This window comes from Apteryx mantelli, chromosome 5, assembly GCF_036417845.1.
Source record: "Apteryx mantelli isolate bAptMan1 chromosome 5, bAptMan1.hap1, whole genome shotgun sequence".
NCBI lineage: Eukaryota > Metazoa > Chordata > Aves > Apterygiformes > Apterygidae > Apteryx > Apteryx mantelli.
Window position 1 is genome coordinate 60,143,699 of NC_089982.1, and position 72,089 is coordinate 60,215,787.

General features: G+C 38.4%; 1 long non-coding RNA gene across 1 annotated transcript; it reads right to left on the reverse strand.

Moving 5' to 3' along the window:
- Window positions 1-28,748: 28,748 nt before the first annotated feature.
- Window positions 28,749-40,741, reverse strand: LOC106490141 (uncharacterized). Its single transcript, XR_001293551.1, has 3 exons — window positions 40,700-40,741; window positions 31,138-31,173; window positions 28,749-28,887 (listed from the first exon to the last, which is right to left on the reverse strand). It is a non-coding gene; the product is annotated as an uncharacterized lncRNA (long non-coding RNA).
- Window positions 40,742-72,089: the final 31,348 nt, after the last annotated feature.

The window sequence follows — 72,089 nt, forward strand, 5'->3', positions numbered from 1 at the left end:
ATATACATATAAACATTTATATATAAATAATTCTTCTAAAAACAATTATTTTTTAGCTTTCTATTCTTCTAGTTTTTGAAAGACAGTTAAAACCAATTAGACAATTATATAGGACATAACATCCAATCAGGGTGGAGAAAGGCAGATGGGAGAAGAGGGAAAGTCCATCTCTAAGCTCATAATTATTAGAGAGAAACTCCCAGGAGTCAATGAAGTGTTCCCCAGTTACTCTAAAATAGAGCTGTAAATATAGAAATTGAAACTTAACATTTTCATAATCATTTTAAGTAACTTCATCACGGGCTGGAAACAGACACCAATTATAACTCTGACAATTACCTTCAGTAACCAAGCATGAATAAAGTAAGCCTCTCATTTAAATAAACAATTCTTTTTCACATGCAAATAATTAAAATTTTAGTTTCTTGCATTTGTTTCTGAAAAGTGAGCATGTTCAAACTGAATAGAAGTTATTTTAATTAAGAGAAAACAAAACTCTAGTTTTCTGCAAATACATATATGTATATGTATATAATAATAGACCTTGTCTAATAACTGTATTTATTAATTGTTAGTTCATCCTGGGATTCAGACTATTGGGAATCACAGACTGTGACCTAGAGGAGGACAAGTCCAAAGGAGTAGATAGTCTATGGGAAGGATGAGGCCTGACATTGATCCAGGTGCGTTTGAATGGGCAGTGGTGTTTGCCACTGCTCCTGAAGCCAAGCCCAACCAGTGAGAAGCAGAGAAGGTAAAAAGGAAGATAAAATTCATTCTTTAGATGCAACATCTTGGATTTTAAAAATGAAAAGCAAATGTTTTATGGTTTGGGAGAGTTTTCCTTGTCATTTTTATCTGGAATTTCATGGAGTCTCAATACCAAGTTTTTGGCACTTAAACCATTCACAGATCTACAGGGCTAGATCCTTCCTTCAAAGAGCCTCCATTCTGCAGAGCTGCACAAATGCAGAGAGTCTTCTGTAATTCTTTTTCTAACAGGAGTGTTGTGACCACTTTAGAGAGTCACAAGAGTGGGTGTCACCTAGGGAAAAGAAAGATTAAACATTCACAGATTTCCTCCACCTCTGGGTAGCCTCCATGGGCCAGAAAGTCCCCTGAGCCAAGCAAAACTGTGCTGTGCTCTCACTCCAGACATATCGCAAGCATTCATAACACTTCATGGGTACTTTAACAGCTTGAGAAATAGTTATGATTGTTCTGTTAGGAAAGAGCAGGGAGGCACTGATGAGCACTACTGCGAGCTAAGTATCTGAATAGTCGTCAAATGGAAGAAGTGTTTAAAGCAGGCTCCTGAATGGAAAACTGCAGGAATGACAATAAGGGAAATAGAGCCTATATAGACCCATTTTGTAAGCAAAAATGGGAAGTGTCCCCTAACCCATAGATAAGAATTTTTTGACTGCTCTGAGTTTCTGTTTTATGTCTTCTGGGGGTATGTCTGATTTCTTATATTTCTTATTTGGAGGAATGACTAAAAAAGTGTTGTCAGTTTATTTGTCTGGGGTGATGAATAGGGATAAGGTGGAGCACATGGAGACTATATGTGATTCTATGTATATGAAATAACTTACATTAGTAAGGGGTGATGCAGTTTTCACTTTCCTGGGTGAATCCAGATCACTGTAGTAATTCAGAGGATAGACTTTTTACTTCACATGGTATTGAGAAGAGAGACTGTCTTCTAGCACTCCTCTGTCTGCTCTTCTTCCATCCATCTGTTTCATGCGGTCAAGTGACAAAATGAATGGCACTTTATTACACAGCTGTAACTGCTTCTTTCTGCTCATCACTCACTCTTCTACATCAAAGTTATTTGCTATAATTAGCGCTGTTTTCACCACATAAGTACACTCTAAAAGTAGTGTTTGTATTTCCTTGAGAAGTTTTCATTCTCTTTGTTCAAATAATGCGCCCTATATTGAAGGGCAATGCAAAGCAGAAAAGGAAAAGATTATTTTAAGGTGATAGGGTATATAAGTGCTCCTGGCACTAAGGTTTTCAAGATAGCTATTTTATGCACTGAGAGAAAGCAGCTTAAAACTTTAAGACTCTTTCATCTCAGTAAAATATGCCTTTTTCACTGTCTGCTGCTGAGCTATGAATGTGGTAACAGTGATAGCATTATAGTGGCAATGAAATGTATGTTATGGGATATTGATAGGAAACTCTCCATAGACAGCATTAAACTTAGAGAGTCTGCTTTACAGTGTGCCATTAGCAACAGGGGCCAAAACTCATGAAGAGTTGAGGCTTTTTGTTGTTTAGATGGGGACTCAGCTAGTGCTTCCAGGGCCTTTGGTTATCATTAAATGATCTGAGAAACTGCTTGGTATTATGAAGAACCTGAAGAAAAGGAGGATTAGGACTCCAGGCCCATGAGAACTTGTCTGGCTAGAACTTCTGGGTTTCCATGGATATAAGGTAATAGATATGGGCTGAGGGTTTTCACAGGTGAAAAGAGAAAGGCCACTGAACTTTGTTCGTTAGCCAGGAAAACCACTCTTCCCCTCTCCTTTATGACAGTTTCTATAAACAGCATTATGCCTTTGTAGCTTTGCTGCTGTTTTTATTCTCTTGAAGGTAAACACAACAAACTAAGTGGCTGCCTGCTGAGTCTGGTGGTGATGAACTGACCCACTTCAAAGCCTCAGTATTTTTCTTTCTCAGCAGCATTTGTGCAATAAGACACTCTCTTTTTAGCTTGCTATTTACGTCAAACAGTATACAAAATACTCTAGTCACATATAACAGCTATTTGTAGTTCCTGCTTTTTTTCCTCAGTACCACAGAAGAGTAAACATACTTAAAAAGAAAATTCCAAGCATGCAGAAGCACAGTGAATTATAGATGTCAGCTAACTAATATTTGCTTATCTAACTCACCAACAAAAGAGCCTGGTATGGAGTTGATGGGAAATGAAAGCTCAAGGAGCAAAACTTTAACACTATTCTATTTTGGCTGAAGTTTTTTCAGCTCTATCTCTGTTACCATGGTGAATTTTGTGAAGCAAATCCAATTTTAAAAAACTGGTGAATGGTCAGTTATTATTTACTTTCATACCTGAAACTCCAGTCTTCAAAATCCAAAACAATGTGTCTTGCAAGAGGAGAACGGGTGCTGGAAATGTTGTCAGGATGCATTTTAATGAGTGACACACAGGGAAAATGTTGACCGAGAAGCCTAGAAAACTGCTTAGATGAGTTTGCGTGGTAATTGCATCCTGCTATGTCTAAGCTATCCCTTGTGCAAGGAATAGCTCCGTGTTTCCATTAAATGTGGAAATAGTTAGATTCTCTCCCACTTTACAGTGTCTCACTCTTACCAGTGTAAAATAGGACCAGTAGGACTTACACCCTTTGAGCTTTCTCACCTTATGTGGCAGTTTTGACTATACTGTTAAATATCTTTTTAAGAATCCACCTCTGACTGTAACCTAAGCACAGGAAACTAACCTTGGATGACAGAAGAATGTCAGTGTATGAATTGCAGGTAAAGTGGAGCAAGAGCAAAACATCCTGGAGCCCCAAGCATGAAGAACCACTAATGCAAATACTGTTTCACAGTTATCATTTATTATCACTTATTATCATTTGTGGTCTGCTACAGAACAATATACAAATGAAAACAGCGTTAATCCACATGGTATCAGAAATTAGCTTGAGTTTTCTCTGCCTTTTGCCCCTCCCTCCATCTTGCAGCCTTCTTCAATATTTCTGCATTCTCTTTCATTTCAATACCCAGCAGTGACAATCAAAAAATCATTTCATGTGTCTTGGTAAAGATTTGGGGCAGCCCAGAGTAGCCAGTCCATCAAAACTGCCAGAGCTACTCAAAGCTTAGGGATGTTATTGAGCAGCACTTGAAACCTGACTTGCAAGTATTTATCAGTCTTTTACAAAAGCTAGAATTTTACCACAGTCTTTGTGACTGTGGAAAGCTTATATAGAGACAACAAGAAAACAGGCAGGTTTTGTGTGTGTGTGTGGTGGTGGTGGGGAGCTGTGGGTTGTTTTGCAAGGCATAAAAATTTCCAAGAAGTCATGTATGGCTTCTTATAAGAATATTTCAAGACACTTTAAGCCTCTCATTAAGCTACCATGTATTTCCTGAGCATAAAAGAGGAATCAGCATTTGTGCTTTGCCAAGTCAATAAAACAAACAGTGAAGCGTTATCATAAACAGTGCTTGATGCCAGGAAGATATGCTACACATTTCATGTTGAAGCAAATTACAATACCCTGTTGTGGGGGAAAGTGCTCTGTTCAAACTATCTCAGGAAAAAAATGAGACAAGCTGCTCCCATTATATTCCTCAAGCAGTCACATCCAGACTGGCTCTGGAGCCTCTGTTTCCCACAGCTGCAAGGTGCAGTGGATGAGCCAACTGGTGGCATCTTGCTTGTCCAACAGATCCATTTTCCTGAACTGCATCTCCAGAGGACTTCGAGGTCAGTAGGGACTGGATGACCCCATCATGCATACAGGAGAGCTATTACTCTGTCTGACCCCACCAGGGTGGCCCTGATGCAGCTGCTGCACTCAGGGAATTAGAATTTTGCCTTTTGGAATGGGAGAAACATCTGGCCTTCATTAAGCTGCTACCTGCTCCCAGGTGGTGCTGAATTCAGAACCAGAGGGTCATTCTGCCCTCAAACAGGCAGGATTATTCCTCTGTGTGCTTCTGTCTCCAGCTCATAGTCATAGTCTACTCTGTGTTTCTGCTCTTGCTTGAACACTGAACAGATGTAACCTGTGTACGGGTGCACTGTGCAAATCCCCCTTCATCTCTGGCGCACAGTGCTCCATTATCACTCAAACCTAATTGACTGACTTCAGCATAATTGGCAATGTCTTTTAAGGATATATCTTAAGCCACATAGCAGTGTGTGCTAATCCAAGGAATATGAATTCTTGTGCCTGTCTAGTTCAGTATCTGTGTCATCCAAATCACATACACAGCCTGAGTCTGTGGATATTGCACGTAGGGTCTTGGAAAGAAATCATCTCTTTATGATGCTGTCAGTAACTTCAGAGTAGCCACAGAATATGGGTTTGTCCCCTCAGTCCTAGACCCACAGGGACATTTTCAATGACTGCAGTTGAGTGACTTCCTGGAATTTCTCTGCTGTGTATTTCTTCTCCATGTTCTATTAGAAACTGTATGCCCTTACTTTCTGCCTATAATTTAATGTTCTTTGGATGTAATTGAGGCTTATGTAAAAAAAATGGCATACTAATGGCTTGAACAGAACTGAAACAGAAGATTAGCTTATACAGAAAACTGAGAGCTGAAAATGAAAGGTCTCACCAGAGACAGCATGGAGTGGAGCAAGACTGCCTTTCACCAACACTGATCTTAGCCAACCTGATCTGTTCTCAGATACAACAGTTTTAAAACTTTGGCCATTTATGAAAAACAATCTGTAACTATACTCTCCTCTATGGTTCCTGTCCTGGACTGGTGGTGGGAGAAAAGACTTCAGTATATTCATTTTCTTTAACATTCTAAACTTCTTCTGTCATAATAAACTCAGACTGTTTTAATACTTTGAGATGATGATGTCTTCTAAAAGTGGTAATGAATTTGGGGGAATTAAATCCTACTACAGCAGGTGAGAATATAGTACCCTTGGGAAGGCTAATGTATAACAGTTCTTTGCCTTTGGGATCATCTCTGTTTAATACATAAGAAACCTAATCAATCACCATCTTAACTTTTTATTATATAGTCCCAGGAATTCCTATTTCTGTGCTTCATAATGCTACTGAACTGAGCAAGGATCAAAAGCAATCACTTTTAAAGGACCTGCAGTCATTTCACTCCCACAATGTTTTATCATCCTCTGCTTTCTCTTTTGCTTTCCATCTCCCATTAAAACCCTGTTATTGTTGGATTTTAAAGAAATCAGGTTTCAGCTAAATAAAACCATGTCTTTCGTTGCAGATAACTACTCTCTTCAATGACCTCAAGATTTTTAAGATGATTCATCCGTCAGAAGAGGGGGAGAGGAAGGAAAGGGGTCTAGATTTATGAAAGCAATCATGCAGCTTTCTGGATATCGTCCTTTCTTTATACTCAGTGGAAAGATTATCTTTTCTCTGACTTCAGCTTTGTTAAAGCTTTGGCTAAAGCCCCAGATGAACAACAAATATGTGCTGAAGGGAAAGGTAAGTATTTTGTTATTTTCTAATCCAAGCCTTGCTGTATTGAAAACCTTTCTCCTTAGGATAACATTTATGGAATGAAAGGTGTTCTCTCTTTCAGGTGGAAGATTTAGTTTACCTGTCCTTACCACTGTTTAACAGCCGTCAGTCAGAGAAGACAGTTGATAATGCTGACACTGACTTCAAGAAGAAGGAAGACTTGACAGTTGTCAGAGCACTTAGGAACTGTAAGACAAAGATAAAACAGAGCAGGTAAAAACAATCACAGGAGGAGCAATAGTAATTTCAGAAATTAGCTGAAGTTGCCCTTATGCTGGGAGAATTCCCTTTGAAGCTGAAGGAAGCCATGTGCATTCACAGGATGGAAGAGGAAGAAATGGCCTCGAGTGTCTCAGATACTTCTGACTAAATAATTGAATACTTGTGAGCATTAGGATACTAGCACCTCCATGGAAATTGTAATAAAGCTCTCTGTTTCAGATGACTAAACACCTTAGTCAGAGTTAGAAAATATTCCCAGCTCCCTCTCCAAAGTTTATATTGCCTGGCCATTTTGCCAAAATCTCACCATTATATGGCAAAAATTTGCTAACAAATATATGTCTTTTTAGTGAAATCATGATAGATTTTAGTAATGGAACAGCACAATGAGATGTTCAGTTCAAGAGAAGAACCACAGTTAATTCGCTGATGTACCTTATGTATCTGAATTCAGCTTCTCTCTAAATTCTTCAGAGAAACTCCATAGCTATGTCCTGCTCAGCACTAGATCTATGGAGGTTGTTTCTTTAATCTGTTTCTGGTCATAAAAACATGCCATTTCAAACTTGCAGAAACATCTGCAAAAGAGTCTTGTTTTCAGCTAGCTTGTTTATTTGAAAGGGCTCTTCCACTAAAGCAGTTGGAGTAGATGCTCTGCTATTAATAGATTAGGCATCTTGCCAAATGGATGCATAGAGAGTGGTTTTTCAATTCTATGGAAATTGTTTAGAGACAGAGGAAAAGCAATATTTTACTTAGAGCTTTCACTTTACACCCACTAAAAGTTAAGGAAGCACTGTGAACCTGATTTTTAAATCCATCTTCTTTTAGAGTGTTCTCAGATGGTCTTAAAACCCATCAGAAAAACCTTTACTTCTTCTATGTCTATAATTAATCAATTTTCTCTTTAATAACTGACAATACATGAAAAATGCAAACATATGATTTGTTCTTAAATACATGTGGGGTGAGGGAATACATACATGAGGGAACTCAAGCATTTTATTACAGAAAAGCTCTATTAACAATATAATTAAACCAAATATTATTAAAAATAGTTGAAAAACAGAGCAAAATAGGAAGTGGGAAGAGCTGTCTGGGATTTTCTCTTTCTAGGTTTTCTTTTTTTAGCTTTATTAGTATCAGTTATCACTTACATATGGAAAGCCAGGTTTCATGGCTCATTGTTTTGGGGGGAAGTCTTACAGAAATTTGATTTACAAGATATTGGTTTCTGTTTAAGGATTCTACCAATAAAGAATGAAAGGTATGTCTCCTACAAGCCAAGAAAGACAAAAATTAAATTAATATTTCAATAATCACACTAGATCCACTTAAAAGGTTTCAGTGAAAAGGTTTACTTTTATTTTTAGGTTATTCAGGGAATATGTTTTCCTCACACACCCACATGACAATGCTACACACTACTGAAACAAACCTGAGTATTTTCCAGTTTTCTTGATTTAAAAGATGTTCAGAAGTGAAATGAGGCAAGTTAAACTTCAAAATGCCTGTACCTCAAGGAGTTTCTGAGCACGCACATGCATAAATTGTTTAATTTCCTTTAGATTTGAAAACCAAGGCTTAAAATTGAAGGAATTTTCACTTTAAGCAACTCTCTATTCCATGGCTTCAGAGGCAAGGCACAGTAGTAAAAATATCTTGCTATTCTGAGTTATTAAGGCTATTAAGATTTTTCCTATGGGGAGAAGTGTTCCACATAGGACAGAGTTTTGCCATTAATCCAGGTGGAAGAGCTTATACTCCTGTGCAATCCCATGCCTTTGGCAAATGCTTCATTGCTTCTGCTCATAATAAATCCCACTGAACCCCATCCAGGGCTGCAGGCCATACATCTGTCAGCAGACATAGCTAGCTGTTTCCTCAGTGATGTTAGCTAGTCTTCTGGGGTTGATCTGGGGACTTTTCTTTGGGTGGCTGGTGTGAAATTGCTGCTGATTGACTGCTAAACTGAATGCCAAGAGGAAAGTAATGCTGAAAAGTTATTTCAAAGTTATACTCTACTATGTTGCTGCTATTATCACAAGGGTGATTCTTCCTTTAGTGGGAATTCCCTGGGGGGCAGGAAGGTCCAGTGCTCTGAGTATTCAGACATTCTGGACCTCTTCCACTCTAGGAAATAATTGAGACATTTGAATTACGAGTTCTGCCGACCTGCAGACCTATTTCTCTATAGACATACTATAAATTTCTCTCTTTGCCATATTTGGGACAGAAAAGGATTTTTTCTTTCTTGTCTAAATCCTGAACTACCTCTATGAGCTGTTTATAAAATTTGCTTCTGACTTGCACCAGCTCAAACCAGGATGATTCAACAAAGTACTTCTGTGATGAGAAATATGCTTTATGCCATACAACAGTACTTTGTTAATAGTGTTTGGCTGAAGCAAAGTCACACTCTTTGCTGATTATGACAGATGAGCTAAATCTGAAAATATGAATTATAAGCTAGAGTGATCATATATTCTGATATTTTTACCTGACTATAGGTTTTTCCTGCATCATTAGCTTTGTTGAAGGTTGGTCAAGAATTTCATACATGTATTTACAGTAGTTTAAAAGTCAGTTTACTAATTCTTGCAGTGTTAGAATAAGAGCCTCAATTAAAAAAAAATCGATACTCTGTCTTATGGATGAATTTAGACCATTCTTTGCTTTCAATTAAAGCTTTCAGCTGACTTCTACATATGGGCAGTAGGTTACATCTTGAGTTCTAATCTAGCAGGATTACTGGACTAAGTATGAATTTCAAAATCTTGGCTTTCAACACTGTTTGTGAACATTTAAAAATATTCAAGACTCAATGTTATGTAAGAATATCTGATCACAAGTTGTTTATGGAAGAGTCAGTTCCAGGAGTATGTGAACAGATAATTGCATCACATCCTCACAAGTCCAAAGCACATGTAGGGATGACTAAACCTTCCAATTTTGTTTCCATAGTCCTGTTTGTTCTTTTTGGTCTGCTTAACTCTAGCATCAATTGCTCTTTTCTTCCTGTTTATCTATTCAAAGAAGAGCTATCTCTCTCTAAAACCTGTTCTGTGTAAATGTATATCTATAATATCTCTGATGACCCTCAGCAATTTGCTGCCATTATAATGGTCTGCTGAGAATGATGAGAGAAAATGAGTGTTTGTTGCCCTCAAACTTTCCAGAATTCCTGCTGGAGATGCAGTTACCCTTAATCGTGGAAAGAATAGTATAAGGACTAGGAAAGGAAAATGTAAATGCAATTTAAAATTTGTCACAGGTAATTATTTGAAGTCCTTATGGATGTTGACAGCATAATAACATAGCCAGCTTCATGGTGACAATGGAGTGGATTGGCCTTTTTTTAGAATAATACTGCACAGGCTAACAAGATACAAGTTAACAGTTAGATTAGAAAATCACTAGCTGCATGGCTGTTTAATATACATGACAAGTTGTAGGGTGCGTAGAGAGCGATGGTGTTCTCTGGCCACTTGTATTAAATACAGTATTTAAAAAGTGATCTTACTTGATCTCTGCTTCTACAACACAAGAGGTGAAGTATATTAATTTCACTGCACTAAAGAAGTAGTATCTGAAGTAGAATTTCCAGGAGCAATCTACCAAGAGGGAAAAAAGTGGAAGAATGAAAAATAAACAGCTGACAAAACAGCAGTCAGTATTGATGCAAGGAATAGTAAGCCATTCGTGAACACTTTGGGAACAGGGGAAAGAGCAAACTGTGAGATGACTCTCGGAGAAGGCACAGCTGCAAAGGCTGAGGTATGTCACTAAGGAGCATAACAACTCTCAGTCTTTCTTCTATAAATGGAAATTAAAAGGTGATCTATGTGTTAGGTGCTCACTTTGGAGTAGATGGAGAAATCATGGGATATTTTATTGAAGCCTGTTTGGCTAAAGAAGCCAAAGAAACTGAAAAGATTCTTTGTAAGAACATTGCAGCTGACTGAGGTGGTAAAAGCTACTATTTTGCATTCAACCAGCATATTAATAGACAAATATGAGGAGAAATTTCAAAGTGAACTGCTATCACTCACTTCTATCCAAGCAAGTTAAGAAGCTTACAGGTCACAGTGAGTCCACAGGAACCTGTACCACCTGCCAGACCTGACCAATAATAACAAAGACCCTGGAGAAGAACCTGATTGAAGAACAAAGTTATTCTGTTTCAGTCTTTAAAAAGCAATCAGTATTATTCAGTGCTCACATACATTTGGCAATCTCTTGCTGAGAATATGACCTAAATGCTGGAGGAGCAAAGATACACAAATATAGATGAGCTGTTGATAATTATTTTATCCCTGTTACTTACAGAGTTCAGATGGCCAAAATAATTACCTAAAATCTCAGCTGAGAACCCATCCACAAGGGATTTTCAGAATGTCTGACAAAGTTAGCCATTCTCATAGCCTGATGGGTCCTGGATAAAAGAACAGCCTTGAGTTTACAGAAAGAAGCATTAAGAAGGCATCAACACAAATTACAGGTCTTGTGTAAATGGGTGTTGTAAATCTTCTTCGTTAACAGTTCTTCAGGTGTTCTGGCCAAGAGCTTAATGGAATACAAAGAGAGAAAAGAATTAGAAACCAATAAAGGTAAAGCTGAGAACAGTTTCTTTCTACTCCAGAAATGTTTCTCACCATAGGTTGATGATGCATTTGCTTCCAGCAATCCACCATCCCATTGATTTTGTAGAGGAATATCAGATTGATTCCAGTGTTGTCTGGAGACTGAGGAGTTTCTCCAAGGGATTGTTTAATACTATGAAGTTAAGTGAGGAACAAAAGTAAACATAAAACTCTTAACAAACATTGAAACTCAAAGCAAACTATTTTGGTAGGAAAGTCTTATTTTTGCATACAGGCAGTATCTTTGAAGGCATTTCTCTTTACAGCAATGCATACTGGTACTTTAGAGATAATAATTTTTTAAAGAACACTTGAGTGCCTAGATGAAACACAACACAGTGGCATTTAAAGACCTTTGGATGTATCTGCACATCCTGCCTCCTGCCCCAAAACTAAAATAATAGGAGCTCATGATAACAAGAAGATAGAAAAGAGCAGAGGTCAGAAGACTGAACAGCCTTACAGGGTTATGGAGTGATTTTTTAAAAATTTATTTAACATGTCTTGAGTTTGGGGAAAAAACCCTGACTTTTGTTTAGTTGAGGTTTTCTATGTCCTTGTTGATTACTTGCTACTTGTTTGTTTTTCTCTTATTCAAAGTAGCGTGAAAAATGAACTATGGAGGTGGGGGAGAAAGGTCAATAAAAGACACATATTGTAGTCACAGCAGCAATGACAGTGAAAGAGTTCAAATATCGGGGGGATAATTTGCTTGTTAAAACGAGGCATCTAAAGACATCATTTCAGAGCTCTTTTTCATGATGTCTGTGGATAAAAAAGATTATTTGAGAGGAAGAAGACTGATTTTCAAAACTAGACTATAGAAAGCTCAGCATGAAGAATGCATGCAATAGTGTTACCTCACTCAGGAACTCTGCAAGTTTGTGAACAATATACATGCACGAGAGAAATGTGAACCCATTATACATATACTGTCATGGAAAATGCATGTGTCAGTGTGACATGAAATTATGCATTTTATGTACAGATGTGTGGAGGTCTCACACTCAAACTGAAAACAAAGCACTTTATCAGTGGTACAGGATGTACCGTTGCAAAGCATTCATGTCGGCTCTTCAATATAATTGATTTGTTGGTCCAAAGTAATTGCTTTTCCATTTGAAGTTTCCAGAAAATATTTAGCATGTATGTACTATAAAATAGTTTGGTATTTTTTTTCCTGCATAATGATTTTTTTTCATAGGGTTGCCTGAGTACCTGATGCTGCAAAGAGAATTGTACTTGCAAAAGAGAGGTTGAACTAATAAATCAAAACATCCAGTTAGAAGCTGCAAGTGCTGAAGCAAAACAGCAATCTATACTTGACAAAAGAACAGTGCTACTTTAGACAAGGAAGAAACATATGTCTGTCTTCCAGGTCCCATAGAGATGCAAACATTGTATTTTAAACCAATTACCACTCTGTTGAAATAGTACCCAATGTTTAGTCAGTGGGAATCAAGAAAGGGTGACTGAAGAGTGAAGAACAGTAAAGTGTCAAGTAACTGGACAGATTTGCTGGGTGGGGAGAAAAAGGACAATAGTGTCCCATGAGCACTCCTATGCCTGAGGTGACACTGAACCTGGAAGACCTGGCTGCATAACCCCTGTACAGTGAGGCCATACCTGCCTTTAGAGGAGGAGTGGGAACAATGCTGGAATACAGACACTGAAAGACTTACGCAAAGAGACCTGCACTTCATTCATTAGGTCTGTCATCGTCATAAATAATTTAGAATGTAACAAATCCCAGATGCTTCCTTATTCTTCCTTTTTTTAATATGAAGGAAAAAGCATAGAGGGAAGCTTGAGAATTTCAAATGATTTGCATTACAAAGCTTGAAATTTCTTTTTTTAATACTTTTTTTCTTAGTGGGGGCAACATCTTCTATTCATCTTTTCCCCAGACTTGAATATTTTGCTTTTATCGTGGACAACACTGTGACAGCCTTTAGGCCAAAGGCACATTGTAGTATTAACTCTCTTACATCCCTGAAGAGGTTAGAGCCCATGGTATACCTTGTTTAATGAATTCCCACCAGAGTGCTGGGTCTCTCAGCAGACAGAATTAGAAGTGGAAGAGTCTGCTGCAGTTAATTAGCTATAGAAATTGAGCTAATTGACAAGGAAAAAAAATCTGGCAGTAGTCTGAGCATATGAAATTCTGCTCGAGAAAGTGGTATGTGAAGCTGGATTTTATTGGTAGTTATTGTTGATACTTACTCGGTGTGATACCCTGTGGTTTGTTAAGAGCAATGTTACCAAGGGCCTCAGACAAGAAGTCTCAAAGGGGAGGAACAGGGGAACTATTACCAGGGGCCTCAGACAAGAATGCACCCAAGGACTGTGACTGGTACATCCTGAAGGAGTACAGATAAACCAGCAGAAGCCAGGATGAAGAACGAGACAGCTTTCTCAAACAAAGAGATGAGCCAAGCCAAGACCATATATGGAAAAGGAGCTCAGAGTTCATGGAAAAACACTAAGAGGCACCTCTTCAGCAACCACTAAGGACCACCAGAGACCACCAGGGACCACCAGAGACCCCCATAGAAGCCCCCTGGAGACTCAGACCGCATGTGTAATGATTATGTAAATATGATAATTAGTTCCAGGAAATAGAATTAATATGTATAATCATTCTGGGAAATTTAATGCATATGTATGTAACAGAGCAATATAAGCTTTGGCTAATGCAACATACGGCATGCACATTGGGCAGAGCGATCCCCCGTGCATCCAGCGCCGTAATAAAGAGAATGCCTGCTTCTTAATGCTACATTGGTGTTGTCACCAAAATCGAGAGAAAAACTCCTTAACACCAATGTAGCATTAAGAAGCAGGCATTCTCTTTATTACAGTGCCGGGTACACAGGGGATAGCTCCACCCAATGTGCACACCTTGTGTCACATCATCTAAAGTTTATATTGCTCTATCATATACATATGCATTAAATTTCCAGGAATGATTATACATATTCATTCTATTTCCTAGAACTAATTACTACATTTATATAATCATTACGCATGCGGTCTGAGTCTCTGGCGGTCTTCTGTGGGGGTCTCTGGTGGTCTCTGGTGGTCCCTAGTGGTGTCAGAAGAGGTGTCACTCAGCGTCTTGCCATGAACTTTGCTCTACTTTTCCATACATGGTCTCTGCTTGGCCTGCTTCCTTGTTTGAGAAAAACTGTCTCAGTCCTAATCTTGGCTCCAACTGGCTTCTGCTGGTTTATCTGTACTTTCTCAGGATGTATGGGTCGCAGCTGCACCTGTGTCCTTGGGTATGTTTGTCTGAGGCTCCTGTTGAGACTTCTTCTTGTCCAAGCTGGTAATAGTTCCCACAGTCCCCCCCACCTTTTGAGACTCTTTCCTGCCTGGGGCCTTTGGTAACAGTGTTAAGGAGTTTTACTCCCTATTTCGGTGACAGCAGGAGCTCATTGCTCCCCCCTCAGCTGCTCATGAACTCCCTGGGGAAGGAGCCTTCCTTCAGGGACCACTGGACCTAGTCTGGCAGCTCATAGCCCTGTTTTGTTAAAATACCAACAGGGTTTGGAAGTGGGTGAGTAAAACACTGCACCTCATGTTTGTTGATGAGCAAAGACCTATGTTCAGCATGTTCTGAATAAAGTGTCATTGCAATCACTATAGCAGCCTTGAAAATAAGCAGAGAAGAGCACAGCTAGGGACATCATCAAGAATTGATAACTTTCATGATAAGGACTCAGTAGGCATCTGTGTACAAATAACTCTTATATAATAAAAGATGCAAAATGCTGCTGAAGGGGGAAGGTAATTATGGTGGGGAGCGGTATTAGAAGAAGAATCTCTGTTTATGCTAAATCTTCCCACAGTCATTTGTGTTCTGCTGGTTCTTGCAGAATCCCAGGTATTTCATAGGAAATAGGCTAAAGATGCATCTTTCAAGACCCCGTGGATGACATGAGCATATTGCCCAAGCCTATTTCCCCCTTGATGGCATTTCCCTGTGTTTCAGTGAAAACTTGGACACCTTATTTCCTCAAGCATACACTACACCCCAAAATCTCCATGTTCCAACCCAAACAAATGTGGCTGAATGATTGGTGCCATTGCCACAGCAGAAGGTTAAACCACTTGGTGGGAATGGTACTGTCTGAATATAGCTACGTCTGGATAAAGCTATGATTACTGCATGTGGAGAAATAAAGAATCAGTTAAGTTCAACTAGCGCAAGTAATATTAGCAGCAAGCTTTAACTCATTATAGCAACCAGGGTGCATTCCTGAGGCCCCTGGAGAGTTTGTCCCCTGTTCATGCTTTTGCACATACTAAAGCCAATGCCACTGTACCTTCATTGCTGTTGTTTACCCTATGCTACTGCATGTTTCAGTCATATACTGATTTTACCATGTAGATATAACCATAGTTTGTTTAAGTGAAGCAGAAGATATAGTCTGATGAGCTTTAGTTGCAATTATACTTGTGCTAATTACATCTCTTTGCACCATCATTTTCAGTTTCAGTCAGAAACATCACAGCTATCTTAGCACTGTTTGAATTCTACTATGTGATTTGTGGTACAAATGAAACCTAAGCTAGTCGAGGTCATGCTCTATTGCAGGTTCTGTCCCCAAGCCTTTTGTGGCATATGCTTACAGGTGTGGGATGATTTAGAATCAATGCCTCTAAAAAGTAAGATTAAATGATCAGCTCTCTGATTCTAGAATGAATCTTTCTTCCTTTTAGCTGTAAAAATGCCTGAAATGAGGTGCCTAAATAGGCTGCACTGGGTAAAACAATGGGTTCATTTGTTTGTTGCAAAATGCGATATCTGATACCTAAATGTTACTAATCAGGGACTGTTAACTAGTACATTTACATAATTTAAGCACTAATACATAATTTAAATAGAGACAATTTGTCTAAGAATCTTACCTACTTCTGTCAAACAGCATTAGCAATCATTGCAACTTCACAAAAAAAAAACCCAATATTTATTCTGTGTTTCTGCAGCCTTTGTAAAATTACTCCAAGTCACGGCTTCTCTTTATCTGCCATAAGAATAATAGCTTAGGTTTGTGAGAATAAAGTGCAAGATGTTTACAGGCCTTATTTCTCTTAGAGATGTGGATAACCTTAACAAAAAAAATCCGTATCTAACTACTTACTTATGCTGATGGATGCTATATTCAGAATTTAATATTGAATATTGAGAGCTTGCATCCAGATATACTACATATTAAAGGGGATCATACCATATTGAAATACAGTCAGTTTAAGAAAATGAGTCTGAAATATTTTGAGGGGCTGTACCCTTGAATACTACTGCCAATTTTTCTGGTATTATTGATTATTAGCTATTATTACTGTGGTTTTGCGGCATTTTCTTAGTTTTAAATATTCTTCTCACTCCTGCAGCTTCATGAAAAAAACCCTAGCAAACAAGAGGAAATATTGACTGACAGACCACATAAGTGGGAGAGAAACTGATGACATTAGATTGTCTAGTTGATTGCATAAGTGAACAAAATGAAGTGATAGACTGGTAATCTTACAAGTTGTGTGGTGTGGAGGAGAAAAATATTTCAAACAAAATTGTGGTTAAGTCAATGGTTTATGATTGACATGTGTTTTCAGCTTTAAAAGAATATTCTTGTTTCAGTATTCCATGGAGAAGACCCAAACAATGGGCCTTAAATTGTTTTTCAGAGTAAACAGATTTATCTATTGTTTTCTTGAATACACACACAGTTACATTAGTGGATTGCTTGTATTAGCTTGAGTTCTTAATTTTAGTATCCACAAATTATTTCTTATTCCTTTCGTCCTGTCCTTGTATGAGCTTGGCTTCTGTTTTTTTTTTTTTTTTTTCCTCCTTTGGTCTTTGGTTTATATATACTTTTTATTTAGGCCCAGATATTCTTACTGGTAACATGTTGGTCAGGAAAATTTTAAATCAGGGATGTAGAGCTCAGCTTCATTGTCAAATGTTAAATTACTGTCATCTGAAAAGAATGGATGTAATTTAACATGCTGTATTAAAAGTCTGTTCTAAAACAGCATTTTTTTTCTCCAACCATTCTTTATTCTATTGTCTGTGAAAACAGGTAAATATTCCTTCTAAACTTCACCTTATTTAGACCTCAGCGTAGATCAAATTTATGCAAGTTTATGAACTTTCCGCTCTTTTAGTTTTTATGTTTCTCCCTTTGTCTCACAAAAACACCATTAAAAGAGCACAATGTATGAACCATTTTCCCTGAGCAAGAGCAAAATGTAATATATTCCAGCAAAAAGGTCAGAACATTGGGCAATTTACCAGGCCACCATATCATGGAGGTTAAATGATCAATCATTAGTGAAACATAAGGATGTTCATGTTGTTTAATTTCCTCATTTAGGGATCTGGTCAGCAGTAAATAACCAGCCTGCAAATGATTATGAACCCTGTAAATGCAAATTCTAAGTATAATTAAAGAAAAGAAATTTAAAGCATCTTTATATCTTCTTGGAGGCAGAGATTTCCTTCCTTAAAAAAAAAAAAAAAAAAAAAGATTTATCTAATACCCCTGCAATGATTGCCATATACAGAGCATGAGACAAACCTTTAAAGTGCTTTGGTCTCAAGTTCTGTTAAATAAATACACAAGGTTTGGATATTGATCATTTCTTATGTTCTCATGACTTATTACAGACAGATTACAAATACTATGAAAAAAAATAACATCTTCTGGACAATTCCAGCGCTTTGATATCATTTAAGTACAGAAACTAACACAATGTTGAAAACTCTCTGAACCTCAGGATTATTTCACATGTTGCCGAAGGCGTTATGTAGTTTGTATCTATCCGTTTTGTATGAAATAGACTATAAAGGATATCCTGAGTTATCAGATTCAATCTCCTTTCTGAGCAAGCATTAAACAATCGTGCTTCACCTCTGAGCTAGACAGGCTCCTTGCCCTGCTATTCCTTGCAGCGCTGACCTGACCCACTTCTTTCATGCCATAGCAAATTCTCTAGACAAATGAAAAACAACAGATCTCTTCTATCTGGGTTTGAGTGTAATTCCATTATATTAACTGGACAGGGGATTTGAGGATAATCCTATTTGATAAAAACCCATATTGGAAATGATTGGTGAAGTTGAGGATTGAGAATAGAGCTAAAAAGTAGTCAAGCATCTGGTGAGAGGGGATAGGGCAGGCATCAGTGCTGCAAAAGGTCGGGCTGGGGAAGGCCGGCAGCAGAGCACTCCAGCAGTCAGTTTGGGACCTCTATCTCTAATGCCATGAAGGATGGTGTTAGGCTCTTTGCAGAAAAGACAAGTGTGTTTAGACACTGCCAGTAAGATTGTATCACTTAGGAAAAGCTGGAAGCCCTGGACAACTTACAAGAGTAGAGGAGAGAAAAAGACAAATGACATTTTAGAAAGAACTCAGCATATTTTTGATAGAGACTATATCTGATTTTGAGGGCCTGGGCTCCAGTCTCTGCTCCTTTTGAAAGGCTATTCGAAAAAGCTCACTTTAATCCATCTTTGAATTTCTAGTCCAGATTAATTCACACTAGTTTAAAACATTTGGTCTAATTCAGAGATTGTCAGCTAGATCAAATAGTTCTTGTTCCCTTTGTGATGTTTATTTCCCCCAGCTATTTATAGGGAGTAATCCCCTTCTGGCTTTGCTTTTGACTGTCTAAGGGCACGCTGTTTATTTTCCTCTTTACATAATCAGGTCTCAGTCAGGATAATCTTGTAGCTTTTCTGCTGCTGTTCAGAGATCACTCTGTCCTTCTTTACTGATTACAGGCAACCAAAATCATTCACAGTAAATGAGGTTTGCACTAGGGGAGGATACTTTAATATCTTCTGTATTTCTGCTGAAGTATCTCAGCAGATACATTCCAGGATAGCATTTGCCTTTCTCACAGCTGCACTGTATTGAGGGCTCATAGCCATCATCTGATCAGCTAGCACCTGTGGATCCTGTTTCTCCAGAGTTCACTAAAATGCTGAGAAATGGCCTAAGTAAAACACTGTAGCAGCCCTAGGACTTTATGATAGGTGTGTGTAGCTAGGGGCAGTAGAACACTTTATTAAGACAATTTCCATGGAAACATAAACACTAATGGAAACACTATGGAATGCAGAGATTCAAACTCTTTCCCCCAATTTTTTTAAGTGATTTTTCTCTTTGTGATTATTCATATGTGTTATTATATCGATAGGTGCTATTGTAAATATTGCAATTATTTCTAGTTGAGAGAAAAGCAGCAAAAAAGGCTGAGAGATTCTAAATTTCCTGTCTTCAACAATACTTCAAAGTGTGCCAAACTACCCTGTTCAGTAACTGCAAAGAATTCTCAGAGGGTGCAGGTCAGACTACCTCCAGCTCTATGAAGTGGAGCCAAAGGACACTGACTTTACAAGTAATGATAAATGGCACCTTATAATGTTCATCTCTTCTAGTTAAATAAAGTCAGAAAATCAGTAGCATTCCTTTATTATATGCTTTTATGTTGTCAGTAACAAACTACATCTTTGTCAGAGTGGAACTACAGTCCCTGGAATCCATCCATTTCAAAGGGAATCCACAAAAAGCTGGAAGGAATCCTTCCAGCTTTTTTTTGTGAGCAAGTGACATCACAAGAAAATAGGATGAAATATTATATACATCACTATTCATACTAGACCTTAACGAAGCTTACCACAGTAAGGACATGAAGGTGTTGCATGCCGCTTGGCAAAAACACTGCACAGTTTCATACGGTTCTTGGAGAAAAGTGCATCCAATCAGTGGGTGATAACAACAGCCTCTGCCAGGGACCTATACCCAAAAGCCAAGCTGTGAATGAGAGTAGGAAATATGCTTGTGGTAGTACCTGTGGTTGAGTTAAAGGAAGATTACTGCGATGAGTGAACTTGCACATTAGATCAGAAGAATGGGTATTTGCAAGACTAGTGAAAATGGTCCCTTCCAAACAAATGTGTACATGAAATATGAAAAACCTGTAGGGCAGCTAAGTAAACCACATGGTAAGGCTGAGATGGAATCCAAAAGTAAGCCAACAGCAGCAATAATAAATGAGGAAAAAAACTTTCATAACATCATTCGAAGCTTTCCAGAACAAGTGGTACAGTGTTGTTCCTGCAATAAAAGTAGGACAGAAATGTGGCTTAGTGCTAATGGCATGTACCATGCTGGGTACCACTGTATATGTGTAAAGAGAGATACAAGCCTGCAGAAGCCAAGAAAGACCTCCTGCCTTGGATATTGGAAGCTTTTCTTCATTCACAGTGGAGTTGGACGTATAGGTTCTGTCCAAGTGGACATGGTGATTATGGAAGGGAAAGACAGCAAAACTTTGGACTTGAGAATGACATCCTAGAGTCTGGTGTTTTCAAGTCAAAATCAAAGGACAGGAAAGTAATCCACTGACCTGGCACCAATGAACAAGGCTATGTTGCCTTCTTCTGTGTTCTGCATTGTAGGTACAGAAAAGTTATTATCTCTTCATGGAGACTTATTGAATCCGTGTTTTGTTTTTACAAAATAGAATTTCCCTTCTAAGTACCCAAACTGAATGCTACAGTATCACTAGTTTAAGATGCACTGTTTCCAACTTCTTGATGAAAAATTATTCCACCTCCAGCCCAAAGAAATCAAACTTTATCCTCTTAAAAATGATACCAAAATCCTTCCTGATGTGTTCAGTTTCCAAGTATGGATTCCCAGAGAGGCTGCCTTTCATTTGCAAGCAAGGCAGAATGAATTTGGGAAGCTTTGCACATACAGCTATGGGTTCAAATGTTCTGGACAGGTAATAATACTCAAAGACTGTAATTCCCTTTTCTACAAATTAAAGCCCATCTTTAGCAATTTGCATCCTCAAGTCCAAAGTTTTGCTGTCTTTCCCTTCCAGAACCACCATTCCCTCTAATAGGACATTAATGTATTCGGGATTCAGTGGTTGCTGCAGCTGATAGAAAGTATCCTGGCAGATGTATGATTAGGGCAGAAAAATGGATTCTATTGCCAGTATCATCCCAGTTCCAGCCTTTCTCTCAAGAGAGTTAAATCTAGTAGGTGAGACTGCTTTCCAAGGACAATGTGGAATATGAGGGCGGTTTTTTTTTTATTTTGCTCACCTTTACATGAAGGTTCAGTGAGCTTTTTCTTCTTTTTCTTCTCTCTCCTCAGAATTGGGATAAGTGGAGATGATTAATGAAAAATGGATTGACTGTCAGTTTCTTTGAGTATATTATATCATTTGGATAACTGTGATAGATGCCTAACTGTAAAAGAACAAATTGCATATTCAAATCATAGGAATACAAAAGCTGGACTATAACAGTTTCATCTTGGCATTTCACAGTGTTTAAATAGATAGAACCAGATTGAAAATACTAGCAGAGTACATACCGTCTGCAACAGTAGACCACTAAGTATTGCTGGGACACTGCTTCATTGTTAGAACTCCTTAACAATAGCTGGAAGAGAGCAAGAAAAAATACATTGGCTAAAGTAGAGCAGAAAAACATTTCCATCGTAATAGGTGACAGTACATTGACAGTTCCTATAATTTATAGATAGTTCAAAAAAAAGTGACATAGGAGTTCAATAAGAAGATGATAGCAAAGATCATTGAATAAAAGATGCAATCAGAAAGGGGTAAGCAGCATAATGCAGCTAGAGCATATGTTTGGTAGAAGCAAATGGGGGAAAGTCTGGGAATTAACCCTTAACAAATGAAGGAATATTTTTTTCTTTTCAAGAAAATTAATCAATCAGAAGTTTCCTTAAAAATTTTATCTATAAGCAATTTACCTCACTTGACCACATTCACAGTTTTCTGAATTGTCTGCAACAATACTGTTATGATAACTTCTTACATATACTTGTTATTCAAAACTTAAAGTGTGACTTTTTTCCTTTCTGTAATATTTGAGTTTTTCTCATTTGGCTATAGTTTTATAATTTGTTAACTCTAAAATATTTATAGTGGATCACTTGCTCAGCTGACTTCATTGCTTAAGTCCAGTGCTTAGGTTTATGATCAATTTAAGAACAGTGACAATGATACGATGGAAACAGTGGGATTGAAATAAACTTCAGTATAAATAAAAAAAAATATGTGCCTGCATCAGGACAATGACATACCTTTTACTTTTAAACACTCTATCAAGTGACAGGCTGTTACCTGCTGCCATACATAACTGTAAGAAGCAGCACTAAGATGACTTATCCATAGTATGGAAAGCCCCATAAAATGCAAAACGACAGACTGAGGAATCTGCTTAAAGATATTCAGGAAACTTTAACTACTTCAGCTGCTTTAAAAAGCTCTGGATTATATTCCCTTCATGGTCACACACCACCTAGTGCTACAAGAATTTGATATTGTAAGACACAGATATGTTACAACAGTGTGAAAATTGCAGAAACCCATAACCAAAAGATCAGGCGATGAAGACTTTCAGAAAGCAGATGGAAGACTCTTTCCATGAACAAGTGCCCATGGTCATATAGAAAAAGAGCAGTCTCTTTATCTCACTGAGGACAGGGCTTATACTGTGACAGGTAATCATATTTGTCCCTTTTCTTCACATCCTTTCATACAAAAAGGCCAGCTAAAGACAGATTTATATATTACAAAAACATCAATAGTGATAAATATTTTTTTTAAAATTACAGTGTCCCCGCCCCTTCCCCCGGTTTATCCAGCCGGGATAAAGGCAGTCTGAGTGTGAGCTGGAGGCACAGAGCTCCCTTGCGGTTCTCCCTCCCACAGGGCTGCAGACAGGAGAAGAGCAGCTCCACATAGCACTCCCCGGCTCTGCATGTCTTCTTTCTCCATGGAGCTGAAGAGAAGCATGTGTGATCATAACACCATAGTAGAAAAAGAGTAAAAGGAACTTTATGTGGAGAAGAGGGTGTCAAAGTCTCCATACCACATTTCCCCATCAATCGGCATCTGTGCTATTTGTGGTGTAGATCTGCTTTAATGACCTTTTGCAGTCCTGTATTGCAGTAGATTTTGCCTGAAAAATCAGATGATGCTTGCATTTGGCTAAGGAAATAAATTAACCTACCTGTCTGGGAAAGACTGTCTTTGCAGAAAAAAAGACATGCTGGAGAGCTAAAACATACAGTCCTACCCCAAGAACCCACAAGATGGGTTGCAATTGCTGGATTTCAGTATTGGCACTTGAAAATTCAAAAAAAGTATTCAGGGACTTACATGTGTAAATATACTAGGGATTTTAATAACCTGGCATGAACAGTATCCTGAGTGAGTGTTTAGTTTATTTCCACAATGCTAACAACTGGAAAAAGTGAATTTGGTGGAATCGAATAAACCACTGAAGTTGTATGAGCTGAGTACAGCTGAGAGGGTGACAGTGGCAGCAGGAGACTGCAGGTTGCCGCAGAAGCAGTAGAGAAAGGAACGTGGAAGACAACGGTCTTTCTCTCTTCAATGTTTAGAACTGCTGACTGCTGGTGAATGATGTTGATGGTCTTCAGCTACCATTTTCCAAGAAAAAAAGAAGTCACCTTCAAGCAGTGCTTTGTGTTCAGTTTGTTGCTTGTGATTTCTTCAGGCCAGGGGATTTCCATTAACAATTCTGTTTATACAGGGTTTTTTTTATTAAATATGTGCACTGATGGAAATGATTTTTTTTTATTTGCAGACTAGACTCAAGGCACTGTAGACTGATGTCTTGTTTTAAATTCAGTACTTGGAAACAAGGTTTCTTTATTTTATGAGCAAGAAAGTCCCATAATTTTCAGATGACATGCTCATAACTTACTTGCATTGCTGAAGTGTCTTTTTTCAAAATACAGTAAACTCAGCATCCCTTTGAAACCTATTAGGAAGTTTTTTTATAAATAAAAAATACCTTAAACACCCTAAATTTAATGAGGTTTTTATGCAAGCATCTGTGGCACTGAAGAACCAACAGCCATATTCTGCTGTGAGTTACAACTGGATAAAAACAGGTGCATTATTGTCAATGGTCCTAGCAAACTTCAAAGCAGAATTTAGTGATGTGTGGCAGATGCATTCAGTTTTCCTGAAGTCTCTTCCCCTATGTTTGATTAACCTTTTTTGTTGCAAGTCTCTGTCCAAGTGAAATGTTTAGTTCTTATTTGAAATCGGTGTAATGCAGATATGTAGAGTATCAGGCAACAAGCAAGGGATTTTGCCAAACAGTGATAACTTGCAGCTATAGCTGATGAAATTTATTTGTTTGAAACTACAATTTGACAGCAAAATGTGTTTTTGCTGAGGAAAATATGTTTTTCAATGGTTACAAAGTAAACTAAACTACTAAGATTTGTGGTGGAAAACGCTGCGTTAGTATTTCATTACAGATGTTGATTAAATCCTCACATTTCCTCTCTTATTGTGTTGATCAGACCTCTCAGTCAGACTATGTTTCTCATGAGACAGCATAGCTGGAGCACCGGTGATGTATCTCAAGAGCTCACCATTGTACACCCTCAAAGATGCAGTATGACGGGACTGTGGACGCACTAGGTAATGTGTTATTTCCTATCATATACACCGGGGTTTAAATAGGAATTTTTAGCAAGAAATAGCCAACCTGTTCTCTGGGGAGTTGGAGGGATGAAAACCCTATATCTGCATACTCTTTCTCCCTCCCTCATTTCCCTGTGTGCAAGCCACTAGGATGTGCTAAAAGACTAATCTTCTCCTCACTTCAGTTTGTGTGAAGGAATCCTGACACAGCAAAAACAATGCAGCTCTGTTTCAGCAAGGGATAAGAGGATTTCTTTGTCCTTGGCCCCGCTGGAGCAGTGCTGGTGATTCAGTGAGTCATGCACTTTACAGGAATTTAGTGCGGCACCATTAACTACTCCTCTGCCCAGAAGCACCCATGTTGTCTGGAGGGAGAGCATCACTCACCCAATGCTTCTATAGCCCTACTACTCCTTTGGGGATTGGGAAAACAAGTCCTTGCTACTGTATCAATAAAGAAGGTATCTGCCCTTGTGTCTCAGCAAATATCCCTACCGAAACCTTGATAAACATCTCCTTTTCCAAATTTTATGCTGGGCTAGGTATAGAGTTAAGCTATAATGTCATTTAAATTACACGAATTATACTTTATTTTGTTCTTGTACTCTAAGGGTTGCCACTAGGTGCATTGGGTTTGTTTTTTGTTTTTTTTTTCACAAAGTGTCATTTCACTAGGGAATATGATCTATTAAAACCCTGTGTTTCTGTAGCATCAGTTTTCAGGATTTTTCTGTTAGAAATGCCTGCTCAACTCCAGGATAGACTATCTGACAGAGGCAACTCAAAACACCTAGAAGCCAGCACATCAAAAATATGGAGAGCTCATGGTCACTGCGTGTTTTGCCAGATTTAGTCACTGGGCTTGAGCATCCTTCTCTCATGGTCCCTGTAAGTCTGTACCCCGTGGGGACTTGGCTGCTTTGTCAGGATCTTCTATGACGGAATGACTGGCTGGGTAGATGAGGGGAAAGCAGTGGATGTTGTCTACCTTGACTTCAGCAAGGCTTTTGACACTGTCTCCCATAACATCCTCATAGGTAAGCTCAGGAAGTGTGGGTTGGATGAGTGGACAGTGAGGTGGATTGAGAACTGGCTGAATGGCAGAGCTCAGAGAGCTGTGATCAGCGGTGCAGAGTCTAGTTGGAGGCCTGTAGCTAGTGGTGTCCCCCAGGGGTCAGTACTGGGTCCAGTCTTGTTCAACTTCTTCATCAGTGACCTGGATGAAGGCACAGAGTGCACCCTCAGCAAGTTTGCTGACGATACCAAACTGGGAGGAGTGGCTGATACGCCAGAGGGCTGTGCTGCCATTCAAAGAGACCTGGACAGGCTGGAGAGGTGGGCGGAGAGGAACCTCATGAAGTTCAACAAAGGCAAGTGCAGGGTCCTGCACCTAGGGAGGAACAACCTCATGCACCAGTACAGGTTGGGGGTTGACCTGCTGGAAAGCAGCTCTGCCAAGAAGGACCTGGGAGTACTGGTGGACACCAAGTTAAGCATGAGGCAGTAATGTGCCCTTGTGGCCAAGAAGGCCAACGGTATCGTGGGGTGCATCAGGAAGAGTGTTGCCAGCAGGTCGAGGGAGGTGATTCTCCCCCTCTACTCGGCCCTGGTGAGGCCACATCTGGAGTACTGCATCCAGTTCTGGGCTCCCCAGTACAAGAGGGATGTGGCACTACTGGAGCAAGTCCAGCGAAGGGCTACGAAGATGATTAGGGGACTGGAGCATCTCTCTTATGAGGAAAGGCTGAGAGAGCTGGGCCTGTTTAGCCTGGAGAAGAGAAGGCTGAGAGGAGATCTTATCAACGTGTACAAGTATCTGAAGGGAGGGTGTCAAGAGGATGGGACCAGACTCTTTTCAGTGGTGCCCAGCGACAGGACGCGAGGCAACTGGTACAAACTGAAACACAGACAGTTCCATCTTAACATGAGGAAATACTTTTTCACTGTGAGGGTGACAGAGCACTGGAACAGGTTGCCCAGAGAGGTTGTGGAGTCTCCTTCTCTGGAGATATTGAAAACCCACCTGGATGCAATACTGTGCAACATGTTGTAGGTGACCCTGCTTGAGCAGGGGGGTTGGACTAGATGATCTCCAGAGGTCCCTTCCAACCTCAACCATCCTGCGATTCTGTGATTCTGTGATCTTTCCGGATCTCCCACATCTGAGGGCTTTCACTTACTGAAAAGTACTCTTGGATTAGAAAGAGGCAGTAGCTAAGGGCACTCCCTAGGACATGACAAAAACCCTCATCATGGGGCTAGGAAGATTATATAACACTGCAGATATTTGGCTTTGTATAAATAACCAAATAAATACTGGATCTGGAACTTTATTTCAGATCTCCTCTAACTCGAGAACTATCTTCACCTTTAGGCTGTTTGGGAGTGCAGTGAAATGTTTCTGGTTCCTACTTTCTTTGGAGAAATGCATGAAGAAGACTCCTTCATCCTAATTCAGAACTGATTTTTTTTTTTTAGTATATTTCATAGGACAAATAATCATTTCTTGCCTAGATCTTGTCAAATATTACTGAGCCACTTTCCAATGGGATTAATCAGAGCTTGGCCTGAGAATTCAAGGATTTGGCCTGCTGTCACAAAAACATTATTATTTTGACATTTTCAAAAGAAAAATTATTGCTGAAGAGAACTGTTTCCTTTTTACATCCATTTATGCCTGGGCAAGCATCCTTTTTATGACATAAATCATATGTAATGTTCCTCCTTGCATGCAAGCAATGACAAAATATCCTCAGGCAACTTGTTTTCCAAAATAATCAGGTCAGGCATCCCCACCTGGAAAAATATTGTTATGGAGCTGTGGCTTGAAACACAGTGAATGGAGGAATATAAATGATGTGAGCTAGTGTACCAGAAAATATTTTTGTTTCAGATATACCTGCTCTCAAATCCAATCCCAGTTTTAGTGGTTTAGTTACTCAAGGGCAGACATCAAACACCTGCTCTGTCCACTCTCCTTCACTGCCAACACCACCAATTTTCCAAATGAGTCAGCTCATCTCTGTTCTTTAATTGATTGGTAATACAGAGTTCTAATTGAGGCTGTAAAATGAAACTTGCAGATTTGATTGCCTGCTAGGAGTTCAGAGCACTTCAGTGATCAGAGCTATCTGTCTTCTAAATGGTATAAGTAAATGCATAAACCAAAAAGAAAAGTAAAAAAATTCACAATGGTGTAAAATGAGATAACTCTCTGTTCTTACTTCCTATTGAGGCTACACTACCTTGAAGAGCAAAATTTATCTGGAGAAAGAAAACAAAATAAAATAAAGTTAAAGTAAAAATGAAATCTTTCCAACTTTATTTCTAAGGCGGCACATCATCCTGAAGAGAGCGACAGATTAAATACTGCCACTGTACAACCCATGACTGACATCTTGAAAACAGGTTAAAATTGATTTCCAGACTGAAACACAGGAAGATGTAGATATAATTTGGGGAAAATATTATGGAAATATGTATTCAGCAAGAAGCAAGCAGCATGGAGCGTCAGGCTTCATTAGCCCTTGTGCTGGTATAAATAGTTGTTTCAAAGCCCCTCTCCTTGAGGACTGCAGTAAATTGATAAACAGTTTTGTCTTCACCCAAGCTAATAGCATAGTTGTGGAAGCAATTAAAATATTAAAATAAAGCAAGGATAAAGTTTAAAGTTAAAGAATAAATTTAATTTTTTATTTAAGAACAAAGACTAAGTTAATACATTTTTGTAAGATAGTATGTAGCACCAACCTTTAGCTATATTCAAGAAGCCCATTTTTTGAGGGTCCACTAGGACCCTCAAAAGTAACTCTATTTTGAGATATAAACTTAAAAGCTTTTACATCAATCAGCATAGTACAGGCTTTATACAAGTGGATGCAAAATGCAGCCATTGAAGAAATAATAAGTCCATTTTATGACAGTAGAATTGCAAGCTATAGAGACTAGGATACAGGCAGTGGCTGCTGGCAGCAGCTTAGCGCCTCAAAGTCCCTATTTCATAAAAGTCTAAACATGGAAGTATCTGAAATTCCGAATCCATCAACGTCTCCACTTCTGTGAAGCCCCATAAGCTCCGATGCTTTGAGAGTGCTGTGCAGGCTGTGCAGTTTTCCTCTCTGCTCTCAGGTCCCACCCTGGCATGCCGTTTTGGCTGGTGCTGTGCCCAGATGGCGTGAGGGCACTTCTTGCCTCCTTTCACCCAGCAGAGCATCTTCAATATCCCGTCTATTAATGCTGTCCTGCTTGCAGGGAGTAATCACAGATTTCTTTATGCAAAGGGAGAAAAAGGGAGAACAAGAGAGAAAGTAAATGACTGTGGTCTGGGGTTATGGTGCTGTTGAAAGAGGGACGACCTGGTTCCCTAGGCTGTTCTGAAATGACAGACCTCATATGAAAAACTGATTTTGTCATGCTCTACTCTGGATTTGAATCTCCTTGTATAAGGACAAAGCTTCTTTTGTTTTGTTATTTCATTCTTCTTGCCTAGAGTTCACTCTATTTCTGATTCTTCACATTTTGGCTCTTAGTCTATCCAGCCCTCCTAGTACTCCATGCTAGTTTTTGTTTTCTTCCTAGGTATTTTTTTGCTGTGTGAGATTTTTGAACACACTTTTCATGTTATATCAGCTCTTCTCCTCGATCTGAGCCAAATCCTGCTCTTGACTAGTGACCAACACCCACTGAGGGCAAAAAGAAAGATTCCTTTCGACATCACATGATTTAGACAGTACACTCAACAATACTGAGCAAAGAAGCATCTTACAGGATTTAGGACAGAGCTGCAACTCTGCATTCAAGGGCACAGCATGGATGAAGCATCGTATAGAGCATTTTATTGAAACAAATCTATTACATACACTTATCTTTACAGATCTAACTGCTAAGTTTAAATTCACAAGACAGTGTAATGGTTTAATTTTATAAAAATCTATGCTCTGTTTCATTATTGTACTAAATTTCACCACATGAACCAGCACACTTTTCTGATGCAGAATACACAAGAGAGAGAGGGGGTACTCTACAGACTATTAAAGTGTACAAGTGTTTTCAAATGAATGAAAGTGTGAAATATCCTTATTGTACTTGAAGTGGGAGCACAGAGTGAAGTTTCGTGCCTGGCAGAGTTAGATATCTCTTATATTTCTTTGAGGTGTCAAGGTATATGTTTAAGAGAGATCTGGTCAATACAGTTTACCATTGTGGAAAAAAGAGAATATCCTTCTGAGCATTGATAACTAGTTAAATAAGGTAGCACAGTACAGAAATAGGTGTACACAATGGTGGATGTTGTAAGTTGACCTTTACTAGATACGTTCATTGAACCGTACACTTATTAGTAAGTGATCTGAGAATGAAGTTGTGCTTTGAGGTGACAAATTTTGCTGATGATAATTTATTCAGGTTATTCAAAATTAAAGCATGGTATTGAATGGCTGGGTGATAAAATGGAAGATGAAATTCACTGTTAATAGTATTAATTAATGGCCATGACCAAAAAAAAAAAAAGCCAACCATAACAATGCTGTTAGAACTGTTTTGAATATTAAATCCTAAGAAATAACTAACAAATTCAACACAAAGTGCTTACAGTGTATTCTGATAATTTATGATTGACTCTATTGCAAAGAGTTCTGTCACAGTACCAGCTTGATTCTCTCAAATTAAAACAAAATTTTGAAGTATTAATACATTTTACAGAGTGGAAATTCCAAAATTCACTTCAATTCAGCAATCCTAAAAACAAGTTCTCTAAATTGGAAAAAGGACAGCATTACTTGTGTTCTCCTCTTATCATATATTGTCATATGGGTGTCCAATGAAGCCTCAGTTTTCTGTTTGGGCTGGGCTTAATGGTGAAGTTCTCTCTCCTGAAATGTATCCATAGTAATGTAATTCTTACTATTCACAGAGCAGAGTTAGGTCAGAGCAAAAACACCCTACACAATGCAGAGTACAGTGCTTCAGGGAGTGCAGCTGATAAGGTAGAAAGGGACTCAAGCTGCAAGTAAGTTGGCAATGCACTGAAGGAAATTGCCTATGAATATTTTCTGAAACTGATTTGAATTTAAATATTTTAGATCATTTAAATGAAAAGCTTTGCTTTGGTTCGGCCTGGACCAAATCCAACATATGTTTTCTTATCAAATATTAAATTAATTAAACTATTTAAATTAAATATTAGGAAACACAAAAATCAAGATTTTTCAGCAAGATAAGAATTGATTTTTTCCTTAATCATTTCCTGTCAATAAAATTTCAGCAGGAAACATCTGACCAACCCTCATAATTTTATGTACTAGTGAAAACAGATTAGAATCCTGAGAATTTAAAGGCTAGATTACCCTATGTACTTCTGATTTGAAGTTAATGACTACTATCTCCAGCTGCATATCAGTACCCCTGCACTGAAAATTATGTCCCTGTTCCCTCTAGGCATGCCAGTTTACCTATGTGACTCCTGCCTTATCCAGTTCTGTGAAATGATTTAGGATAAGATAAACTGAAGAAACAGTCACCTGGAACGGGAGGGGGAAATGTTGTCCATCTGGAAGCTGTAATAGAAGAGAGAATGATCTAATTTAATCTGATTAAGTGCTGTATTTCCTCTTGAAGACCAAACATAAATTTCTGAATCACTCAGGTATATTTGAGTGTGGACTTATGGTCCAAAATCTAGACTGCTAATTAAAAGCATCCAAAAATAACCCCCCCAAATTAGATATTCTTTTAATTTAGAGATTGCTGTTCCCGAACAAATTATAACTTGTTGCTTGCTTTATTTATTATTATGTCTCACTTGAGAAAAAAGTCTTTTAGTAGAAAGGAGAAAAAAAAAAACACAACCAAAGAAATCCAAAACCCCACAGGAAAGTTAGTTCAAGGAAAGAAATGTTGACTTGTGACAGAAAAGATGTTGAGGCTAGGCTCAGTGAATTGAGATGGTATGAGACTGACTGGTGTTTAGGAAACACTTAAAGGGCAAAAGTAAATGACAGCTGTGAATGTATCAGATTGCAGACTCTGATACTGTTAGCATTTTTCAGAAATTAAAGACACTGTCTAGATCCAAAGCACACTGAAAAATTCAGAGCGACAGGATCACTGTCACCATACGGCTAAGTGGAAAGAGAGCCTTTCCTGTGGTTAAGACCTATGATTTGGGGCTTGGTATCTAGGGTCCCCACTAGTCTCGGGATTAATGGGAGTACTGAGTCAGTCCTGTGCCTGGGGCTGGTCACATTGCTCATTTGAAGGAAAATTACCCTGCTCTGTATAGGTGCAATAGGTGCAAAGGAAGAGGATGGGGCAGGACCTGGCATGCACATATCCATGAGCAGTGCAGCATATCGCAGGCTGAGGCCTTTGCAGGAATTCAAGGGAAGCTGCCACCTTGCATACTAGAAGGTATGTGTTGCCCGGGCCGCAGCAGGGGCATAAAAATGGGGTCTAAGAGTGGTAGAGGAGATGAAAGTGCCCTTTGGGAAATCTGTATTTACCAGTAAATATATATTTCTTGCCAAAATGCATTTGACCATAGCTGTGCAGGTTTTGTGGTGAACAGAGGGGTAGGACATTATTCATGTATTACACGAGTGCTCTTCCAGTGTTTCCAAAACTCATCAAACGGTTTCTCTATTCAGTCTCTGGAAGCTCTGCCTGGCAGCAGAAAACACACACAGAGGCTTTTTGTATTTTTCTTCTAGTTTTAATATCTGGTTTAAAGCACAGATTTTCGGTACAGGGGAAGGAAGAATTTCAGGTGGCTTTCAAATGTGCTTGCTAAAAACACAAATGAAAATGAAATTAAAAAATCTACCTTCCACCAATAATGAAGCCATCAAGAAGTGTAACACAGCACACACAAATAGGGTCCCATTATGCAAATGCATCTCAGAGGATCCTAATAGATGGCAGCCACTCTGTCTCAGTCTCTGTAATTAAAATGTACTGTATATAATTAAAATTAATGTAATTAAAACAGTTTCAGCACCACAGTTCAATTATGTCACTCAAACATTGCCTCTAGACACACCAGAATCATACGTCAGTAATATGGAGAAGATAATCTCTACATTCCTTTAGATTAATAAACAGCTGGGACCAAAAGAAGGAAAAAGGTTGTTCTGTTTCCCAAGGCAGATCTACCTTGCACTCTTCATTGTAAAGTTACCCCATTTCTCCTCATCTATCTCACTGACTTTTTGGTTTTCTTTTCAGCAACAGTGAGCAATTTTGCACTCCTGAAATCAGCAGTACTTTCTGTTAAACTTATTAGGCACACTAATGTGTCCTTTTGAATTTACCAACTGGTTTTATCATTGTACTTGCCTATTTTCCTATGATTAGTACAGATTGCCTCTAACATCACTCTGACCATAATTACAGAGAGACAAGTAGAGGCAATAAAGTGACTGATAATGACCATAAATAAATACAATGAATGTTTAGCAACAAGAATCCAGGAACTTGCGCAATTTTCAGTTAATAATGTTGGGTACATAATTTACAATTGAAACGTTAACACTTTCTTAAGCTTTAATTCTGGTTTAGTGTGGGGTGACACGCACTTTTGTGAGGAGTTTTAATTTTGTAAATAAACTACTTACCCTGTGAACTAGTCTGCCTGTGGGACATTATACTATACAGGCATCATTGATTTCTGAAAGACTTTCTATGTTCCCAGGCTCCAAACTTTATGTCTTTACTTCTACACCTTCCAAAGAAAACTTCAAGACAAAATCAAGTCCTCCAAACCAACTCTGCACTCAGCAGGCTAAACTGGATGTTTTATTCAGAGAAGTCACAAGATTTACTATACTCAAAAGCCACATTTAATCACCAAAGCCTACTTTTACAACTACAGGCTAAACACATTAAGTTTAAGGACTAGTCAACATAGCGGGAAAAATGCACAGTTTTATGTTGGCTAAATGACGTATTTTGGAACAAGTATGCTCTAAAACACTTACTATTCCTAATTTAATGCAGTGGGTGTTAAAAATGGATAAAAATTAAAAGTGGAATGATGACTTTAGTGTGTCAGGTCTCCAAAAATCTGGTAGGTTGAAGTGGTGATGGAAATTTATATGCTTACAGAAAGGTCCAAAACAACAAAACAATAATACCACAGGACATGATGATAAGGAGGTTACCTGTTGTTCAAGTATCTTATTTTTTGATGTGTGAGCTGGCTTGGCATGGGGCAATGAGATGAGGGAGAAAGTCTATCATCTCAGTAGAAATCAGCTGCCATCAGATGGCTAATACAATTGCTAATAGACCCAAAGAGATAAGATTTCAACCTGGAATAGGGAAGAAACAGGCTGAAGAATATATATATAACTTAGATGTTTTTGGCTAGACCTAATGAATTTCATACTATGAAACGTAAAGAACTAGCTCCTCATAAAGACTTGTGTCAATCCGAGGCAATTTTAGATCCATTAGCAGTTATTTTTCAGAGCTTAAAGAGGATGAGAGGTATCAGATGACACAGTTTTTTCTCTAAATAGAGGAGCGGGGCTAGGAGCTGAGGAACCATCGACCAGTCAGTGTCGATGTAACCTCAGTTCTGGTATGGACAATCAAACTATCTGAAAGAGCCTTGAAAAAGATAAAGGGATGAGAAAGAACACACATGGATTTGCCAAAGATAAATCATGTCAGATCAATTTTCCTTCTTTTCCAATAACCCAGTAAAGTTTCCCAGGAACCTTTTTGCCAGTAATCAATCTCCTTTCTTCCCAAAATCTAGTAAGATTTTAACAGTATCTCACATGATATTCTTATAAGCAGCCTAGGGAAGCATGGTCATTGTAGAAAAACTGTGATATATTGCAAAACTGGTTGGAAAACTGTTAGCAGAGAATAAATATCACTGGTTCATTGTTAAAATGAAAGGAAATATTAAGTGTGGTTTTGCAGGGTTGTCTAGTAAGTCTGATATTAATATACATATTAAAGAGCAGAATGATGGAAGAAAGATTATTCTCACCAAAACAGCAGATGATATCACCCTGGATTATACTGCTACTGTGTTAGAGAACAGCATTAGAATTCAATACCACCTTGACAAATAGAGGAAACAGACTGAGAAAAAAATATGATTCAGCAGGGAAGAGTGCACACAGTAGCCAAGAATCATCAACTGCATGACACAGAATCAGGAGTGATTGCCTAGACAGCAGTTCTGCAGGAAAGATCTGCAGTTTATAACAGATTACAAGAGGAACATGAGCCAACAGTGTCACTCCTGCAAGAAAGGCAAACATCTATACTGGTAAACAAACACAGGCACAGCCAGCCAAATCCATGAATTTATTTGATGTAAAGCACATCTTTGTGTGTTATTGAACTGTAGTTATAACCTCTATGGATCAGTGTGAAAAATAAGATTTTACTCCCTTATAATCACAATAGGTAAAATAAAAATAATGCACCAATGAAAAAGAGATGTGGATTATTTCCTGACTTATGCACCATGAATGGATTTGTTCATGAAAACCATATCAAAAAAAATTTATTACAGATAATATATTGAAAAGTGGAAAATTTTCCCCCAATGATTCCCAGTCTAATTAAATTTGCATAGTTGGAGTCTTAAAGTCATTTTCCTTATACAGAATTCATTAAGAGACTAAGAAATAAAATAAAAACAATAATGATGATTGTCCCCTCCCAGCCACTTTGAGGAGTAACTTCTCAAAGTATTAATGCATTTTAATTATAAATGTAGAAAATACAGATTAATTTAAAAGAGAGGAATATATAAACAATCCATGACATGAATTAGAATTTCTATTATTGGTTCCTGATTATAAAAAATATGTGAAAAAAAAGTATTTTAACATTAACATAGAAGGATGGAAAAGCATAAAAAGTGTCTCATTCCATTTTTTCTATCTTTTGTCTTAAAAACAAAGAGAATTAAATAAGAGCAGCTACCTTCTGTTATGGGAATGACAAATAGTGTCTTTACTATAAAATGTGTCTGTCAAAGGCAGAGTAATTTAAGTTCTTAAAAGTAGCTACTCAGCTAGCCTTTTCAAATGCTAAATCTGAACTTCTTTAAAGCACAGGTGGTTTATGGATACTCAGTTCTTTAGTTGAGCAAAATGCTGTCGCTAATAGAGGCTGAAAAATGTTGATGGTAAGCGTATATTTCTTCTATAATCATGATTGTTCATCATCATCATCTACAGATATGGACTGTGTGAACTACACAGAACAGAATGCCAGTGAGTGAACCCAGAGGAACATCAGCCAATTATCATTATGCTTAATGTATATTTATTTAATTTATATGGTAAAGACCATACTTAGGAGCAATAAATCACATTCTAAGTTGTTATTTACGAAAATCTGTGAACAGAAGGAACTGAAGCGCGAAAACAGTTCCCAAAATATGAACCAATCTGTTGGCAGGATGCAGTCACCAAAATAAACTCAGAAATTCTGCTTGTCCATGAGGTGTATCCATTATAATACAGTAATAAATCAAAATATGTAATTGCTCACAGTGTGGTTTGGGTTTTTTTCGATAAAATCATTCCTGTGCTTGTTGAGGATGAAAGAGGAAGAAATAAAGTACAAAAGAGCCTCTCTTCACCTCTTATTTTAAGTTCCCAGAGTTACTACATAAAACAAATCAACAATACAGCTATCTTCTTTTACAGAATGGAAAATAAGATTGTGTATCCTTCCACGTAGAAGATAGTCTTTATGATCCCAGACCAAGAAAAAACAAGTCAGAAGCACTGGAATAAAACTTGTGCTCTGATGTGGTCATGGACACAAAAAGATACCTGCACCTCTGTATGGTTAAACATGGAGACTGCAAGTATATTAACACCTTTAAATTAATAAGTAGGTATAGAACAGACAGGCAGCTTTGAACCCAGAGCATCTTTTGGTATTCCCAAGTGGAATTATGACTTCTACCTGCCATGTGTGCAAAATGCGAGTTACTCATTTTCACCAGACCTACAAGCTAGATACATTTCTTAACACAAAACAGAGGGGATTGAGTCTGCTTCCACTTTTAGCTATAGGCACCAAACCAAAAGCCATCCTGCCTGCATTCTCCTATTGTCCTTCTAAATGTCAGCTGCAATTTTGAAAGGCTCTTGGTGCTCTTTCTTCATGAAGAAAACAGATGAATGTGAAAAAGAGATGAGCAATTTGCTCAACAGACATGGAATCCTAAAAGTCTCGGTGATTACCCTGGGGTAACAGGAAGAGTCAAAGCAACACAAGACTGATCCAGTCCAGCCCAGTTGCTAGCTATCAAACACAGTCTTACTTCATAGTCTCTTTCATAAACTAAATAAGATCCACCTTAAAGCCAATTTGACTTTCTGCCCTACAAGGAATATTGGAAGGCTGTTCTGGAATGTCACTTTGTATGATTTCATGAGTCCACATCTGTAGGTCAATATATGATTGCATATATAAAAGACCTAAGGAAATATCTAAAGGGCTCTCCATTGAAACTCTGCCATTCAGCGGGCTTTCCAAGGACATTATTTGACAGAGCTGGGAAATGTGTATGTTAGTTACTGAAGGCTACATTTCAACACCACTTTCCAATTCATTAACTTCCCTTCCCCAGCGTCCAAACAATTAACTTCTAGCTGTATCCCTAGAGTACTGCCTAAGGCAAAAATGAGGGCAGAGTCACCTGAAAAAATCACTGAGGTTAATTCCCCTCTGGAGTCCTGAGAACAGGGATCACATAACCATCTAATAAAAATGACTGAAGGAAAGAAAAAACAATATAAATAAAGGATCAAGTGATATTCTTTCTACTGATTGGATGGGAGGGGAAGAATTTATTAATATTGCTTTCATACAGTATTTCTCTTATTCAAGAAAAACACAGGAACTATTTTCTCTCAATGAGTAAACTTCATATTGTATATTTGTTCTATTTCTGAGGAGCTGAACACTTTGCTTTTTTGCAATATATGTTCATATGATAAAATATGACATCTTGTAAAAATATAATATGTAACAGCCATCCTCCAAAGTACTTTCTTCAGAGATGAAGGAGGTCAGAAGCTCACGGGAGGTTATAATTTTGTTACCGCTACAGGAATGATGTGACAGGATACTTCCTGGCTTTGAGTCATCAGCACTGTGATAGAGTAGAATAGTTTGTTCCCTAGCTTCTTGCTTGCTAAGACATGTATGCTCAGATCAGTTTATCCTAGTAAAGGACTTCTTTTCCTGAGTCTGGCATGTTCTCTTTCGGCAGTGAACGTGAGCCTGCCCCACCCGCAGCACAGTTACTTGGTGCATGTACAGGGAGCACGTTCTTCCCTGACAGAGTAAGCTTGTGCATGTGCGCAAGACACCATACTGTTCATGTGTGCGGGCCCTGGCGTGCATCCCTTTCTTGCCACTGGAACAAAGTGTGTGGCTTGTCAAAATGGCAAGGTTGGGCATTAGTAATTTACTACACAGACCAAGTTAGGTTGGAATGTAAATCTTTAGTGATTTCATAAGAAATAAGTTATTGAGGGCCTCCAAACAGATTAAAATGTATCACTACAGCTGGTACAGAAAGGAGCTGCTTCTTCAATATACCTCTCATACAGATAACATCAACATAGTGATGTAAGGTATCTGACAAAATAATGCTTGCTTCCTGTCTGAATGAAACACAGACATATTATACTGCAGTAGGGATGGAGTAGGAAGATCTTGTATGAAATTTCTTTACTACAGAAATCATTGGTAGTTCTGTCACTGACTTCACTGCAGTGAAGTTTTACTAGAAATCTCTTATTGCCATTTCTACTGTCATCATCCTTCAGTTGCCAGATTCCTGGCTAAGATATTCAGGGAAAAAGCAGTAATTTTTAGATAAATTCATTTATTTCATTAAAGACATTCAAGGGACCTGAAGATCATTTATTATTTCCACAGCAGTAAACTGTGCTACACTAGATTCTTTATCAGACCTGACCATTAATAATCTAGAGGTAGCTTCAACATGTTCCAAGAACCTCTTTCAGTCACGTGGGTTTGGTTTCTTAATACACGTCCGCCACTACTTAAGATGTCTTTTAAACTATATTATTTAACCCTTCTGGAACAATCCCCCTAATGGCTGTGTTTATATACTGCCCTCTAGATGACAGCAAAAGTCAATTCCCTGTCATCTCATTAAAGGTATATTTAGTTTAGCCTCTTTCCTCTACACAACTAACAAAGGCCTGATTAATCAGCTATATAGCAAGAGTAAACACATTGCTTCACTTAACTAAAAATTAAATTCCTCTTGAGGAATCATTACAGTAGCAAGCTAGTACGTGCCTTTGTTAAATAGGTGTTTCTTCGAGGACACAACAAGCAGTAGACTATTGGGAACCCTGTATCAATATAAACAGAAATGTGTTCAGACATTCAATTAGAACATTGCACATGTTCATCCTCTAGAAAGAGGCATGTATAGAAAAGCCAAGGGTACTTTCAAGAACCTAGAGAACAGAAGTACTATATTTGGTACAGTCTGCAACTGGAACACTTTTTAAAATGCACCTTGTAATTTTAATATTTTGAAGAAATCACAAAATGTATTGCTTCACATAATACATACTTCCTCGTGGAAATGCTTTCAGTGTCTAGAACTGCAAACAAAAATAGTCAAACTGATCAGAGATGCAGATGCTAATAATACCATTTAAGAAAAACATTGAAAAAATTTTCTTCAAAGTCTTTTCTTCTCAGTTTTCCACTTTCTAATAAAATCAGGAGCAAGCAGAGTAACTTACATGAAACAAAATAGCTGCAGCTAATGTGCAATACAATCAGAACAAGCTCCTGGTCTGGTTACAAGTCCCATCTGCTTTTTACAGCTACACAGTGTGATGTCGAAATCCAGGATTCTGGTCTTGAGCACTGGCCCACCGTTCCCAGAAAACCAGCACTCAGGTAGACAATGTCATAGCTTCCAGATACAAGCCATGGTGTACTGCTGGATGCAGGTGTATCTATTCCTTCTTTCTACCCACTATCATTAACTTTGCATTGCACAAATTAATAGAGTGGCATGAAGTCATCCCCCATATTTTGCAGATCTCCATATCTTGTACTCTGCAAACAGAAGAAGAAAATAGCTCTTTGCTCAGCTTCTCTTCCATTTCAATGGGTTGAGCCATAGCATCCAGCCAAAAGAGTCACCGTACCCTTCGCTGGATGACATGCAGTACAACAGGTCTACATTAAGTACAGTGTGTTTGTTTCCTGGCACAGTGGGGAGTCAAGACCTTCTCTAAAGACAGCATTACAGTTTTGTTCTTCACCTTTCAGAATCACAGATTATAATAGCTCACTCGGAGGCCTAGCATCCTCAGTCCAAAAGCAGACACTCAAGTGGGAGTGAACACTTTGTATGTTTTGCTGAGGATCCATCTCTGCTGAATGATATATTCCCATGATCCAGATATGCAAAAGTGATCTTTTCTGTAGCATAATTGTTAACATGGGGGCTCTTACTTATTTTCTCAGCTACAATGCATGTAAAGCAAATAGACCATAGCAATACCATTACACACATTCCTGCACTCACTTTAGAGACAATCAATATCAATTATCAAATTCTCAACAGGAGAGAAAGGCTGTGAAATTGCCCATAGAACAAATTTACAAAGTCATCCCAATGCTTTCTATTTTCTCTTCTGTTCTAAAAATTATGCATAAATAATTATTTCAAAGGTACTTTCACCTTCATTACCATAACATCACCTAATCACGAAATTAGTGGTGATGCCTTCCCATGTTTCATGGAAATGAGGAAAATGGGTTATATTCTTGTTTTAATGAAAGTTCTTGTTCTATAATTGATCCTGTTCTTTGGAACAGAAAGTACTCTGGTACTTGCCTCTCAAGCTCCGCAACAGTATCTTTTATTCAAATAAAAGCTGTGTCCACTCTGTTAGTCAAACAGTGAATTTTTCAAATGCCTGATATATCTAAAAAGCCCAGGAAGAGATTTCTTGCTTGTAGGAATTCTTTATTGGTGAGCTTGGAGCTTCTTTCAGGAAGACAGACCCTAGGTATTTGAACACTCACCTGTTGCCTTCTCCATCTCTTGTGGAAAACCCAGTAAACAGGATGCAAGTTTTCATATAAACTTCTAAACATCTCAGTCGCTCTCATGAGTTCCTCCTCTTCTGCTCCTTGAGGCAAAACAGCCACAAAGAAGTTATCTTTCCATTTTATGGCACAACTGATTATAAAGTAGGCTTCCAGGGGATGGATGGATCAATATGCAGACAACGTTAGTCTGTGTTGGATCACTTTTGGAAAAACAGGAGAGAAGAGACTGGGTATTTGCATTTATATATGTATAATATATATATTTTACACACACACACACATGCATAGTTTAAATGGCACAAAAGCCCAAAGATACTTGGCACAGTTTGCTGCTCTGTTTGACATTTGCTGTTACTCACATCCAGGCAAGAGGACACAGTCCAGCATTAGTCAGTTGTCAGGCTTTATCCTATGGTCCTCGCTTCAAATTATACAATGGTTTATATGATAGATTTTAAAATACCCATTCCCATGTCCTCTAGAAAGCCCAGTGATTCAGACTCCTGGCAGCTGAAGTGCATTTCAGTCTAACAGGACGTACAATGTATTTCAGACACCAGATGCAACATTGTTGCAAGTTGTATAATGTACCAACTATTTTCTTTCTCTTAAAGTGAAGGATTTAGTTCTCTATCATTTTATCATGCCAATGGCTCCCCTTCATTTTAGTGGAAACACACTGGAATAGGCATATCTCAAGACCCTAATGCTTTACAGCCTTTCCTGTCTACTACTTTCCAAGATGATTATGCATATCACACCTAGGCATCATTTAATACTGTGCACTCTGTGTTTGTCCATAGAAACTACAAAGACATCCATCATTTTACAAGGCACTGCCAGCTTGAAAGTGTCATGCTTGTACTTTTGAACATGTAATATATTTATTCTCTGTTTGGTTCTTTAAATATCTCATCCTTAATCCTTTATCTCTAATTTAGACAACTAATTGCTTCAGACAAATTACATTATTCCCTTTCATATTTCCCTATATGCTAAATACTGATAAGTAGCCTCCACTTATCAATGATATTCAGCTTTACATTAATTATATTTCAAGGCATATAGAAATCATTGTGCAGTAGCCCTCTTTAGTGATGCACAAATGAACCACATACTGAATACGAATCAAATATAAAGAATTTAACTGAAACTGACTGAAATATTGAATCCTGAGCAGAGAGGAAAATAATACATTCAAATTAATTCAGGCATTTTTGAATACCATCATTTTTACTACAGCTTATGCTCTCAACAATTACTGTCTTTGAACTGCAGCAACTGGGATTATAAAGATTAGGACGTATGGAGCCTACCTGAATCTTTCTGAATAGTCACAATTATCTTATGATTTGTAATGCAGTGCTCCTGCTCTTGAATGCTAACACCACCGTGGTTTTATTATGAAAATCACAAATTTACTAATGCCTTTTAGAACATTATTATTTCAGCTGTTTTTTATGTGCTGAGTTGTACTGACTACGCACACAGCATAAAATTAAGGATAAAATATGCTCTAATCTAACTGTAATTAGGATGGAAATTAAAGGAAATGGGTTAGTATAGCAAAAAATAATAATAATAAAACTATTACCCCAAATGTATTTGGAACCTTAAGCCTTGAAGCTTAATAAGCACTTTGAAAGCAAGTCAAACAGTCTCAGCTAGATGCTAACAGATAACCACCTGTGTCCTTCCAGTACTCTGCAAGGCCTCATTAGCCATGTGAGGCCATGGATCTTGGCTCCTTTTCCACTTTAGTAAATTTAGCACTATGAAGAACTACAACAGGCTGGGCATTTCATGTTAATGAACTCTCCACTCCACATGGTGCTCTCTTCCTATTAAAAAAATGACCCTTTGTTAAGGAAAGCTATTTTTTTTATCTAAAATATTAGTCTAGCAGTATTTAGAGCAATTCCCTGTGCAGATCCAAGAATAAAAGAATCATCTAGGATGGTTTTCTAACAAGCCAGATGCTATGTCTATTAAATAAATCTCTATATGTTTGTAGTCTTTTGTTTGAATGAGAACAATATGAACTGGATCAAAAGTTTCTTTTATTTTAATTCTCTCAAACACAGTAAGGTTACTGCAGAAAGATTAAAAGCATTCCTGGGAAATGATTTCACAGACCTCTAGTGGACTGAAATTGAGCTTCTCAGACTTAATGTGTTGCTTAGCACAGCAACAATTTCCCATAGCTTATCTGTAGTATCTGTAAAAAGAGCTAAATACTGCTGACACATTTTATTCTCCAGCAACACCAGTGCTGTTTTCTGCTTTCCAGATCCAAAGATTTATGGTTCAAATAACAGTCAGAACATGTCCCAGAAACAGAGTCATACTATAAAGCTGCTTTTGATAGATATCTAGTATTTTTTATTTACTGTTTAAGGATCAGAATCAGTTTTAGTTTAGAGATCTCTCATCAGTTTTCAGAAGAGCTCATGAGGTAACTGCTAGAGTTGCATGAATTCTGTTCGGACAAGACTGTTTTCCACTATCTCACCTTCCAGCTACCAACTCCTGTGTTAAAAACCACTAAACTTCTCAGAACTCTGGATTGAGCTGGAGATCCCAGATTTCAGGTCTGGTGACCAGATTAGACTGCAACCCACATCATCAAAAGCCCTATGGTCATTCAGAGCACTGAATGTCACCCTGAATTTTCAGGTGTTTTATCCCAGATCATCAACAGAACACTTTCAGGGTGTTGCAGGCACGTCCTTCTTGTAGATTTGGCAATAATCAGGCTCCTTAAAGCAAAACCTAGAGAGGAAGCTGATGATGGCTGTCAAGTGTAGAAATTACTTTTATCTTTCTTCTGAGGTGGTCCTGAACCACCTCAAGTCTAGTCAAGGAAAGTCACTGGAGTGAGCAGAAAAATGCACTATGGAGAAAGTGCACCTTTTTAATAGGGGAACACATAGAAATAATCAGCGATTGGTGGGGGGTGGTGGATGCCTCATGAGTTTTTCAAAAGCACTGCACTTCAGTGGCGGTTAGGCACTGAACCTTCTTTTAGAGTCTTACTAGATACCAAAATAGCTTTCACAATTCTGGTGCAAAGTTCCTGGACTCCACGTTTGGAGTATATTCAATGCTCAGTTTGTATTAGCGCAAATGAAATAACTCACTGAGGTAGGTCTGGCAACATTAACCTTTTCTTGCATTATTTCCAGTTTTACAGAAATTCACTGTTTCAGTGACTTTCAGACTTAAGAGAGAAGCTTCTTCTGACTGCTGAGTTCTGCCTCCTTAGTAATATTGTCACTGAAAACACATTAAGCCTGTGCTTCATTTCTCTCAGTTCCGGGCTTTTTCTGTTATCATTTCAAGAACACAATTTCTACTCTTAGCGGTCACCAGGGACCCCAAGCAGCTTCTTTGCTAGTGAAAGCATCTCCAGCCATGCCTGGGGAGATAGCTGGACTATTCTGGAGCCTGGCAGCTCACAAAGGATGATGCACATGAAGGCCAGAGAGAGAAGCATTCAGAGGTAGAAGGGGTTAGTAACGCAATCAGCTTTCAGAGGTATCTGACCGCCATCAGAACACTTGCAAAATTATATTCTTCAAGAAAGCTTTCCCACTATAAACAGCTTAAGAAAGAGCTAGCGAGGAAGAAAAATGAAGAGTGGGGGATATCCTGAGCATTGGCTCTCTACTGGGAAAAGAAAAAGAGCAGATGATTCAACTGAAGTGCATTAACACCTCCACAGTGCAGATCTAAATTACTCAGGGAGCACTTAGGCATTACAGTAATAAGCACTACAGGAAACTCTAATGCAGATGTATAAAACATTAAATAATTTAATTTATTTCTAATATCTGCTTTTACCCTGCTACTTTATTCCAACTTTTCTAGCACGTTTAGGGCAAGCACCAGAATAACAACAGCCCCTTTCAACAAAAATAGTAAGAAAAATAACCTTTTCTTCTCCTTTGCTCTCATCACATTCATTTCTCACTATCCCATACCCCTGTTGCAGAAATCTCCCAAGTAATTTCTCTTCAGCAAGTCTCACCATAGTTACTTCCTCCCAGATATCATGTTATCACTTGATAATCTCAGCTTACGTTAAAGAAAAAAAAGCCTCTTCATTCTGGGGAGAAAACCTGAATTCTAAATATATCGACCCTAGAAAGAAATAAGGAGAGCCCCAAAACATAGCATTTTAAACCTCTCCCCCCAACCTTATTTTTAATTACTCTGATATATTAGTAGCTTGGTTTACGATTTCTGAATGCTTGAGATTTGAAATCCTGGAAGAAAAAGGAGTAGGAGCTAGTAGATGACACCAATTATTATACACACTTTACTGATGCTATTATTGAGATCTGAACTGACAGACAATGAAGGTCTGGATTTTCCTTAGAAAAATGGTAATGTTTAAGGAGCCCGTGAGTTCCGTGCCTCTCAGACCATGCTACATAACAAGAGAAAGCCTGTGCAACCACTTCATCACCACACTACAACTACTACTGAACTGCTACTAGATTTCAGCCAGAGGGAAAGCATCTATTTACATCCACTCCTAAGACTTTCAAGACCCAGTATTCAAGTGCAATTAACATTCTTCAGATTTGTATCTCTCACCTTAATTTTCAAAGCATTTGAAAGTCTCTATATAAAAGTATGTATACTAAAATATATACAAAACACTTGGAGTTTTGAGATTCAAATTAGGCTTTGTTACAAGTGGAGCTGTACACTAGAGATCACAGAGATGCCAAAATACCTATCTTAAGGTTAACAAAGAAAATAAATTGCAGGCATGAGAGAAAAATAATTCAGTCAGGTATTAATTAATGTGACAGAGAAGGGCTTGTTTCTGAATTGTGAATGAGCTGGTAATCTCCCTTAATCACTGAAAAGTGTGAGAAGTGAATCTTCCAAGGATCTGATAATGCTTCATAAGGTTTAAAGGAAAAATCCAAGAGCTAGAATGTAGCAGTTATAAAACTTGACTGAACAAGAAAAAAAAGATTAGTTTTAAACTTTGTCAGGGCTTTTATTTTAAAGCTGTATGCTACTTTGTTTACAGGACATAACTATATGTCCTGTAGTAGAGTCAAAGTGACTTAAAATGTAGATTAAAGGTCTGGAAAAAATGGAAATACAGAATGTCATCAGTTTCTCACAGTATTTCTTTCTTGTGAATATATTTATGAGAAAATGTCTACTTAAATCTTTTGGATCTGGGATGTTCCGTGAGAAACACGACACATGTCAGATAACATGACATTTTTTCATTGACTGTGAAGGTTTTACTCCTTAATGTTGAGATATAACACGCCTAGCCTTGGAGAGGGATACTCTTAACAGACCCTGAGAGCGAAGACTCACACACCGGCTGAGGCGAACTAGAACCAGTCTGTCCTCTCTCCTTGGCTCCACATAACAGCATTAATCTGGTCCCACCAGAGACCATGTCCCATTTTTTACAGAAACATTAAAAAGCATTGTACCTGTCCATTATATTTAAAGGTGATTTTTCTGGATGTTTGTTTTCCCCCACTTTTTTTTCTTGGTCCATCACTGGAATTACTTGATTTTTGCATTTACTTCAGAAAGAGTAAATGTTCAAGTGAGATAGTTCACCTCCTTATGAGACACTTGATTTGGTGACAGATGTGAGTATTTGACACCAGATCATGAATGATCCCTTTGCTCAAGTTGACTACTGACTTTATTCCCTTGTCACCCAAGGTTTGGACCAAACCAGGAATAAGTCCAGACAAGGACTGCATGAAGCACAAATAGCTACAGCCCTAAGAATCCTCGAGCTCAGTTCACAAGCTGCTTTATGTTGCCAGCACAACAGGTACTCAGCTGTAATCCTGCAGGGACACTTTTCCCTGTTATTCTCCCAAAGTACATAACCTAAGGTGCTAATTCATTCCATTTACCCTCTAGCTTCTGCTTCAACATGTCAGGACTCCCAGTAAAGCCCTAGCAGGTTGTATTTAGCACATACAATGTTTTACTTCAAGAATTATATAACTCTAAGGCAGGTGAGCTGGAACTTGCTGTGTACTTTAATTAGGCTTCTCTTCAGTCCCAAGATGCTCTGGGCCCTGCAGCCACATCATTACAAAACAACAGGTACTTCATGCTGCAAGTTTAAGTGCTATCATCCGCCTCCTGTTCCCACTTTTGAGAAAAACTCAGGCTTCAAAAGCCATCATTATTTAAGGATGACAAGACAAGAAAGGAGAGGTGCTATTTCTGAAAAAAAGAACAAACTGACAATAAACGCTGTTTAAAAGCAACCCTTTAGGGTCATAATACCTAAAGAAATACATTCTGAAGAGTTAGTTAGTCATCAGATATAAATATATTTGATACAAACTACTGTAAAATCCATTTCCTGAAGCCAGAGCTAAGAACACAGCTTGGACTTGAGGCATTGTTTAATTTATTTTTCATGAAGGACTACTAGATATATTTGACTTGGAGTTGTTGCTGCTTTTAGCATTTTCCAGAATGGAGACACCAGCAGGACTTGTTATGTCCTTTACTGAACAAACATAAGTGGTGAGGTTATTGAGCCCATAACCCCCAAACATCTAGCTGTCTATCCAACAAACTGACGGAGATCCACTCTTGATTCAATATGTAAAATATCCGAGTAAACTAAATGTATGTATTTATATGTGTGTGTGTATATGCATGTATATATACATACATACACACACACATACTTGTATATGTGTATCTACATACACACACACTCTTTTCCCTACATATATATGTATAAAAAGCCCACTTGTGACTAGACGTTGCTATTGGGATGACTGGCAGAAAGGTGTCCTAGATATCCAAGAGCACCTGCTCTCCCTGAGCTGCACACTTCAGGTCGCCTGGTGCCGTATTCCAGACTGCTGCTGTAGATAATGGACTTTACTCCACCATTAGGGAATTTGGAGTTTACAGCATCAGCAAAATTCAAATCCATCTAGATCATAATTTAGCTAACTCCAAGCAAAAGGAAACAACAAGAGGGAAAGACATTTTTAGAAGGGCAAGAAGAGATCATACAACCCCCTAGACTGCAATGTTTGTCTGAACAGAACAGCAGAAGGCATGGACAGGAGCCCACCACAACAGCTCTGCTGGCTAAAGGAAATAAATTTTGAAGCCAGTAATAGTGGAAAGGTGATGGATATGGCCATACTGAGCCAACTACGGCTGTGGCAAAAAAGCTAAAAAGCTCCTTGAACTCCAGATAAGAAGCTAGCTAGGGAACTGTCAGTCCCCATTGACAGAAGAAGAGGGAAAAGACATGTAAACGAAGAGCAACACCGAATGGTGTTAGAGAAAGACAAGTTTCCTCCTTAATACATTACCTAAGAAAAATAAAGGGAAATTTATTTTCAAGGTCTGACACAAGCAAGTGCCTTTCCTCCACATACAGATGGAGAGGACACTAGCAGTAACTGAGGAAAATCACCTCTAGACACTTCTCCAGATTTGGAAGAAGTCATTGCAGAAAGTCCTACATTTCATATTGGCATTAGTAATGTAACTGGCAAGAGAAGTGAAACAAAACAGCCTAATAGAGCCTAATAATTTCAGAGATTATTCAGTTAATTGATACCAGATCCTATTATGAAACAAGAGGTTATGAGTGACTTTTCTGCTTGTACAAACAATTAATCATTAAAGTACCAGCAGTACTGAGCAACGTGTATTATAGCTTTTGTCAGGTCAGCAAACTGTATCTGCATATCTTCTGGAGCACTTCTTGGATCACAAGGAAAAGAAACTGGAAGACTGACAAGTGCTTGCTTGTGGATCCAAGAACTGTTCCTGGAAGAGCTCTGCAATATCTTAGTGCTTGTATAAAAGCAGGAGTTTGTTCTCACATCCTGAAGGAAAAAGTTTTCTCTCCCCTAGGTTCTTCCTTTGCTGAGATCTGGCAATGTTGCTATTCTTCTGATGTTTCTGCAATAGTTTGAGTTTTCTCTCCAGAGATTTCATACAAGCAAATAGGGCAGATGTGAATTTTCCGTCACCTCACAACTTCTCATTCAGTTCACTAAGATATGAAAAAAAGCTGAAACTGAAAGCTGGTGAGAGCAACTATGAAAGCAGCATCGTGCGATCCCAGCCAGTACCTCATAGATATTGTTAGACTCATCCGTTTTCTGCAGAAATTTATCTAGATATTCTCACAAAACAAAACAAAGAAACAGAAAAGTGCTTTAGGCCAGCACCTCTAGTCACCAATGAATGGCTGTGAGTTTACATCTCTAAATTTAGCCTCATGTTCTTCTGCAAACAACTAGGACTCTGAAGATGGAGATGTTTACATGCTTAACATTAATGTTTATGACATGCTTCATTTTGAGGAGGTGTGCAATGAGTTTGCTGATGAATAAAACAGTGATAATGTGCAATGTCTTCATCTCCAGACTCAACAACACTTTTGTTCTTAAGTGCTGCAACACCCCTTTCTCTCCCCATCATAAAGGAGGCACCATCTGTTGTGACACAAATGAGAAATGAGCATTTCATGTATTGTTTTCATCAATAGTGTGGCACTCAGAATAGTTTTTTTTTTTTTTTAATCAATGCCATCTTTGAGCCTCTAAAGAGCAATAGGGCCTCCGAGACTTCTTCTGTCACTCTGCAGATGAAAACAGTATCCTTGTCATTAGTACGCTGCTCTGGCACTGTGGAAAATCTAACATACTTTCTTTTTCTGTTGAACATGCTTTTCGACGTCATCACTGATGTCTTCTACCCAGTGTGTCCTTTTTGTAAGACTGATTTCCCAAAATGTAAGGCAGAAAGAATGGCCCTAAATTTCTACATTACAGGCTCTTTATTTTCTACACTTCCTACCTGCCTATGTCTCCATTCCTGTTTTCTTTTCTCTTCTACAGTGTAGCTTAACTGGTGATCATTTCTAGCATCCACAGTGCCACAGTACCAGCCCCAGTCGACCTCCTCCCACACTGGGAAAGCTTGGTCTGCTCATCCTGGGAGCAAAGGCAGGGGAGTTTGCTGGTGCACCTCTTACTAGTCTCAAAAGCAGATGTCCATGCTGTTCCCAGTGTTTTGGCACATCTCCATGCTGTTGTTCTGCAGAGTAACAGGAAAGGGCCAGGGAGCTGTCTGGAGCAGACTGCAGTGGGGCAGGCAGTGCTCGGGCTCGGCAGCGATGCTCCAGGGCACTTCCTTGGCTATGCTTGTCACCTATGTCCACACTGCAGCATTTGGCCCTGGGTCACCTCTGGGTGCCAGGTATGACCCAAGACTTGGTTACTAGTTTGTGTATGTTTTCAGAGTGTTTAAAATAATCAGAAGTCCATTGTTAATAATAGTCTATGTTTGGGTTCTTGGTGGAAAATACATCAAGAAAACTATAAAACTGCTGCAGAAAAGAGATGTTGCATTTCTGAATATTAGACAGGACCCTGTAATTAAAGTGGTGTTTTCATGGCATGAAATTGAATGTATGTGCTATAGCCCTAGAGCACAGCATGAGGGATGTTTGAGGGTGCAAAGCCTCCTGACTCAGACCTGGGGAACTTCAGAGAGCAGAGGGAGAAAAATCTGGAGCAAAGTCCTCCATACTGCCTTTTGGGAAGTCCTTGGTGTATGGTGTCTGAAACCATGCCCAAGCATTATCTGGAGGGTGCTAACAAGCCATAAGAAAATCACAGGGCAGGTTTGCAGCATGTAAACTGTGTGTGATCATAGTGGTCTAGGCCTTTTCCCTAGCTCGGGTTTATTTAACAGCATACACATTGCATTATCTTCAAATCTGTACCTCAAAAATTATCTGGTTCTGTTAAGGGTGAATAAAAGAAAAAAAAATCATTTCTGAACCACATACAGAGCCTTCATCAGTCACAAATGTTTCGGGAGCTGCAGTTTGGTAAGGCTTGACCTAAGAAAAAAGTATATATGTATGTTAATCCAAATAAATCTCTAGACAAAACAGTATACAACTAAAAATTAAACCCATAAAAAAAAAAACCTCAAACTCGTATGACATTTGCAAAACTTCTGTGTTTGTAAACAAAGCATAGACTCAATGAATAATCATCCAGATTAAAGAATCCAGATCAAATATATTGCTTGGGACACTTCCCATCTGCTCTATACGTAGCTGTTATGTACATTAGAAAAAAGTTTAAAAGCATAACTGCATTTTCTCCTCCCATCTTCTGGTAACTTTCACAGCAGATATAGTGAAGATAAAGGGTAAATGATTAAAAAGCAACTGTATGCAAGGGAAGAAAATAGAAGTATCCAAAATGGGGAAAAAGGGGTACAAAAGATTTCAGCTAAGCGCAAAAAAACAATCCATAAAACCATTTTACCTGGTTGAGGGGATCTATCTTGCTACAAGCTGATGTCTCAGTCCCATTATTAATAATAGTTTATATTCACACAGCTAATTAACACCAAAATCCTACTATGTTAGACCCTAGAATTTACAGAACAAAAAAGGATCCCTACGCATTATGTCAATCTTTGTCATTCACAACTATTAGAGCAGTGCTCTAATAATTAAGAGTAGATTCCTTATGACAGAAGAAGCAAAACTGTTTCAACAGCTAAATCTCTTTCTTGTTATCATACCACTTTTGAAAAGATTTCTCCAATTACTATGAATCTATTTACTGTTATTTTATAGGATTATATAAGATCCCATTCATCAATGTGATTGTTCATGAACCTGTGAGCGGGAATAATTCACAAAGGAAAATGTTATTGCATGGCGTTCTAAACTTTGTTTAGAACTACTCTACTCTACTGCTCCACACTACTCTAGAGCTTTCAAGAGCACTTTACCAACACTGCCAAGAGAGTGAGATTTCTTTGCCAGCACAGGATTCAGATGTCCTTTGCAGGGAGCTATCAGACCTTATCTGGTGTTCAGAAAGACAGCATTTCTACTTCTCTTTTTAATAGCTCTACAGCTTTTCTATCTGCTTCCTTTCAAGAACCTAACAAGAGAGCATTTATTAGCAGTTGAAGTCTGTAATTCCTACACTAGTCTTTGTGCAGCTCTGCATCTCATGTTGCGTTCACTGTGCTCTATGACCCATTTTACTTTGGTAGTTATTTTATTACATAATGCAGTTTTGATCGGTCACACAGGTTAAAAACAGTGGCATCAGCAGGATGATGATATTTCACTGCAATAGTCATATCAGTGATAAATGCACAATATCTAGTTTCACAGTAGTAAAGAAGCAAAATTACTTTTAGCTCTATTAAGTATTAGCACGGGGAAAACCTTGCTTATTTAAATATTCCACTGGGAAAACCTGGAGTACTAGTGACAACTACGAGTGGATCTGGAGTCTTTGCTCCCAATACCCTGATTAACTTTTGGGGAGTTTTTATACAGACAGCTTTTTGTTATTAAGCTATAAATCACCTAGGCTCGGCAACATGAAGTCAGTGAGCGCTGCAAATTAGGGAGGGTGAGAATTTACAGCTTATGAGTTCCACCTCGCTGCCTCCTTATCTGCTCATCACAAAGGTTAACTTTCTGCATGGGAGGATGGTCTGCTACACTGCTAATGTGGAAGGAGAGAGAGGGAGGCAGAGGCATCTCTGCTTTGCCTATGTCAGCCTCCTGCTCTGAATCAATTTCTAAATGAACTTATCTTTTCTCTGCTGGTTCTAGAGGAAGTCTGGACCTCATGAGTATATCCCTTATAGCATGTACAATTAATTCCAAACCAGATGTGGAAGAGTTTGTCTCACAGGCAGTAGGAGGAGGCAGAGCAGGGGAGAGGGAAAGGTATCACCTCACTTGAAGTGGAAGCTGATCTCCCTAGACTCTCCTTGTAGTCAGCAGGGAGAAAGAGGTTTCTCCAGAGCACAGAGCACAACAGCCTACATCTAAATCACATGTTCTGAATCTCCCTGTGGAGAAGACTCTCCCCTGACAGTGTGGAGGCCTGGGGATACCTCATTGTGCTGCGAATGCCCTCACCCAGGACCAGTGCAGAGCCCTGTACATTTACACTGTAGTTTGTTGTGCCCCAACTTTCCACATAGTCCAGTCACTCACGGCAGAAAAGGAAACTGCGGATATGTGGTTTTGCAGACAGTGATGCAGTGTTAAACCTAACTTTTATGCAACACTTTTCATCCATTGATTTCAAAACATTTACAATGAGAGATTAGCATAAGTACGGGTTTACAGGCTGAGACCACAGGTGATATAAGCAGTAGTCATTCAAAAACCCCATAAGAGATCTGGTGGCAAAATCCAAAACTCTGTTTTTTTTCTGGACTTATTGATGTTATTCAGTTCACTCATAACAAAGAAAAATTAACCAGCACTGTGCAATTTTCACTCCTACAGAGGAAATCACATTCTAAGAATAAATAGTGATGGACATATGCTATATGTAACTACTATCAGCCATATGGAACTGCAGAACAGATTCTACTACATGCTGAATTCCTTTATGTACATTTTTACACTACACTACTGGTATCTGAGCGCAGTAATTCTCAGTAAAGTTTCAAGTTAGGCAAGATCTTACGGATCTATGGGACTGTCTTGAAATACTAACAATAGATGGCAACTTACACGAGACTTGTTAAAATCAACTAAATTCAAATTAGATCATGAAATGAAAACAACACGAAATCAAAACAAGAATGTCAATTTTATGTATGTGTGCACAAAAATATAGCTTAGTTTGTTGATGCAGTAAGCAATTTACAATAAGGTAAAATTGTCCTTTCATTTTTGTATATGCAGATAACAAAATAATGCCTTGCTGTATACCCACTGAAACTTTGTTCAAGAATTCACTTGTGCATGAAGTCATTAAAGTACAGGAGCTGAAGACCTAAATGGGCAACAAGGAGAGAACAGTACAGTAATAAAATCTTTCTTTCCATCCATTGCTTGTCAAAGTTATGACACTGTAACAATGACCAATGATGGTTTCAAAACTTTCACATACTGCTCTAATAATGTACTACAGTAAATCACAATGTAAAAACTAAAGAACTACAGAGAAGGTACAATTTGATAGCACCTATACAGCATAAACTCCTGAAATAGCACATAATTCTCTTCCTTTCAGTGTACTAAAATAAACTTATAGGGAGTGTGAACAGGGTGAATCCTTCCTTCCCATTAGACAGAATACACCTGCTCACTGTCACCAGCGCCTGCACTTCTTGCTATTAGAAAGTTAACAACACGAGCAGAAAATTCTGAAGTTTCACTCAGGCAGGAAAGTTTCCTGAACTCTCTGTTTTCTTATCTCCCCATCCCATTTTCTCCCTTCACGTATAGGTGTGCAAACTGAATCCCAAGTCACTCAGGTGGTCTACCAGGGTAGGACAACTGCAAGAATCGCCTGACAGCTCTGAGCTTATTCTTTTATCTGCTGTTAGGCTCCAGCACTGTATTAAAGTGAGGTTTTGTGAGAAGCTCCCACCTTTTGCATTTGTTAATATATAGAATGACAACTATTGAGCTTGAAGAACTGCACCCTGAGAGACTGCCTTTGTAAGGACAACTCTGCTGCTGTAGAAGGTAAATTCTCCTTCTTTGTCCCTCTTGTATACACTCATCAGTGTGAATCATGGCCTCCTGCACAGGAAGAAGTTGCACGTACATGGATTATAGGCTACATGGTTTATAGGCTTTATATACTTCAAAATAGATATTTGGGCCCTGTGCATTAGCTGTTCTTTTCTCCTATACTTTTGGACATCTGGAAAACTATAGTTTTAGTCAGCATCTTCACTCAGTAAGAGCTGCTCTCACAGGAACACCGTATGAAGGAACAGAATTAACTTAAAGAAAAAAAGGAAAATAAGTATTGGTATGAACACGAAACTGCTGGTGACTTCTCAATGCAAACTGTACACTGGCTGTCAGTGAGGTTGGAGGTACCTCTGGAGCTAGGAAGTCTTTCAGATTTCAACCTGAAAATTCATAGTTTAAAAAGTGGAGAACAACAAGCTTATTTTTTTACTAGCTGAGATGCACCTTTTTACTATTCTGCTCTAAGAAAGGGTGCTTCTAGCATCTTCCTACTTTAAAATCTCAGTAAATGTTAATGGTTATACAAGGTTCTTGTCACTGAATATATTTGAAGTGCATTCTTCAGGTCAGTTCAGACTTGAAGTTAATGGCTGCAGCTCCACAGAGGCATATCCACACTTACTGATGTTAAGTACGACTAGTATGTCCCATAAGACCTAAAGAATTGTCCACATATTTTCTGAATACTTTTATTTAACGGAGCTTTGTGAGCACAGTGTATTATTATGTGAGTGTAAAAGTGCAAAATAACAGAAAATCGTAAGAACTTTGGGAATAACTGCAATATTTTATTGCGCTTCCCAGTTTCTTCCATGTTATGGTTTGTCACCAGTATCCGAATCACACATTTGCAGTCATCTTATCCACCAGTGCTTGCTATAGGATAGTTAATTCCCACTTATGTTTGCTACTTTTCTATTAAGCTAAAAGAAAATCTTCACTGCCGACCCTGACATTTCCTTAACCACAGTAGCATGTGGTTTTGTGCTAACCTTTTTCATGTTAGGCACAGCTGGCAGAGATTGGAAGCACACTAGCTCCATCTGCTGAAACTGCTTCGGAAGAGCTTTACCCCAAGAGTGGTGTTAGATAAGGGTTTTATTTGGTTCAGCCAGTTTATATCAAGAGATAAGTCTACAAAGTAGATAATGCAATAAAAGCCCCATTGTCAAAGCTATCTGACACAATCAAAACATATATACTAAAAATGTTGTCTCAAAATCTACTCTGTAAAAATGTATTGTCCTCATAGTAAGAACAAAACAGCTGCATTACAAAACTGAATCACTGTGTCTTTTCCATGTAAAAAAAAATTTGTCAAAGTGGATATTTCCTTGTTACTCATGAAAAATTTGAAAACCAGGTTTCAGGAAAAAATAACTGACAATTTTTCACCTTCTCCCCCCACCAAAGCAAATTACCTGAATTAACAGTCAGATGGGAATTTTGCATAGAAATCAATGAAAACCAGACATTATAGCTTTTAGCAAGAAAAGTTGGAAAAAAATGTACAGAGAAATAAAGAAAAATACAAAGTAATCACAACAGACAAGGAAGAAATCCTTCTTACAGAGCTCAAGTTGGTAAGTAGCCACTAACTCATCTGACACAGAAGCAAGGTCAAGAACCAGAACGGCAGAGGCTAGGCAAGTATTGTTATGACTGGTGAATCCTGGCGGTTTCCAGATATGTTAAAGAACGACTGTTTCCTCCATTATTAAAATTCAAGAGGCCAGATGGTAAAAGAGAATAGATTACTTCCCCAAGTAAGGTTCCTAAGTGCCTCTAAATCATAGCATGAACCAACTGGAAGATATCTTGGACTGGCAAAATAAAATGTCCCTATCGACACATTGTTCTTGCATGCAATTGTTAATGAAACTAACTCTGTGTTAGTCTTTCTGTAGAATTTAACTTGAGCAGAAGGCCTCAGATCTACTCCAGGTGTGGGAGAGCCAGCAGTTTTCTAGAGCAAGAGGCTGCTGGAAGACACAAATCAATCCTAGTCCCTTTTGTGGGTGTCTTCTGCCCAAGTCCTGGCCGGCTGCTGCCCCCAAGCAATAGGCAGAGCCTTTGAGGGATGGTGTCTCTAGGCAATGGTCATGGCCTCAGCCTTCTCCTCACCTCAGACCTGTCCCCATACCAAGTCCAGCAACAGCAGCAACCAGATTTCCCAGGGTTTTCTTGTGATTTTCCACACACTTGCTTTCTGCTCTCCTTCCTCTGGGTTTGGTCCAGAACTTGTGGGTGGTAAAATTCAATATTGTCTACATTACTTGGAAGCCTTGAACCAGTGCTACTAGGATTGCCTAAGAAAGTTATAAAAACATGGGACCAGACAAAACCCAGAGCAGAGAAGTCCTATAGAAAAAATCAAAAGGGGTTTAGGCCTACAGAAGAAGAAAAATGCAACAACCACAAAGGGAAAGAAAACAGCATATGCACGAAAGTGTGAATAGCAAAGTTTTGTGCTGCTTCTGAGCGACAGACTCTTTTAACTTTTGCTAATGCGAGTTCCATTCAGGTGTCCCCGATCAAAAGCTTTCCCCTAGAGAAGCGTACACAAAGCACTTTGTTCCAGCGTCACCCACCGGTGTGCCTGCTGACTCACAGAGGCTATTAATATTAAACAGACCCCTCCTGCAGAACGTTGGCTTATTAGCTCCTGCTGTACTTGCTCAGGCTTCTAATTATCAACATCTCTGCTCGGTGTCTTTTCTGTTAGCTGTGAGGGGTTTGTCCCACAGGGGGTGATGAAGAACCCTTTGCTGTACTTGATTTTCTCAACCAAGTGTTAAGAATCAGTTTGTAAAACAGAGATGCACAAGACCTTTTTTTTTTTATTATTTTGGAAGTGTGTTGTAATGAAATGTTTGCTATTCTATGAAGGCAAAGTCCAGGAGAAACTTCTGATAGATACCCGACTTCATCATCTCTAGGGATGCTTGTATACTTGTCACACCTCAGCTGTTAATCTGAGTGGAAAATCTAGGGCATTCAGTTACACAGTTACTTAGCATATTTTACTTAGCCATTGTGCTAATTCAAATACCAAGGAAGCTGCATCTGAGGTTGTGATGCAGCCTCTCAGTAACCTCTTGGTGTTTCCTTTCATGAATATCTTCTATTTAAGAGAGAACATGATTCCATGCAGCATGAGAGACAGTCTCACCCAAAACCACAATATAGAAGAGGCAGTCTCACCCAAAACCACAATACAAATCCCTTTGGCTTCATTGGAGAGAAAGAGACAGCAAGAAAAAGGAATTTAAAAGGACAAAATAAGAAAGTATCAGTCATATATCAAAAAAAACCCCAACACATTACAACAAATGCTTTAAATATTACCTCTACAACTAGACGTTCCTGAAGGTTCATGTAAAGAGTCCAAATTTTGTCCCATCTTCCATGATTGCAATGCTGACAGCTATCCCATGACATCACTGAAGGGATGATTTCACAGGAAAAATGGGTTCTGAGCTTGCAGTTGTTGCAAAGGTACAAAAAAACTTGCCCTGCCATAATCCACTGTTTGCAGAAATTATATTCATCCCTACAAAACCAGCACCAAACACTTTAGTAAGCTGAGGGGTGAGAAAGAAGTTTTATTTCTACACCACTTATAAGAAGATACATGCAATTTCTAGTAGTTCTCAACAACATAGCCTGCCTCCTAGAGGAATAACCCTTCTTTGCCAGACTGTGAGTAAGCACTCAAAGAGTTAAATCAGCATTTAACTTCAGAAGAATCCCAGCCGGGAAGTAACTGGTTGCAGCTGAATATATTTAAGCTCAAAATCTTTTTAAATAATAGCCTGGGATACACATTCAAAAGAAAAAGAAAAAAAGAGGGGAGGGGAAAGGATTAGAGTGTTAGATAGGATCTGCTAGGGCACGGGAGCAATTTGTTGTGCTTTTGGCTCTGTAGATGGGCTATTTTTCAGTAGTGTTTAAGCTATATGTAGGTTACCAGGCTCTGACTGGTTTTCTCATGTTTTGCCTTCCTGTTTAAGTAGAATGAGTTTTTAGTCAGGTAAAAATAAACCTGTCCAAGTAGAGTGGTCTAGCTGTTTGTTTTGTAGTTTACCATGAGCTTTCTTTTATGCTTCTCTGTTGCAGATATTTATACCCTAGTTGCTGCCAAGCATTTGCTTAGCCTTTATACTCTTGAAGGTTTTTGTGTAATCAGTAGAACTGCTGTAGTAACAACATCTAAACGTATAGCCTATTAAGAATGGACAGGCAAGCCCTAATTTGTGGCAGCAGGGAGAGATAGTCTGCCTCTGTTTTCTAAAGCTGATGAAAATTATGACTGAGAGGAAAAAGTAAAAATTCTGCAGGGAAACAAATGAAGACTTTTTTCCAAGAACTTTGTTAAAAAAACAAAAAGACGTGGGTATGTTCTGATAATTACATTTCCAAGACAGGAGAATTTTACTAATCTAGCAAAGAGATGTGGACAGGGGGAATAAAAATGCAATCAATATAGCTTATGAGCAATCAATTTTCTGTGACTGAATAAGCAAAGCTAAAGATCTCAAGGAAAAAATCTATTCCTATCCCTAGGTGAACCAAGGAATATAAGAAGAGATTTAAAATTATGCCAGGAGTGAAAGAAATCCTAGAAGAATAGTTTATCTTTATAAAGTAGGAAAAAAAAGAACACAGCCAATCAGGATGTAGAAAGTGCAACCATGTGTAGAGAAACTCCTTTCTGTGTCTTTAATTTTTTTCCCCCAAGATAGTATTTTATGCTTGTATTCCAAACATCACAGCGTACTTCTTTGTCTGTTAGCAATCAGAGAAAGTGTTAAAAATATTTGTCCACAGTGAATATAATAGATCAGTAAAACTATGGGAAGGACAGGGACAGTTACAGAAAGAGCTGAATAGATTAGTAAGATGAGTTCACACAAATAAAACCTCTTATTTTAAGCATAAACAAGGTTGTAACTTTATAAGCCAAGAATATAGGGTTTAAAGGAATGTGGGACTTGGGATCATATTCATAATAAAAAGCAGTTCCACATGAACCCCCATATGACACAGCGGGAAAAAAGAGCCAACAGTCACAAGGTGTTTAAAGTAATAATTGGTATATGGGAAAGGAAATTAATTTATTTCTAGCTATGCCAAAACTGACACTAATGTTATGAGACTGTATATAGTTTAATTGTCTACATAGCAAAAAGGTAGCTAGGAATTCTCTAGATGAGAGCCACATACACAATTTAAAGGCTGGAAAAAATGCCTTGCAGTGAGAGTCTGAGAGTCCAATGTGTTCAAGCCAAAAAGACGGACTTGAGAGGTGACTTGATCACTGCTTGAAAGTGTCTTCACAACAATAAACCATGTATTAAAGGGATGTTTAATATAATAGAGTGATAATAATAACATATGGACAGAAAGTAATGCCAGACATTTCTGGCACATTTTTCCAACAAAAATGATTAATCATTATGAGGAACTCCTGAGGGAAATGGTGAATTTGTAGTTGTTTCATGCCTTTATATCAAAATTAGATGTCTCTCTTGGAATTATACATTTGTTCATTGCAACCTGTTTGGCATTAATTAGATGAAATAAAATGATTCAAGGTCCCTTAATGTCTATAAATCCTGCAGACCTACACAGTAGGACAAGACCTGTGCAATGCCTCTGAGATACTGTTGGAATGCAGAGAAAAGTCCTTCAAGCATGAGAAAAGTCATTGTTTTCTCCCCTGACCTATTAACCTAAGTGCAAATACTTATATGGATATACTCTTGCTTCTCTGACGATTCTGGAAACACCTGCCAGTGCTAACATTTCACACAACTAGACAATACCAATGCCAGAATTCATTTTAGAATGAAGTTCCTTTTTCCATTCGTAAGCCACCAACTCTAACTGCTTATCATAACAGAATATTTTTGTAAGTCAATATATAACAAACTTTCAATTTGGAGTTTTACTAAGCCTTGAATCTTGACATATAGAGATGGATCATAAAAATGAAACATCCTCCTTGGGAGTTATCTGAATTTTTATAGAGAGTTAGCAAAGTTGACTCAACTATTGACTTCTATTTTTGTGTGTATTCATTTCTTGTCTGTGTATAAACTTTTGTTTCACAATGGAGCTTTGTTCTAGGATTGCTGGAAGACCCGCAAACATTCTGCCCTCTTGAGATCTCCAGCCTTTGTTCTGCAAAGGACTAGGCTGAAAACTGGCAATAAAAGGAAGAATCTAAATCTACCATCAGCCTAGTCCTTCAGTACGTGCAGCGCTACACATTTCTATCTACGTGGAAGAAGCTGAATACACAGATAGGCTTACCTAGGGCAGAGCACTTCTGGTGCCTTCACAGAACTCTCTTAAGAATTGAAAGGATGCTGTGCATGTGGAGATGGCTGTAGTACAGCTGGCTTTGGCAGATTTGAGAGGAATAGGGGCATCCAAGGCAGAAAAGTAAACAGAATCACCTAGATGAGAGGTCTAAGGTCCTAAAATGAGTGATCATAGAGCTGTATAGCTAAAGAAACAGCGTGTTGTGGAAATGGCTTGTGGGGCTTGAGTCAGATGCGACAATAAAGCTATGTGCTACCCAACAAAAGGGAGGAAAAGTCCTGGGTGTGTCATTTTGAAATTAAAGCATTAGAGTGCAGCAGAGCTGTAACACACTGGGAATGTACAGAACAGCCTCCTTTTAAAGCCTGACTAGTATAAAGTGCTGGTGCTCTGATTCAGTTAACTTGAGAAAGGAACTTTTTTTTCCCCCCTTGCATGCAGAAAACAAGGAAGTAGTTACCCAAGGGAAAACCAGTGCATTCCTGGTTCTGGTTACTGCAAGCAAAGCTTAGTTTCTTAATTTTACTTCTGAGGATTCGAAACACATCAGCAGGAAATTACACTATGACAGTCATGTTGTAGGAATACAGCCAGAGCTACAACATCTGTCCTTCCCCAAATTTTGCCGAAACCAATTATAATACCTCGTAACCAGCTGGTCTCAGTGTGTCCACACACTGACTCCATCAGTGCACATTAAGCCTTCCCTGTTTGAGCAAGACAGAGCATCAGTTCCTACTTCTCGTGCACAACTTGCACATTGCAGCCTCAGTCTCACTCCTATCACCAAATTGCTGTTGCCTTAGAGGTAGGGTCTGAAAGAGGCCAAAGTTCTTCTCAAAAGGTCTTTATCTTCCTTCGTTCTTTACCATGTGATCCAGATAACATAATGCACACAGACAAAAACGCCTAGTTATTCCTGTGCTGTAATTAGGGTTGTCATATCAAAGTCAGAGTGCCCTAGTAAATGTTAGACTCTAAGTGCTTTCCTAATGTTCAGAGCCTGCAAAGCCTTACTCTCTAACTCAGTCCTTGGTGTACGAACGAACACTCCTACTCAGTAGAGCAAGGTCAGGAATGCCTGAGTGATCCCAGGCCAAACAATCCATTTCACTTCAGGTGCCTTTCTACATTAGTGTAGGTTTCTGCTGGTGAAGTTCACTTGCCCTTTGGCTTGCTATCTTTTAACAGGGATGTAAAAATCACTGCAGAGGTGTTGCCTGTCATTTCATTTCCTAGCAGACATATTTATTGAGAATAGAGGGCAAAATAATACAGTATCATGCTTCTATTGTCTTTCTGCTCCTATGTATCAATCAATTAAGTTCACACAGTAAAGAAAGTTTTATAGTACAGTAATTTTCATGAAAGTCATAGTCTTACATTGATGAGGATGTTGACAGAAAAGTAAGTGAATTATAGCCTGGCAACGGATGAGGCTATTAAATGCAAAATGTCCTCCAAGTCATCCCTAAGGATCAGCAGGTTTTATATCCGACAGCTTTTCTTTACTTAATGGTGTTTCAGTGGGAATTACAGGAGCACAGTTTGCCTTATATAATTTTTTTTCTCACATTTGAAATGCTTTGCCTAGTCAATGCTGGGTTAGGGAATGGAGGGAGGAAAGAAAAGGAACATGAGAAATGATGTGGTCTTGAAATTAGAGATTGAAACCGCTTTTTCCTCCAGCCTAATATCTCTACATACTCTGAGCTGAGTGATTACTATTAAAATATTTATCCAAATCAAATGTATCATCATTTCCAAACAAAAACTGTAGTAGCAAGATTTGTTGTTGCAGAGAAAATTACTCTAAAATATTTTTTGATTCAATACAAGCACATTTTATTTTACCTTTTCATCTGCAGTTCACAACATCATCAGTGATCAATATATTTTCAGGGCTAATCTGTGTAACTAGAATTATTTGTTATATACAGACAGATCTAACCCACTGACTTCCTACATGAACTCATCAGCATTTTTATAGTTTGCCACCTCTTGCCAGAACACAGAAATGGCCTGTAAAGATACTATTTTACTTTGGTTCTGTTTCAGAGCCAAATCCAGAGGGAATATAATCTCTTACTAAATCATAATAAGTCTTGTTTCTTGAACACTGAGAGGTGCTGGAAGACCTCAGAAAAATAAAATGTTTATATAAAAATAATGTTACTTGCAAATATTCTTGTTATTTATTACATTTTCCCTAATAAATATATTTCACAGAATGCATAAGGGTTGATTCAGTGTGCTGAAAAGCATACACTCTAAATATTAGCACGATGAATATTTGATGATGCATATCAAAGAATAAAAGGGAGAACATAAACAGGTCCACATGCTTGTTCATTGTTCCAATGTTTTTGTTTTATGTATGTGCACATATGTGCACATACATACCTACGTGTGTGTATAACTGACATGCCCATTACCCATCTAAGATAATCTGAGCCATGGTTTCATTCCTGAAGAGTTTATCTACCTGTGTTTACAGTTCTCCAAACAATATGCATCCACTCTCATCTTTTCAAACCTCTCTATATCATCCAAACAATCATAAGCTTCTACTATTTGCATGCATCAATAAAGAAAACATCAACTGGTAGTTATAGAAAACCTTGTTGGTTGTTTTCTATGGGCTGGAAAAAGACTGACTTCTCTGAAGAAGATGACTTCCTCGAAGAAGGTTCTTTTAACATACGCTTGAGAGACATTAGCGCAACACAAATGGCTCCAGTTCATGTTTGGTCACGACTGGTCCCTCGAACCAAGGCCTGGGATGCACCGGTGGCGCAGCACAGACTGCCTCTCTCTTTCTGTGAAGCAACCGTTCGTGAACAAAGGGCTTCAGATCCTGCTGATGCTCACCAGACTTCTCCTTGTCCCCTAGGAACACAGTTTGGATTGTCTCTGCGCAATATGTTTCCTATCAGTAATAGCAATCCTTTTCCACAGGCAACTAGTTATTTTTGTGACAATGTAGTTCCACTACTCCCCAGCTGGAATTTTTAACCTTACATCATTCTGAAGCATTTCCGAAGCTACAGTGATTCCGTTTCTTATCCAAACAGAAATGTTTTCCCTCATATTACTGTGCCTTGTTCTTATGATCCATTTTTAATCAAAGTAAGACAAGTCTTCTGAGCAACAGATAAATAAGCAGGCAAATAAACAGACCTTTTCCTCTTATACAGTAGTATATAGAGTTGGCTTTGAGCCCTCAAGAAGCAAAAGCAGCTCTTGGAAAAGCAATGGCACTTTTGTCATCATGATAACACAGGCCTACAAGCAGTAGCTGCATTGCCTAGGATAAAACAACTGTGACTGCTGAAAATACTCCCAAACAACCAGCCAGTTTAGCCAGCATCTTGGATTTTTTTTTAAATCAGAAAAGGCTATAATATGACAAAAACATATTTTAACACTAAGTAATGCCACTGTTTCACAAGTTATCTCAATGTGACTACAAATTTTACCTAACGTGTGAACAATACGGTCGTTAAGGAACTTCCTAACCACTTTGAATTACTCCTGGTATCTTGTAAAACTGCTGACAATAACATGGTTTCAGTACAAAAGTTCACTGCTAATATACAGTATATCCCACACGGACTTCTACCTACTCTGCCAGGTACATTTACAATGATATCAGGAAGAACATTTTTCTCTGCTTTGCTCCAGATGCTGTTTCCATGTTTTCATCAGTTTTCTAGTACACCACTCTGGTGATATTTCTTCTAATTCTTAGAGTTCATTACCAAAACTACAAACAATGGATTTCATACTTCCAGAAATAGCTGTCATCTTGATGTGAAATTCCAGAGCACAGATAATATATAGTAAGTTTTGGCTGGAATTCCATACACCATTTTCTCAGTCAGAAAACGCCACGCATTTAGTCACTCATAAGGAATAGCGCAGGTGTTAAGGAGGCATTATGTTCCAGTCTGCCAGACTGGTTCTGCCACATTTTTCCCATCTTAATCAGGTTTCAATACAGTGCTAGGAAAGCAAAGGAAAGTACTTGAGTTCACTTACTTCCTCCCTTAGGACCTCTTCTGGGAGTGCCTGACCCCTCTCAGTTTTCAAGATGTGCTCAAGCAAAAGGCACTCAGCAGCTTTGGCTGTAGGTGTCCAATTTGTCAAACAAGACTAGAAAAGAGAGAAGGAAATAGCAGCCTGTCACTCTGAGCACATTTAGCACTGGAGGTTTGGGGTTTCTCAGGTAGTTTTTGTTTCATCGCTTTCTTCAAACCTGTTATCTTATGTAAATGATCATTTTTAATTCCAAAATGAAATCTAATCTTTTGGAATTAGTGGTGGAACATCTATGTTTGCCTTCTTCCTGTGGAGCAAACTTGTAACTCATCTCATAATACCGGGGCAGGACCACTCTTCTTTTTCAGTCAGAGCGCTGATGATGCTAAAAAACATGGATTTGTGTGATGCTGGGCTAAAATACATTTCTAATATGAAAAGATTCAAAGTTCATGACAACTTTGGTACAAATCTGAATGTTTGTTCTGTTCTTGTGAGATATGGATTAGTTTCTAAAAAGATAATCTGAATTCTTAAAAGGTAATGACTACCACATATCAAAAAAAAAATTTTTAATGAATTAAACATCTCCCATCCAGACCTGACAAGTAAAATCCTAACCTGGACAATCCAGCTCACGGTCCAGTGTGCAAACTGCTGAAGGAGGCTTATACACTGGGGAAGCTGAGTGTGAGCACTCCTTTATGCCATCCCACTTGCAGAGGAGTAATCTTCAGCAAAGGTGGATATGTGGGAAATTGTAATATCTAAAGGCTGTCTGCCAAATCTTTGTTAGATCACTTGGATTTTTGCTTCCCTTTGAATTCTGCTGCTCCAGGTGACTCTCAGTGTTAACTCTGTTCTGCATTTTGCTGATCTCTGCATATGTGTGGAGTGGAAAGTTCTAGTGAAATCCTCGGATATTCTGAAACATTATGAATTCTGAAAAATTATTAATGTTCTTCTAGTTCTAAGCCATAGACAGTATTGAAGTTGCCAAAGCCAATGAATTTAGACTTGTGATTTCTCCAGAGATAAATATTGTCAGCTAAGTGCATGAAAGAAAGAGAATTGTGGAGAAAACTTCCAGGCTGAGAACTGGAACAAGATGGCTACCATTTTGTTTTGTTTTTAAAAGATACTTGTTTGCAACAGCTGAAAGATTTGATAAGTTTTTGCAGACACTATTTTGTAAGCAGAGGATACTAGGTGGAAGAAAGAGAAAGACCACTTTCAGACAGTACACAGTAGTATCAGGCATATTTTCTTTATAACTAAGAAAGAAGTGTTTGTGATCTTGAGCTTGAACCCATGAAAAAGTGAGTATCAGAATGGCTACTCTCATCACATAAGGTTTAGCTAACCTGGGATTTAGCTGGTGATTAAATGATGGTTTTCCAAGCTTTTATATAAATCCTGCATCAGGTATGGGTAGGCTAACAAGGATCTTAGCATTATGGAGGGAAACATTTGTGAAAGCCTCCAGATTATGAATAGACTCTCAACCAAAGTCTCCCTGAAACTCATCAGGGAAAAAACCACTGCAACATGCACATAAGCGTCAGTACTGCACCTCAGCGGCCAGACAGTACCGGTGACATGTCAAAGCTCTTATCCCACCTCTGGGATGAAGGTGGGATACCTTTATACCACCTTCAGTATGACACCTGGAGGCAGCTTTTTTTCCTCACCTGGCCCAAGACTGTAGGAAGACTTTAAAGAAAGAACCAATCTTTTGTACCACCCTGCTAATAAAACCCCACCTGTTTGTTTTTCTTCTTCAGACCTAGATGGGAAGAAGTGGACTTTACCTTTACTTTGAAAACCTATTTTTACAATTTTTAAAGGCTGTATCAATAGACAAATAATTTATCTTCATTGCCTGGTTGTTACCATGTTATCTCTGAGGATAGAGAATGAGCCAAATCTCCAATATATTCTAAAACGTCCTTGTTCGCTTCCACCTCTATAATAAATGGACGCCAAAGTTTTTAAGGTACTTTCCAAGCAATTTGTCAAAAAAAAAAATGCTGATACCGGTCTCAGTCATTCATTATTTTATTTACTTTCCACAGATATCATGAGTTGCTGAGCTAATAGTTCCAATGTGTGTACTATTGCAGAGGGTACATAGTTCCCTTGTGTTAAATTTCAGATTGATATACTGGGTAACATAATAGGACAGGGCCTGTTGTCAGTGTAGATGCTATGGCTGTATATGATATTTGGTGTGAAAGATGCCAAAAGAAAGTATTTTCTTCCAAGAATCAGATATGGATTTAGGGCTAAATGATGTTAACAAATATTTGTGTAACTTTAGAATATGAGCTATTGCACTGGGATCGCCAGGAATCTTCACAAAGGGGATTTCCTCCATCACACCATTAAAATTTAGCCAACTCATCTAACTGATCTCTCGTGATATGTGATATGCACTGAAGTCATGGGCTTAGAGCAGCATAAAATCAGAGGGAGCAAAGGCCCCAGAGTGAGAAGGACATTAACAACCAACATCCAGTTTTTGGCAGGAACTTAACATCCACAGGAAATGTCAATGTCTCTTTCAAAACAATAAAGGTTTCACTGCCTGTTCAGTTCTGCTCACCATAGTTATTGTTTACACATTACTTACATCATTTATATAAATGAACTATTACACAATGTTAGAGAGAAGTAGTGACATTTCTTGGCTTCTGCATGTTTCTCAATTGCTGTCTACCTCCTCTAGAATTAAATAACACTTCTGCCACTCTAGGAGCAATTTCTTCAGGATTGTTCTAAAAGTCCTCTGAAATCCATTTTGCTGTTCCACAATTTCTGCTGCATTCAGTCAGGAAGACATGTTCCCTCTGCATGATTAGTATGGGCAGTCTGCCATCTTCCAGCAATATTTTTCAGGATTCCATGACCTTTCCCAATGAAGTAAAAACAGAACTACAAGTGTCTATCTCAAGATCAAATAACTTTGAACACATCAAGGCAACATTTCTGCCCAGCCTCTATCTTATCTACAGCTATTGCTGCGTACAGTGGCAAACCCTTCTTTTCTTAAAGAAATCAGAACTGCCAAAAATCTAAATGCTAAAAAATGCATTTAGGCGTTCAATTACTGTAGAAAATCTCCCTCTGTAATTCAAAGAGTTTCAGCATAAGGCACAGTGCTAAAAATCCTAAACTTGCTAGAAGGTCATTAAAAGGTGAGGTGGTATAAATAAAAGAACAACTAGTATTATATATCACTATTTTTCCCCCTACAGGTTTCACAGCCTACTCTGGTTTGCCAAGCAGACTACTTCAACCAGATGGGTTAGGGCTGTTTTTCTGCTCAGTCCTCTTACTCCCTAGAAATAAAATTCATAACTGAATTATTTTGTATTAAGAAGAAAGGACAAGGCTTTTAGTCTAGCTACTATGAATTTCTTTGTACCAGATGGTGATTTGTTCCAATATCATAGGATATTAAAAAATTAAGAAACCAGGAACATAATTTCACAGCAAGGACATTCTCACTTAATGGTAGAGGTCTGAGTCAATTCATTCTTTCTTTATTACAGGAAATATGAGATCACAGGGTCATCCTAGATCTGACTTCTTTAGTGAAGCTATACATCAGCACTACTTAAATACCATTTTTAGTATTGCTATTAGTTTCAATATGCATTTAATAAGGTCATTGGCAATTTTCCATTTGTTGTAAGGCTCTGATAGGTTTAATCAGGTTAATTTTCCCTGCTATTAAAAAATCAATTAATTCTGTAAGAAAGAAAAGTTCCCCTCCTCACTTACACAAGAATACTCTGATTCTAGTAATGCTTTGTACCAAAATATCTTTTTCACTACTCTAATCATTAGGAGTATTATAACTTTTATACAAGACACACAATTTTTTATTTATTTATCACAACTGGATTCCTGACACAGTAAAAATTAGAGAGGAATTAAGCATTCATAAAAGGAACTGGACAAGAAGCAAAGGATAAGATTTAATTCAAATAGTGTACTTCAAAGGAAAACTGTCTGCTATACCAAGAGGAATAGTTGCTTGTCCAGGGAACAACAGATTTGACATGATTTCAAAACTTCATAAGATTTTATATTGAAGAGTAATATGTCTGTGAAGATAGTCTCTCCTGGCTCAGACTAGGAAGGCAGCTCTTTCTTTTATTTTATTTTGACGAGGGAAAAGACCAGATCTCTGTGAACAACTCAAGCTTCTTTGCTACACAGGAATTCAAATGACTGGAGAGTTTCTCTACTAGAGAGAAAATCTGAAAAGTTAGAAGGCACAGCAAAATGTAGAGAAGAGACAAAGATCCTGCCTTTCGGGGCTGCACAGAAGAACTTGTGATGCTCTCAGATTGTGACTCTGAGAATACACTGGTGGAGAGAAGAATTTGCAAATTCCCCCTGCCTCTGAGAAGAAATAAATATGGGCAGCAGAGGAGAAAAGCAGTGAAGAGTCTGTCCTGCACCCAGTGTTTGGTAGGCCAGAATGAATCCAGCTATATGTATTAATTAGAAGCATTTTAAACAGCATGATTTTGGGACAATAATTTACTGGTTCTCAAACTTGCTCTGGCTGTAGCCAAAAACATTAAAATTAAATGACTGATGCTAAACTATAATACTGTTGTAATGTGATTTATTTGCAGTTATTTTAAAGATAATCATCTGAATACAGAGCTTCTGTTTGTTATTAGCAAGCACTAGTTCCAGTTAAAAATTTACTTACTAAATTTCTCTAATTTCTGTGCTGAATTGATATTGTTTTTTCTCCTTACCTGTAAGAACTGGCATTAGGATAGCTATAAGGCAGAGAGCTATTAGAAAGCAATAGAGGTGAACAGAAGGCTGAAAACGGGTCCCCACAAGAAGGATTGTCCTACAGCCTCTATGAATGTGAGGTCCAGGATAAATCACACTGACCAAGCTTGCTGAATTCAAGCATGAGTTTTCCAGTCCACCTCATTGCTCTTTAGGACAAAAGAGAAGCTAATCAATTCAGTTTCAGTGGAGACTGAATTGTATCCTGATCCATAAGAAAAATCTGTAAAACACCTTACAAAGATGAACTTATAATTTAAAATCCGTAACTCTACTGGATACCAAAGCTGTCATAACAAAAAAGATACTGTTTTTACAGCACATTATATTGTCTCTTGCTCCTACCCCTCCATGCCCACAGCAGACTATGTGCTACTTGCCTCTACCACCAAAGGGTATTCCCACTCCCAGTGTCCCCTCCACTCCTCAGAAACTGCGTATCTTCTCTTTCAGAGATAGTCTAACTGACACATATCTAAGCCTGGATCGATTGGTTTCAACTCATATTTAGTTCTGAAACCTGTTGCTTTTCTTTCAGACCTAAAGAAGGCACTGCATGTTGAAAATCTGCTGCTTTTCAAAAGATACAAGTTAGTCCGACAAAAGATATCAGCTCTACCTACAGTCTGGTCTAGTATCCTTAGACCATACAGCAAAATACCACTACCTATGTTCATTACACCAAGGCCATACCAACAATAAGCATATGTTACAGAGCAGTCTCCATCCCTGCATGGTATCACACTTTCAGACTGCTGTCAGGACAGACCTTGCATCCAATGTTGAGGGCAGCTTTAGAGGGATCATCAAAAGTTGGGCTAGACACAGAATCACAGAATCACAGAATCGCTGAGGTTGGAAGGGACCTCTGGAGATCATCTAGTCCAACCCCCCTGCTCAAGCAGGGTCACCTAGAGCACATTGCACAGGATTGCATCCAGGCAGGTTTTGAATATCTCCAGAGAAGGAGACTCCACAACCTCTCAGGGCAACCTCTTCCAGTGCTCTGTCACCCTCACAGTGAAAAAGTTTTTCCTCATGTTCAGATGGAAGTGTCTGTGTTTCAGTTTGTGCCCGTTGCCTCGTGTCCTGTCGCTGGGCACCACCGAAAAGAGTCTGGTCCCATCCTCTTGACACCCTCCCTTCAGATACTTGTACATGTTGATAAGATCTCCTCTCAGCCTTCTCTTCTCCAGGCTAAACAGGCCCAGCTCTCTCAGCCTTTCCTCATAAGAGAGATGCTCCAGTCCCCTAATCATCTGTGTAGCCCTTCGCTGGACTTGCTCCAGCAGTGCCACATCCCTCTTGTACTGGGGAGCCCAGAACTGGATGTAGTACTCCAGAGGTGGCCTCACCAGGGCTGAGGAGAGGGGGAGAATCACCTCCCTCGACCTGCTGGCAACACTCTTCCTGATGCACCCCAGCATACCATTGGCCTTCTTGGCCACAAGGGCACATTGCTGCCTCATGCTTAACTTGGTGTCCACCAGCACTCCCAGGTCCTTCTCCGCAGAGCTGCTTTCCAGCAGGTCAACCCCCAACCTGTACTGGTGCATGGGGTTATTCCTCCCCAGGTGCAGGACCCTGCACTTGCCTTTGTTGAACTTCAGGAGGTTCCTCTCTGCCCACCTCTCCAGCCTCTCCAGGTCTCCCTGAATGGCATTCATGATATTTTGCCATGCACATCTTTGAGGAACAGAAGGCGAAGAGTCACTCAGTGCCTTTCAAAAAATAGATCAGTCATTAAAGGTTAGCAGTCCCTGGACAGATCTTATCAAAGGAGAACAAAAGAATAAGAAAATCTGATTTTTTTCCAGCTTCTCTACTGGGAGCTAGGGTCTGAAGCAGTGGAATTTTCCCTGAAGCAAAAGAAGTTTTCAAGTTCAGGTGTTCTTTCAGGGTCACAGAATCTAAAATTGACAGAGAAAGATTCAGAGAACAATGTGTTCCTGTTAGTGCTCTTCTTGCTAGTAATTTATTGTTTTGCATTATATAGTCATTTAAATATTTTGCTCAATCCCACCTTCTGTAAGACATAACTGTTATTTGAATAAATTTAAATATATATATATATATATATATCTGTAGAGGTATGAATACTGTATACTATATACTATACTATATGGCATAAGTTAATAGAATTAATCTACACCTGCTATTGTTCATTTATGTATTAGAACATACTGTATTTACCTTAGCTTTTTTATTTCTCACTAAAATATGCCAACAGAGTACACTTTTCTCTCCAGCATATGATTTCATTACTAGACCTCTCAATTATAAAATATATGTACTGCTACTGATTAAAAGTATATTTTAAATAGACAATAGATTTTTGCTCATTTTCTCCGAAACGTAGGTATTGTTACAAAGTGTAACTGAAGACATTATAAACAGAATCCTTTAGACAGCTTTTAAATTTCCTTTGTGTTTTTAAGTATAAATAAAAATGTTTATATCCCATCTAAAATACCTCATATTAACAATAGGTCTATACACATTCACAATTAAGGATTCTTAAGCTTAAAACAGATCATATAAAGTAATACGCTAAAAGAAGAAGTTACTTCACAACTGTAACAAAAATGATTGTTATCACATTTGGGTTTA